Source organism: Vitis vinifera, chromosome 8, assembly GCF_030704535.1.
Source record: "Vitis vinifera cultivar Pinot Noir 40024 chromosome 8, ASM3070453v1".
Taxonomy (NCBI): Eukaryota; Viridiplantae; Streptophyta; class Magnoliopsida; order Vitales; family Vitaceae; genus Vitis; species Vitis vinifera.
In genome coordinates this window covers 2,004,548-2,065,495 of record NC_081812.1, presented here as the reverse complement: position 1 = coordinate 2,065,495, position 60,948 = coordinate 2,004,548, and the positions used below count along the sequence as shown (strand labels likewise).

Here is a 60,948-nt window from a genome sequence, read left to right as displayed (position 1 = left end):
TCAAAGTCTATATAGTATAGTAGTTTGATGAATCATGAGTACCTAGTAGCTAATGTTATAATTCACCATAGGTCCTCTCAAATATGTAACCATACACATTAATGTAATCATCATGGGAAAACCATCTTGATGACTAAGATAAGTCGTCCCTCCAATTAGAAGTTAATGCGCTATAGTCATTAATGGATTATCAAATCCATGAACTAAGTGTAAACTACTGATCATCTTGTAAGGAACTCATGACTTGGATCTTTTGTGCAACTTCTAATCAACTCAAGTCATGTATAATTCAAGTTATAGGGGTATGAATGTTTATATAACAATTAATGAAAATAAGGATTGAAAAAGGGAACTATAATCATAATCAATAAATTTAGTAATAATTTATATTTTGTTACATCATGTTATGTATTTAAGGGTTTTATCCCAACAATATGAAGCTCTTAAGGGCCTACGATTAGTCAACCCACTCAGTCCTTTCTTTTGGAAAAACAACCATAGCCTTCATCTCTCTTCCTCTCAAGGTGTGTAGCCACACTACACAAGTGTCATGGATCTAAGAAAGAGCTATTGGGCAAAGGACCACCAAGTTTTTATCTGTGAAAGGATTTAGGTTTGTGAACAATCAAACCTTAAGTATGATTTATAACACACCCTATAAAGCCAAAGTTTTTATTTTTATTACTTTTGTTATGTTTAGGATCTTAAATACATACACCGTAAAGCCAAAAATATATCAAATTCCAACAATAGTACCATTGCCTTCGTGAATTTTGTTAAAGAAGCATATGTAAATAACCACACTACCTATGCATCTTCATTGAGAATTTAAAAACTGTATTTTAAATTGTTATAGTATATATAAATAATTTGAATTACTGATACTTCTAAAATGCTCACAAGAATAGCTAACTATGAAAAGAAAAAAAATTTGAACTCAAAGATTTTGAAAAAACAAAATTTTGCCTTAACTTGCGAATTGAGTATTTTCGAAGTGGTGTGTTGTTTTATCAATCGACATATATAGAGAAAGTCTTAAAGCACTTTTATATGAATAAATCATACTCATTTAATTCTCCTATGGTTGTTCATTCACTTAAAGTAAACAAGAACTCATTTCATCCCAACGAAGATAGTCATGAAATGCTTGGTCAAAAAGTATCATATCTGAATGCAATGGGTGCATTGATTTATTTTGTAGATTGTGCATAACCAAATATAGCTTTCTTTATCAATTTAGTAGCAAAATATAAATTTTGCTAGTTAAATTTAAGCATTAGAATGGAGTTAAATATATACCATGATATTTTCATGAAACAACTAACAAGCATTATTTTATTTTAAAAATTCAAAACCATGGTTTCTTGGGATATGCAAATGTTGAATATCTTTTACATCCTTACACATAAAGTTTGATCTCCCACAAGATATTTATTTACTTATGGTAATATTGTGATATCATAAGGAAAGTCCAAGCAAACAATGGTGGTCACTTCCTCAAATTATCCAAAAAAAACCAGAGATTCATGAGACAAGTAGTAAATGTATGTGATTAAAATCTATTATCCAACATATTTAACAGTCATATAAATTATCCTCCATGAAAGACAATTTAACAATATTACATATATTGCACAAAATAAAAGAAGATATATTAAAGGTGATCAAACCAAACATATTTCATCAAAAATCTTTTATACATAAGGGGCTTCAAAAAAAATGATGAAATCTATGTTTAACAAATAAAATTAAGTGATAATATAACAAACTTCTTCAAAAAATTTCTATCTAGTACAACATTCAAGAATGTCATACATAATATTAGAATTCAAAGATTCAAAGATCTTAAAACTAAAGTATTGGAAAAAGTATAATCATATCCACAATAACTGAGGATGTTAATACTCTATATATTTTTTTCCCTAATCTAGATTTTGTTCCATTAGGTTTTACGGTAAGGTTTCTAACAAAGTAATTTTAGCAATTTAAGAACACTAAAGGAATATTATACTTTTTTTCTTCACTAAGATTTTTCCCATAAAATCATTTTTAATAAAGTTTTAACAAGACATATTCCATTGATATGTTGGTCATTCAAAGGAAAGTGTTACAAATTCTTATGAGAATCTATGGATGACCAAAGAATGGCATGGTGCCTCGGCCCCTGGCTTTACTCATGTGGATGTTCATATTCCCATGGAATAAATTTAATGTAGTTTTTAAAAAATAATAAAAACTATTTTAAATAATATAATGTACCATTTTGTTATTTAAAAAAATTACATACGTTATAAGCTGGGGTGGTGCTTTTTATGGGCAACTTTAGGGTGAAATTAGAAAATGAAAGAAGATAGTAAAGTAAAGAAAGAAAAACCAAGGATAAATTAAATGAGTAAAAAATTGAAAAATAAAATTTAATTTTTATGAATTTGAAAATTCGTAAGTGTTTAAATAATTTTTATTGACACGTTAGCTTAGTACAAGTTGTTAGAAAATAAAAATAAAGAACTTTTTGAATTTTAGTGATTTGAAAATATGTTTAATAAAATACATTTCAGAACATATTTTTTTTTACAAAACATAAAATTGCTAGAATAAATATTAATTAGAATTAGTTTTAAAAATTAAAAAAAAATATAAGAATTATTTGGCTATTTTCCCAAGTTAAATTCAATTTTCTTATACCTTTATTATTTCTTATACCCTGGCTTGAAGAAACCACAAACCAAAATTCATTCCCTGTTCTCACTAACAATGTTATAATCATATCACTTCTCACCAATAATGTTACCCACATAACTTCAAACATTTTCCCCAAAAAAAAAATTAAAGTTAAGCATGAGCATAATCCAACGAAAAGTTCTTATCGCCTGATCAGTTTTTGATTAACAACTGCAGCCTAAGAGAATCCAGTCGTTACCCGCTAAACCCAGAAATTAAATTGACGAATTGGCTGTGAACTACAAAAAATTTAGCGACAAAAATGTCAGTATCAGACTCACATGAGAACTCCTTCCAGATTATTGAGAGCCTTCTTTGCAACTCTGAACTTCTTAGCAGCAGCTTGGTTGGTGCTGGCGACATACTCCCTGATGAAAAACAGGATGCCATTTCGAAGGGTTTCGAGCTCAGGAGCGACGGCTATGCGCGTGAAGACGTTCCACACAAGCTTGTCTGGCTTCTCGAATATGGCCTCAAATAGCATCCGGAAGTGCATGATCCTTCTTGGGGTTAGCTGAAGGGAGTCGCTCAGGTCGACTGTCTTCAAGACTGACAGTGAGAGTGTGAAGGATGTAAGCATCTCTGCAATGAATTTTGCTAGGTGCATTGATCTGAGCAGCTCCATTGAATCCAGTTCTTTGAAATGGTCCCAGAGGCAATACTGTCAAATTGCACCAGAGGAAAGGGAAATAATGAGTTATAACCAAATTACATGAGCTTAGCAGTTGCAACATCTATTTGAATGAATACATGCAAATATTCGGGTTAGAGACATGGTTTTGTATTTCAGAAGTGGCTTATCAATTTGATTTTTGGATGTGAAGAGCAGGAACAGAAAACGTATATGAGAAATTTTAGGGATAACAACATTTGGTAAGTTTTTTCTCAGTTTAGTAGGTCAATAATACAGTGTACTATGCAATGTCAACTGCATAAAAGAAATCCAGCTTGTACCTTGAAACATGCCTTAAAATTACTCTAGTAGGCTCTACATTGTTGAGAAATATACTTATTTCCCCTTCTATGCAATCCTGCGAGAACCGATAAAAGATGCATTTCCGGTATTAGAAGGGCAGTTCCCTACTGCTGAGCAAGGTAGGAAGGTAGACAGAAACCGGTGTGGTGTCCTTTTGGGTTAGAAAGCCTCAAGTATGACTAATTCCAGTCAGGTATGAGATCCCCTTTTTACCATTTCATTCTAAGTTCACTTTCCCATTAAAATTATGGAATGCTTCTACACATAAATAACATAGAGGAATGCTTCTATTGTGCATAAGGTCATCAACTAGAACTAGATTGAATGCAAGGAACAGAAAGCATTAAAGTTAACTATAAGGTTGCATCAACAATAAGGTTGTCTTGCTGCAAGTCCAGCAATCCTCCAGTTTCCTACAGGTTTGCATTAAAGTTAACTCATATCAGCAGCAAAAGGAATATAACCCACTATATATAATGCTCTTACTAAAAGCCCTACACTATAAAAGATTGTATGGATCAGATTACTTCAATCGATATCCCCATTTTTCTTCTAATCCCTTCCAAAAGTATTCTGATCACTCAAAAAATGATTAAATCAATGGGATTTCAATGGATGAAATGATCAAATCAAGGTCATTTCTTTTACACCTAAGGTACTAAATGGGACTTGGACTTGATTCTTTATTGCAGGGCTAGCATACTTTTGATTGGAACTAGAGGAAAATTCACTTTCATGCGAGTTGAGGTCAGCAAAATCCAAGCTATTTAATTATGATGCAAATGTACAAGAAGCTCCAAATTACAAACAAAAACCAAAATTTGACCCCAGAAATTGCATACACAATTGGGCATAATTAACTTCCAGATCATTAGATATAGGTGCAAGACTAGTGATTTTCTATTTTTTTCCCCTTTTTCAGATAAAAGCTAATTTTATTTTAAAATGCAAAAATGCACAGGAGTACATCTATTTTATAGGAAAAGTACACAAACCTGAACTGAAAATGGACAACTACATCAGAAAAGATGATATGGTCCAATCATGAATTTCAGTTCCACAAATCAATATGGTTTTGACATAGTTGTTAAACCACAAACTAGAGCATTAGGAGGCGTAAGGCTAATGAGATTGAAGGCCATATATTCTTTTTCTTCCTTTTCCTTTTTGTCCTTCATTTCTTTTGCAATCAACTGAATAAATATTTTCTGTTTTAATTAGAAACAAACATCTTCATTAAATACAAAGGATTGGCAATCCTTCTAAGATACACATTAGCTGATCAGAAAGTAGATACCAATACTGCTCCACATAAAGCCAAAACTACTATAGACAAAAAAGGCAATGCATACAAACTAAAAATGCTCTATACACTAGGGGAGGAAACATGAGTATTCTCATCTCAGTCACTAATTTTATCTCCTAAGATTAGAACACCTTTACTTTTTCAGTTTGGATTGTGTACAAACAAATTCCTTCTCTCAACAAAATGCAATTAGTGTGTGTATTTGTGTATGTTTATGAAGAATGCAGCACTTTTGCCACTGAAGTGTATTTTCTAGATTATTCCATTTTTTCTCCAATCTATTGTCTGCTTACTTATAGTCAAATGGAGTACCTGCAAAGTAAACTTCTGGTTTTTGTCATGTTCACATAATTTCAAAGCCAGAACAGTGTAATATTTGTTAAATGCTTTCTCTCGTAAACAGCATTCTAGAAGAACTCGCATGATCTCTCTATCCTGTAAATACACACGAGTAAGTATCACGAAATGGAAGAACAAAACAAAAAAAAAAAAAAATTAATAATGAAAGAAACCATTAGCACCTGCCTCCCAGCCAAAGCCAACCTCAGAAGCTTCTCAAATGCATCAAGGTAGTCTTCTCCACTCATTATTATACAAAAGATTGCCCTTCTGGCATCTGTGTTCATCCTTTGTGAAGCAGCAAGCTGCAGCATTTTCTGTGCTTCCAGAACCTCCTTGTCAATTTTGGTGGCAACCTCTTCAGCATTGTCTGTTGGGGAAGTCATATTCCCGGACAACCACCACTGGCCCTTCTTGTTAGGATCAAGTAGCTTGCTCCATTTGAGCCCTCTGATTAAAATATCTTCTACTCTTAACTGCAAATAAAGTATCAAGTGCTATAAATAACTCTTGACTGTACTACTGACAATATGATGACAAGCCTCACATGATGTGCTCCCTCATTTTATTCTCACAGCTAACTATTGTTATAAGCCAACCTCATTGTTTCAGAGCAAACTATCAAGAGTTAAGCTGACTGAGCTGAAATATATCACCCATTAGAAATAAGACAAATAAACTGTAAGTAAAAGGTCCACCAATGAGCTCTAGGCCCAAGCACAGCTGGTGCAAAGAGCTGTGCTTAAGTGCAGGTCAGAAGCGTGACTTCCCATAATGGTGGTGCACCTCCCCATAAAGTACCTATTGATTGGTGGGGTCTCTTCAGACCATGGGGTGGGGTGATAGGTTCAAGCAATGCATCTGCTACAAAAGGAAAGAGTTGAAAAACGGTCAACAAACAATTAACAATGACTAGCAATACCTTCTGTAGCCATTTATTTATCCGTGTATGTTGTACGGTTTCCTCTTTAGTTCTCTTCTTGTTGTTTTTTATATCGCATATGGTTTCAAGCATGAACTCCATCTGCAAGGATTGCCAAGGAAACAATTGTAAAGAAGCATATAAAAATCAGAGGAGTTTCTGAATAAAATTTTATACAAAGCATACTCTTTTGTTGTTTATATTTGACTCGCCATCTCCAGAGGCAGCCTTTAACTCATTCACCCTATTCTGCACACTCTGAATAAAATCCTTCATGGCTGCAGGATCATCACGCCTTAGTTTCATTCCACAACCTGTTCAGTTTACCGCTCATGTTAGCCATGACTGGTTGGTTTGCAACCCTCATTATCTTTTATATTCTTATATGTTGGTAGTTGAGTTACATGCTGGTTTAAGAGCCTGATGTGCAAAATAAAGTTCTTATAGTGTAAATACCAAAATAATGTGTCAACCACTGCAAGAACAAGAAAAAAGGTAACTAAAAAAAGTCAAAATTGTTTAAAGCGCATTCCTTTGTCATAGGTAGCTTCATGAATAACCAGCTAAGTTTAATACTTAAAACACATGACAAAAATTCATAAACACAAAAGCTAAAATATGGAAGATGCCAGCAAACCTACTGGTAAAATCTCCAAAATTTGTGTCACCAATGTGGGATCAACCCCATTATTGTCCAAAATCAAAATAAATAAATAAATAAGAAAAAAAAAAAGGGTCCAGAGAGAGAGAGGGGGGGGGAATGAAAACAATCATAACAAGCTTACATTGTAGAATTGTCAAGATAGTAGACACATCAATCTCCAGCAGCTGCTTGCTCCGAATGATCAGAAAGTCATATATCAAATCACTGAAAAGCATCAAACAAATCACTGTTTTTAACATGGGATTGCTGAAACATACAGAGACCAATTTAAAGCATATACCATTCTAGGGAAAATACATAATCCAACACTCATAACAACTGGTCTAGCTAGCAAGGGAAGGTCCAAGATCAGCTATAGTTGTGGCAATCATCATGCTAGAGAGGATTTCTGCAGTCATTTCAGTAATAAAGGAGATAATTGTACTGCTAAAATATCCCTTGCTTTTTCAGTAAAATGATACCGGGTTTCATTTGCATTGAGAGAGGGGACCACCATGAGGCTAACAGTTCCAGTGACTTTGGGCAAGGAGACATACCCCAACTAATTTCTATTTTAACAGCATCACTATATCTGTTAGCATGCAGTGAAGAGTTTCAATAGGCACAAATTTAACCATGTCAAAAAAGATGATCTAATCTGCAAACACATTCTAACAGGTAGCAATGGAATCTATATCTGGAGTACTGTCCTGCAATTTTCTTATTTTGCTCAATATTAGTTTTGAGAAAAGTCTAGCATCCAGAATTGTGTAGGTTTCTCACCTTGCAAAAACATCAAATATGTACAAATAGGCGAGTAGAAGAGTCAGATTTCGCAATGAAAGGTTGTCTTCTTTAATGTACTCATCCTGATGCAGAAAACAAAAATTGTTGAAGTTGCCGTGATTCACAACTAAAATATTCAAAAGCTCTAATTAACACATGCTACAAGCCAACTGAAGTTATAATGCAAATGCCTAGATACTATAGATCACTTCAATTTATCAGCTAAAAATGTCTCTTCCAGGACTAAATGAAAAAATTCTTGGCCAGGTTGGAGAGATAAACCTCAAAAGATTTAGCAAGGGAAGCAAGAAGCTTTGCACTGAAGTCAATCCCAACCAAGCAAGCCATGCCTGCAACAAAAGCTGCAAAAACAGCAGCATACCTTCACAAAGAAATACAGAAAAAAGAAAGGTAAGTTCAAAATAAAACCAAAGGAAAAACAGGAAAGAAGAAAAGGACCCTGGTTAAAATTGGATAGTATGACACCACAAGCATGACTAAATTATAAACTAGCATGATGTTATAAAAATAACAACCAGCCTCTATATACGCAAATAGTGGTGTAATGTGAAGCATATGCAATTCAAGATACCAAGAAGACAAACCAAATTCAACTCTATGATGCCAAGAAAATCATATCCCTATAGCCCACATGGCAAAGGATGAAATTGATTCCCCAACCTAACCAAATCATAAAGATGATGAAACAGAGACTCATTCTTCAAGAAGTCTCCAACATGTTGACTCAGAAAAAGGATTTTCGCTCAATGTGTAGTGTGCTTTTAGAAGAAGCAAATGGTTGCAAATTATCTCAACCTAGAAGGAGGACAGTGAGTCAGACAATTCCTTGAACAATGTCAAAACAAAATTTTAAGTAGAAATTGCCACCATTTGCAAGGCTCCAAATGCTTTTTTTTTCTTTGATAAGTGCAAGGCTCCAAATGCTAAAATCCATATCACCATAATTATAGACAAATTCTTCATTTCTTTGATGCTGCTACTGCCAGGTGGACCAGGTTTGTTTCTCTAGGCTCACAACTTCAAATAAAAAAAAGGTTGGGTGGTGGAGGATGTTGTGGGAGGTATGGGGGGATTCCAGAAGAGACCAATTGACAATTTAAACAGTTTAAGAAACCTGAGATTGAAAATGAACCATTTTTTGCTGCTTATATTCCATGGAAAAACAGTAGCAAAGAGAAGGAGAAGAAAAGAGAGGAAAAGAAAAGACAAAGCAGCCTACATGAGAAGGCTACAATAATGGACCTATACCAATCCAAAAAAGAAGAAAAAATATCAAAAAGGCATTGAGGGTATCCTCTTGAAATGTGAAACCAAAACAACAGTGTTCATGATTCATTCTTCCACTAAACACAGGTGAAGACTTATACTTCCTTAAGGATGTGTCTGTTTCCTTGAAAAGGATATATTATTACTGAAAGAATTCTGAAATCTCTCTTTCTCTGAAGAATGTCATTATAGAATTTCTTTGATTCCAGGAACCAAAATCAATGTGATGAAAAACATAAATCAATTTTAAATTCCAGTCAACCAAGACTTTTTCAAGCCTCACCATGTCAGAAAATGTCTTCCCAGTAGTAGTAACTTTTTTCAATTTAGAACTCAAGAAATCAATATACACTTTCTGTAGTGAGTCAGACACATTATAAATTATAATGCTGCTCAAGAAAATTGTTCCCAACATGGAAAAATAAGTGAATAGATGAAATTTATGCAAGGAAGAAGTTCAACTTCAAAACACAGAGATAATAAGGAAACATAATGTGAGAAGAAGAAATAAAAATCTTCCACAATTTAGATCCAACTTACAATTATCAAGTCTTTTAGTTAGTTAGATGCAACATTGATAAAGATGGAAAAGAGAAACAAGAAGTGAGAAATAATCAACTCTTAACTGTTCATTTCCACGAGGACCTCCAGAACATGATGCCAAAACCTCCTCACTGATAATCTGGGAGCCAACACGGCGACCAGCAGACTGCAAAGGGGTAAATTTTGATTATGGAAGTGATAATAATATTTCTATTGATCTTGACAAAAAAACTATGCTATGCTAATCCCAAAAAAATTGAATATATAGGTTCAATATGTTCCGCATAATTAAGGCATTAAACATCTGACTTAATAGTAACTGATTATCTGTCATATGTTGGGAAACGTTACTCCACTTCCCTGGTCTCAAAGGCAAGTATTTAACTATACACCATGAAAAAAAAAATCTCAAAATATCACATTTAGAATGATTAAACATAACTAATCACATTTACAAAACAGTCAGCATAAAAATGGTCGCATCCTATGTGTAGTTGTACAATGTTGTGTTCTCAGATTTCAGGCACAAAGTCAAAAAATAGAAGTTTTTTATGTTATACTATGACTGAAACCAATAAACAAATGGGTTGTGAATATCCAGACACAAAGGCCAAATATTCAAATAAAACGAAACAGGAAGGAATAACATACATGAAAAATTGTGGACATTTCCCCTGCAATTGACTCCACATTGGATTCGGACAGCCTATTCAAAAGACCTGGAACAAGTCTGAGTTTTAGCAAGCAATTCAAGTTTATCGATCACAATATCTATAAATTGCAAAAATTTGATTCAAAGACCAATTTTTCCATACCTCGTATCTGTCTTCGAATTTGATGATACTCTCCTAATTCATTTCCTGCACGAGATCTCAAATGAGGAGCTATGTATTTTACACTACCCTCCAATGCAGTTGCCTTTGCAGGAGCTTCTTCTAATATAGTCTCTGTTGCAGCAGTTTCCACAGGCTCCAATCCCTCAACTGCCGCCTCGGTTCCCATCCTACCTTCATGGTCTTGCTCCAACAACTCTTTCTTCTTCTTATGTTTCTTTCTCGACCGCACCTTGGCAGGGGCTTCTTCCAATGCTAAATCCTCACCATCGGTTTCCACACGATTCAAGTCTCCAACTGCAGTGCCACCCTCCAACCCTTGCTCCAATAGCTTTCTCTTCTTACGTTTCTTACCCAAAGAGCTTTTCGCAGAGCTTTTGACAGAAAATTCATCCGCCTCTGTGATTCCTTCTTCTCCTAAAGAACCAATAACAGATGGGATACCTTCAAATAAAAAGTTGACATCATCATCCTCTCCCCCTAATTTCCCATTTTTAACCCTAAGTTTCTTGGCTAATTTTCTTTCCAATTCCAAATCTTCTTGGGCAGAAATATCTTTCTGCATATCCATTTCAAGAAAACTCTCAAACCCAGTTTTCGAACTTCTCTTTGCAGCCTTCTTTCGTTTCACCATCTTTGACCCCATTAAATTTCTCAACATAGTAGGTTATTCTGTTGCCAAAAGCATAAGCCAATTATACAGAAAACTTAAAAAAAAAAATCCAAGTATCACACCACAGATTTTATTTGGGGAAAAAAGAAAACGGGAGGGCCGTCAAGAGAGAGATGGAGTGTTGGAAGCGCAGTTCAAAGGAAGAGTTGATGGAGCCAGCCAGTCTTGAGCCGCGAGCCGAGGGGTCGTACTCGTCGTCTTCTCCCTCTTCGGCAAGATATCCTTTCTCCTATCAAGCCAAAACGACGCTTGCAATGTCGTTTTAATCTTCTTCTTCTTTTTTTCTCCTGCTCTTTTGAAATTTATGAGTTTGTTATAACTAATAACACAAATTGACTTGAATTTAAATTTAAATTTAAATTATTAACTTAAAACTTATCACTTACTTATAAAAATTATTTAATTAAATTAAATTTATTTAGTGATTTAAATTAATTTATTATAATATTATAATACCATTCATTTTCATTTTTAAGTATTTATTTTCCTCTTATTCTATTTGAGGGAGGAAAATTTTAGAATTAATATTTAAATTTCAACAAATTGTATTTTATCAAGGGAGAAATTTCCTAGAGTAGATTATGGATTTTATGATCAGTTTTTCCATTACCAAATTAATTAGAAATAAAATTGCTAAAAATTGATTTTAATTTTTTTTAATGTAATAAAATATCATAAAATATTTTTATGCCTTTGAAATTAGGCTTAATTTTATATTTAAAAGTAGAAGAGGTTGAATTAGAAGTAATTTTAATTTGGGAAATTTATTATTAAAAATTAATAAAATAAAATTATAAATTTTTATATAATATTGATGGAATAAATTTCCATACCATAGAATTCAATCACAATGATTATTTCTATTTCCACTTCCTTCAATATAAAAATAAACAAGGCTTTAATAAAATTTTAACAATATCAATATATATCCTTAAAAATACTTTTAAAAAAATATTTAGGTCATGTTGTGTACCAGTCTTTGGAAATAAAGTTTTTTAGAACAATTTTTTGAAATTTATTCTATAATATTTTGTTAAATAAAAGTTTATTTGAGAATCTGAAATGTTTTAAATTGTTTTTAATATTTTCAAATATGTTTTAAAAATAATTTTTATATTTAGTACTTTATTTTTAATCATTTTACATGTTTATATTACCATTTTTTAAAACACCACTCAAAAATTAACAAAAAACAATTTAAAAACATTTTTTGAAAATACTTCTTTTTGTTAGAAAGAATGAAAAACAATTTTATAATTATTAAGAGTCCGCTTGCGAGTAATTTTAGAAAACTCTTTTAATATTTATAATATTTAAAAAAATTTATCATTCAAGTATTAAAAATATTATAAATGTCTTCTACCATCACTCCCAAATACACTTTAAATGTGTTTTTCTGTTTGTTTTTTTATTTTAAAGAACAAAAAACTATTTTCAAAAATAATTATCAAACAGACCCTTAATATTTCGATATTAACAAAAAGAAAAGTGTTTTAAATATTATGTCATATGATAAAAAACAATAATTTTTGAAATAATAACCTACAAAACAATTATTCAACGATCACTTTATGTGATTTTTTGAGAATTTTAAAAAATTTGTCAAACACTTGAAATTCCCTCCCAAATAAACTCTAAAATCTACTAGAATTATATTTGAATGGGCTCTAGGTGAGTCACAACTGAAACAAATATGGTGAAACCAAATATATGAAAAATGGTGAAGGAATATAGATTGATAATGTCCCCTCTATCATCCACCAATTGATCCATTTTCAGTAAGGTACAAAAATTCTGATTTCCTCTGCCTAAGCCTAATATACATCAAAATGTGGTTACAAGACCTATACCCAGCTCCTCTGCAAGCTCATCCCATACAGGAAGGAGGGTCAATACCACCAGGAATATAGCCACTGTAAGCACTGTTTTCCTCCATGTTCCGACCTCTGTTACATCGTTTAAACATGGTTTCTCTGGACTCCTCTGATCATAAAATATTGAGATTAGATCATAAAGGGAAAGATCAGTAAAGTAGAGATTAGAAACCGAAAAAATAGATTCAGTCATTTCAGTTCAGTTTTTCTTTCTGATGTTTCTGTTTATTATTCTTGGCGTACCTGGCATATTAGCACATACAGTCCCCAAGGAAGTGACAAAGGTCCCCCAAGCTGAAGGCAGGGAAAAAAAAAAAAAGGTACACACATTCAAATGGATTTCAAAGTAATCAAAACATAATTGATAGAGAAAAATAGAAAGCAAAGGACTTGAACCTGAAACCAACCTTCAATTAATCAGTGCAAGGAATATAAGAAGAGAATGTGTTCTCTCTCTCACTCTCTCTCTCTCTCTCTCTCTCATTTTTATTAGTTAGAAATAATAAAGGGAAGCTGCAAACATTATACACCTTATCTCAATCATAACTCACCTTCAATTAATCAGTGCAAGGAATATAAGAAGAGAATGTGTTCTCTCTCTCTCTCTCTCTCATTTTTATTAATTAGAAATAATAAAGCAAAGCAGCAAACATTATATACCATATCTCAATCATAACCCTAGTACTCAAATTATAATAATACCCTTAGAAATAATCTTTTAACGGACGTAATATTGAATCAGTGAAATTTTGTTTAGGAGTCTATGTCTAGAAAATGTTGTCGACAAGCTACTAGGTAGTATAAAAATGTCATATTACGCAAAGGCTCTATTGATTTATATGTAAAATGAATCTTTGAGACTGATACAAGCTTTACATGTAAGGTTAATAATTTGGGAAGGCTTGCCTTGATGTTAGTTGCATTTTTGCAATCTATTTAATCATTTGGAGAAACAAATAATTGAATTATTATTAACAGCAAGGCTAATTGCACAAACCCAACATGGATGTGGCTAAGCTACTAAGCCATATTTACTAAAGAAAGACTAGAGCAACTATAAGGGCATACCACTCCAAGTCCCAGTAACGTGTATGTTGTTAAACCGAATCCAGACAGTGCACCTTTTCCAAAAGCACCCTGTTGAAACATGAAGTTAAATGTTATAAACAACATGTACAGTAAGATTAAGGAGATTAAGTGAACCAACCCAGAAACAGTCTGGACATAAATCTGGAATGTATTTGATGAAAACAGGTAATGTATTCACACTTATTCAAAAGGTTAAGTTAAGAAAATCTCACAAAAGTTTTCGCTAGAGCTAACCTCTCATAACCCTTACATATAAAATAATTTCAATCATTGCACATATACTCTCAACATTAGCTACTTTTAGAAATATTAACCTTGTTTTTCTAATACTACCATTTTATCGTTCAGTTAAACCATATAATTCCTTTATGGTTAAAATGGCGGGATCTATAACTTAAGGGTTATAATTATCATAATGATTGCTATGGTGCTCATTACTTAATATTGGAACACAAAGTAGCCCTTCTTCACCTACTCTTTTCTATCACTATTTTTTATTAAATTATAATGGAAAATGTTGTTGTCAAATAATAAATACATGAAAACAGGTAACATCAGAAGTCATTGTAGAAGTAATTATTGGTTTCAAAAACTAAAGGGTTTCTCATGGAAATGCCAAAATGTTGACTACTTAATTATGAAATGCCTGTAATATAAATTCATTCCAGGCAAACAAAAAACAAACCAAGGTAAAAAAATTGGCTAATTCAGCTATAATCAACCCAAAATTCAACCTACAAGCAAACTTAAGTAGTGAAAAACTTTTGGTTAGCGATGAAGACATCCACCTACCAGATTTGCTGGATCCACAATAAATTTCAGCTTTTATCCAACTGATTTGGCTTTAAAAGTAAGGAAAAATTGGGTAGCAAGAAACTTCGATTTTGATCCATATGCAGATTCAAATTATATTTAATTTGGAGCTGAACAAAGACATAAGGTGCATGTTGACACAGGTCTCATAGTTTTAGACAATGAAGGAAAATCACCATGGAACGTATTAAGGTGCTTCAGTCTTTGTGATAGTACTAGCTCAAATTAACATGATTGTTCCATTACATAAAACACCAACCATGGAAATTTGCTTGTAAGTTGACTTAACGGGAGTGTTTCAAGACTACAAATTCTTCAACATGTGCCTGCATATAAAAGGGAAGAATGGCTTCTCCATATTTCATGTCCTGAAGCAAGGCTGCCTTAAACTAGATTTTCTAGATCAAAATACCAACAAATTTAAGCATCATAATCAAATCCTATCTCATTTTAGTTTCGTCTCTTTTTAATTATAATATTTTGGGAAAAATCTCCATCAGCAGTGCAACAGCTTTGCAGCTTTTAGGTGTAGGTCCAACCTCCAGCAGGCTCCCTGAGTTGCGTTCAAGCCTCAAAACTCACTTTCCTAGTTCTTTTTCCTTTCCCCTTTTTTAAACCTCTTTTAAGTTCAAAAAATATATAAATTTTTTTTTATCATAAATAACAAGTAAATAAGAGGAAGGGAAGGATACCTGCACAGCTCGACCTCCATCAAGGCATCCCACTGGAAGCATATTAAAAGCCGAGGTGGTTAAGCCACACCTGCAGAAAGAACTTGAATGAAAAGAGTTTTATGTATGTCTTAATAAGATAATAAGATCCAAGACCAGTACGTCACCAGCCAGCAATCACAAGAGGATGGATTGGAACTGTGGCAGCATGCATTGCTCTGCATATTTTATTGCAAGATGTTAACTAAAACTTTTCAAGACAAAGATGAGATATTAATCAACTCTAGTTAATTCCTGTACCAACAATAATTAAAAAATAAAAAAGTTATAAAATTTTAAAAAAATCATGTAAAGGAATAGTAAATAATAGCTTAAAATGGACACGGTGACTGGAATTATTCCATCAAACTTTTTGCTTTAGGATCTTGGTGGCATTTTTCTTTTTTTCTTTTTTTAATAAAAAAGGGAGATATTTTGGACCAATCACCTCAGGTACCCCATGTAGGACACCGGCTACAAAATATTAATCAAGAAGAGGATCATAACCATTTAATTATGAATTCCTTTACATTTTGGAATATTATTTTCTTTTCTTACTGATGAAAGCATGGAAGCGAAAGAAAAACGTACGCATAACCAAGAGTGGCTCTACTGATGAGCCCAAGAAGCAAAGAACCTTGAAATAGCATGCTAGGAACCTGCACTAAATCTCCTGCAGCATCTGGATTTGATGAAAGCAGCAATCCGACAGAAAACATTGCACAAGATAGTGCAGCACCAGCAAAGGGGCCCGCAAGTGAAATGTCAACCTTTGTCCTTCGATCAGGAAGGATAGATTTGAACTACAGGAAATTTACAGTTAATGAGTGTAAAATTCCAGGAAACACTAGAAGTTTACTACCCAAAAAGATTAATTACATTTTATACATCAATTAATTTTACTCTCTTGTGTGCAGACAATAGAGAAACTACATTTTTTTTTTCTGTTAGGCGCAGGCAATAGAAAAACTACTGATGGGCATAACTTTTAGAAACATAAGACAGACATAGTAGAGATTGCTTCATTATACACAAGTCACATATCACCACCAATACTCTGATGTCCTGTTAAAAACATGGGTACAATCTCAAGAACAAAAATTATTAAATAGGGGCGTTCCTTGGTCCAATTTTAATTGCACAGGATTTCATTTGTGAATACATAGATTTCAATCTGCAGCTACTCCATGTAAAAAATGCCAAAAGTTCATATCTATTAAAAAGAAATACCCATCTTAGAACTCTTGAAACAGGACTTGCACTGGGGAGTGGCCTTTTTGGTACTGGTTGTTTAAAACAAAAGAAGCAACACAAGCCAGAGTGCTACTATGGACCACAGCAATGTAATTTTCCTAGGTAGCCATTGCTCATTTCTGTCACCTATGAGCTTTCCTCTGCAGCAGTGTTATGTTCATGTTCCACAAAAATTTGGGTTTCCAATCAACTTAAAAGTTTTTAAAATAAAGAAAAAAGCCCCTAACATGCAGGGCTGAGATCACTATGCTGACATTCTAAGTAAACCTAACAGTATTCAATTAAAAAATACCTGGAAGAAGGAAAAATAAAACAGACAATCAGAAAACTTCAGCATACTTGTTTTTATTTCTATATTTACTATCAAAATCACCAACATCCAGTGGTCCATCCAATCACTTAAAACATAGTGCAAGAAATGCACCATTAAAAGATGAATAAAAAGAGTTTCTGCCACCCAGTGTTTACATGTTTCTAAGTTACCACAGAAATTACTAGATATCTCACCTGAGTGATTGCACCGAAACTGCCCAGAGTAATGTTAGGAATAAAGTAAGGAATGCTTAGTTTTACTTTCTTGGGGAAAGCAGCCAGAAAATGCCCAACTTCCTGCACGGAATCAAGTCCTTCATGTAGAAATCAAATCAGAAGGTAAAAAATTTAAGAATTGACTACTTGACCAAAATCAGCGTCATCACTTAGAGAAGGAGAAGAACGATGAAAGACAACGACAATGTTTGGCAATGAACAATAGCAACATATCTAGCAACACTCGTTTTAGTTTACAATTTCTTTGCTGACTTAATTTATTAGTTTCAGTAGTTTTAACTTGTGTGGTAATGAATTTTCAAAGTTTGCCAATGTTTAACATGCTTACTGTTCTTTGAAATTAAATTGTCCAATGTTAATTAACTAAAGTTAGCTAACTAAAACAACTTGCATCCTAGGTGGCATATTCTTGTGGAGTTGTGTGCATGTGACATGAGCTTCAGCAAGTGGTAGTTCCAAAAGTACGCACTTCTATATCAAAAATGTGTATTCTTAAAATTACTCAATCCAACCTCACTACGCAGTCTACGCTTGTAGTTCACCAATACCTTTTGGGCACCACAAAAGTTACTAGGGTGCAGTGTTGCATCATATTCTTGTGTAGTTGTGTGACTTGAGCTTTGGCAAGGTAGCAAGGCATGAGTAGGCATGTAGTTTTGAGTGTCAGAGAGGAGGGTTTATGTTTGAGAGCGTGCAAAATTAGGGTAGTCTCCTCAGCCTTTTCCAACAGAGTGAGAGAGAGAGAGAGAGAGAGTATTTTCTTAGCCTTCTTCCTCATCTTGAGATACATTAGACCTTAGTTTTACCTACCGTCTAAAGCATATTGGAGGCATAAGTGAAAATATTAGAATAGTATTTAGGTAATAAGAAATATATTGATAAGTGCCTAACAAAAGTAGGGGACCCTGGAAAGGAAAAAATTGATAGTACTAGGAAGAGGAAACCAGAACTTTTATAGTTGAGCAGTGGAAATGGATTCTGAGTTAGCAATAAATAATAATAAGATTTGTGGAGTCAACTAGATAAAATAAGAAATTGTGTAACTTCAGAGAAAAGATGCCTAGGTAAAGGGTGATGAATCTAAAAAAAGAAGAATAAGGCCAAAAATTAGCAGCAGCAGCAGAAAGAGGACCAAAACTTGTATGACAGAGTAGCAGAAATGGATATATTAAAATGTTAAAATAAGAGTCATGGGGTCAACTTGGTTGGAGGAGGGCATTATGAGTAATAAAAAAGCGCAAATGATTGTCAAAATGCCATATAGAAGGTAATATTCTGCCAACTTAGTAGTTGTATCACAAGTTATTGCTCTTGAACATAAATGTACTTAAAAGTCGACAGCGATGGTATGTAGGTTATGTTTTAGGGTTTCTAAGCCCTACAATCTTAAATAATGATAATAATAATGAAAAAAGAAGCCAGAAGTAGACCATGTTCTGCACAAGAAGCATAAGTTCAAGAGATAGCACTGCACTATAAGAACTGTCCCATCGAAATGAATTCAGTTAACTAAAATTGATAAAATGGTTGAGATTTCTCTTACATGAAACAGCTGAACCCCCAGGACACCATATGCTAGGGGCAAAGCAGACTCCACAAATGGAAACAGAAGCCCCATATCTGGTGGCTCAATGGCATCAGGATCTGTGAAGTACTTGACTACATCTGGTGGAAGTCGATTTATCTGTTAATAGGAAGCATACCATGAATACAAACTACTTCCAAAACGACCAAGAAATTCAGTCTTAAAGGTTCATTAATCATAAATACTCACAAACAAGATAGGAGGACTGGTAAGAAGAACAAAGAAGACTGTCAGGATTAACACCATAGAGTCAAGGTATATAGCCAACTAGCATACCTGCGATGCGATTCCCAACTCCACAGAGGAACCAATGGTAAGAAGGAATAACAAGAAAGCAATCACATACTGCCAGAGTGTTGTGGGGCCAGGTTCAGAAACCTCTTTCCGCAGCATGCCAAAGCTAACACGTGGCCCACCACGTGGATCCAGCCCATCTGAATTGGGTTCTTCAACCATAAAAAGGTTGTACTTATCACCCATGATTTCGGTCAGCTGACTTTGAAGTTTGGCAAAAATCTCCTCTCTCTTACCCCTTAAATTTCCAAGGAAAAGAATGCCCTCTCCAAGATCCCCAAATGGCTCTTCTTTGGTCACCCAGAAAGTAGAATAGCCAAAAAGTTTATCCTTAATGAGCTTTACATCAGCAGGATCAACTTTCTCAGGCCCAAGGAGTTCCATGAGTTTAAAAGAGTCAACTTGGAAATTATTGTAACCTGGTCCTATGGGAGAAATAGATGGTGGCTGAAGAGAAAAACATGGACTGCACATCAGTAGTTGCATCACACTTATCATAGAACAGTTTTTTTTTTTTTTTTTTTTTTTTTATAAGTGCAAATGTATTAGAGAGAATAAAAGTATACACAATAGATACAAAGCAACCAAAAGTCCAAAAAAAGGCGTGGGAACACAAAAACTATCATAGAACAGTTGACAGTTGATTTATATCTTATGCCATTTTCATAGCACAGTCGATAGTTGTTATATAGTTGTGCCTTCATAACAGTATTGCTGATAGTCGATATATATTCATCAAAACCTCATCTCCATTATTTTCTTCTTCCCCTTTCACAAAACCTACATGACAGTTAATTGATTGCCACTGGGAAATCAAAGAAATATTTGTGCCAAACAGACAAGATAATCCCCACGATTGGAAAAATAACCTCATTTATTGGAAATTGTTAATATAACCTCAGTTTGACATTTTTACCCCTGTGCTTTTTTGCAAAAAGTGCTTGAATGCGAAATGGCAATGGAGATAAAAGAGATTGATGACAGGTATTTTTGTCTAAAAAAGGTTATATTTCATGTTTCTAAAAAAATGGAGGTTATTCTTCTGAACATGTAATTGTTTTATTCTTTTAATCAAATAACCCAAAATTAAATTAAAATAAGAAATCTATAAGAGGGCGGTTGTATGACCATCCATGATTTGGACCAACTGCCTTTGTAGGTGGCTTGTAAAAAATTCTGACTAGTATGCTAAAGAAAGTTATTGGGAATTAGTGTACAAATCTCAAAATGTTGTAGTAGAGGGTAGGCATAATTTCAATGCAATGCATTTGGTGGATTAAATTGTGTATCTCCACTGTTAGGTTCCCTATGTTGGTTAAAATTCGATAGGCTATTTTTAGAGTGTTTGAGGAGATTGAGGTAGAGGATTCCTCTCCCTTTCTTGTATATGTTAATAATGGAGGCTTTAGGTTGCTTTATTCCTGGGTGGTTCAAGTTGCTTTAAGTGGCATTATGGTGGAGGGAGGGAGGAGAGGGGATTCAAATCTTGCATTTACACTTCATGGATAACTCTCCCTTCTTTTGTGAGGCACATAGTCAGCAGTTGTTCTTCTTGAGGTGGATTCTTCTTTATTTTGAGGTGCTGTCAGGACTTAAAGTGAATCCAGAGAAGACCGAAGAGTAAGACCACCCTGGTGGGGGACATCCCTAATGTTGGTTTGTTGATGCTGCAGCTTGGTTCTAGCATAGAGCATTTGCCTACCATTTTAGGTTTACCAATGAGAGCACATCTTATACGTCAAGTGCAAGTTGGGTTTCAGAGGAAGATAAGTTTAAGAGAAGTGGACCAACCTTCGGAAAACGATAATACTGATCAGGGGGGAGACCAATGCTCATTGAAAAGCAAACTATCTAATAGCAATTTACTTCATGCCCCTATTTGTGAGGCCTAAAGTGGTGTGCATTCAAATAGAGAAGATTCAACTGAGATCTCCTATGGGTTGAGGGTTAAGGGGGAGCCGTGATACAGGGGCACATCAAACCAACCCAACCGAATCCCTCAAATCCAATAATGCAAAACTAAAGATGCCCGACATGAAATTTTCAGATTTACCAAACACAATTTTATCCAGATACACGCATTCATCCACAAATCTAGTTCCAACAATTTCCAACCAAAAGAAAAAAAAACGTAAATAATGATAATAATGATAAAATGTACCCTTGAAGAAACAGGTGCAGGCGGGTCCTTATCGGAATCCAACTCCTCCTCGGCCTCTTCAGGCATGGTGGCGGTTTTGGAATTAGAATCTTTAACAAGACTACTCTCTTCTCCTTCATTTTTGTCACCATTTCCATTAGTGCTGAAACATCTAAACCTACCAAAACTCCCGCTGGAGACCTGTTTCTTGGAGCACAAGAAACAGAGGTTCTTACTAGTAATGTTAAACAGATGAATTCTTTGCCTGAAATCGTTTCCGACTGGACGAGAACGGAACCTGAAGGTAGCAGTGCTGAAACTGCAGCTGGTGAGAGTTCCCATTGGGATGAATTACAAAACTAAAAAAAAAACTCCAAACCACTAAGAAATTTGTTCGGATTGGAGAAGAATTTGCTAGAGTTGTAGTGACAATTGAGCGAAAGAAACCCTAAGAATTTGAAGAGAAAATCAGAAGAAATGTGGGTTTTGAAGCAGAGAGCGGATCGGGTCGTGGAAGGAAAGCTGAGAGCGATTGAAGAGCTCTGGCATCGTATCCGATTATCTTCGTCCTCGGATATTTTGCCTTTTTAATATCTTTCTATTTTATTTTTATTTTTTTTGAAATATTATTTTTAAATAAATTAAAACCAGGAAAAAATTTTAAATATAATTTTCACATATCGCCATATTGGCATAATTTTCTAAGTTAATTAATTTATTTTTACCAAATTTTATTTAGAAATTTCAATATAGAAAATAGGTTTTTTACTTATTTTTTAATTATTACTCAAAATATTATAAAAAATAATAAAAAACATCCCAAATTTATTTTTAAAAAACAACTTATTTCCAAAACAAATTTTCAATAATTATTTTCTGTCAAAAGTTTATCAAACATATTTTTTGAATTAAAAAAAATTGTTTTCAAGAATATATATATATATATATATATATAGAGGAAAGAAGAGTCATAGTTTTTCAAATCATTTTTTGTTTTTATTATCTTTATCTTCTTTAAATATTTATAACTTCAAATTTTCTTGTCAAATAAGAAGTTTCATAAACCGGGCTATTTTTATAACATGTCTTTTTAAAGCAGAATTCATCATTTGTTTTTTCTTTTCCATTTACTTAGATCTTTTCTATTTTATCAATTTTGTCCAAATATATATATACAAAATAATACAATTTATAAATAGGAAAACCTTTTCTAATTATTTTCTATCCATAATTCAACCCTATTAAACTCTTCAATTGCAACACTTTAATCTCAAGTGCTAATTTGGTCTGATTTTTAAAACATTGATACGATGAGGAGGTTGTCTTGTCAAACTCCAAACTAGATTTTAAAAACTCTTTTCTCGCATTTATTTTAAATTAAATTTGTTTTTTTTTCAAGTTGTAAATGAACATTTAAATCTAATCCCTCCTTATCCATTTAAATTAAAACTTTAAAAATTTTAATAAGGTTGTGTTGTAGAATTATTATGGTAATATAAAGCCTTAAATTTGCCTTGATGCAATGAAATATAGGTCCACTCATTCCTAACATGGTATAAATTCAATCATGGCCTAGTTTAGGTCCATTCCTTCTAGGCTCAATTTAATGTCATTCACTTTTGGCCCAACATGGTTCCAACTCACTTGTATTTTATTTTTATCTTTTATTTTTGGTTTTATGTATGCTTCTAAATTACTTTTCAAGTCATGTTGATAATCTTTCAAGGGGATCTCCATGCCAAGAAAATCCTCCTAATGTCAAGGATTCAAACAACTCAAGAACTTCCAGGTCTCTATAAATTGATATCTTCCTATGAGTTAATTGAAGGAATTCATCTATCATCTTCCCATGCCTATGGCAAGCCTTACTAGTAGAATTAAGCTCTTACAAATGCCTATAGGCTTTTAACCTCTAAACTTCTAAAAATTTGATGCCAAAGGAATCCAAGGCAACATATGGCCCATTTCCTAGAAACATGTAACAATGAAAACACTCAAGGGATCTCTTAGTCAAACAATCTTATTTGTTCACTGAAAGTAAATGCCTTTGATTGGTACATTGATTATGAACCTAACTCAATAGAAAGTTGGGAACAACTTCAACATAGGTCCTCAATCATTTCTATAATACTTAACACATTGTAAGCATGATAAAACTCACAAATACTCACCGGTGGAAGGATGAACTTGTCATTGACTATATCAACAAATGGATAAATTTAAGTCTTAATTGCAAGGAGAAGTTAATTGAAATCTCAATTATTGAGATATGTACACAAGAAATGCATTGGGCTCTAGGCTACATTTTATAAGGAATAGAGCTAAGAACCTTCGAAGAATCAACAATGTAAGCTCATGATATGGAACTTAACATTTCAATTAATGAAAATATGGGTCCAACTATTCAAGATCCAATAAAAGGTAAAGATAAACAAGATGCTCGCATGAGGGGGGTGGGAGCGTTAATCTTCTCTCAAGACAAGTGACAAGGAATTATGACTACAAATGATGTTCCAACAAAACTCCCAAGTAAGATGAACAAGAAAGAGTTCAAAAAAATTGACATCTCACAAGGCATAGGAAAAACAAAGCCTACTTTAAACAAGTTACAAAGAAAAGAAGTATTCATTCCTTGACTCCAACATTCTTAAAATGCTTTATGACTTTCTCAAAATGAAGCTAATTGAACTCCTATAAATGAAGCACCTTAAAGGGGACAGGACATATTAATGACCCAAACTACTACAAATACCACTAATTGGTTAGTCATCATGTTGAACAGTGTTTGTTCTAAAAGACAAGATTATGGAGTTAGCTCGTCAAGGGAAGATTGATCTTGAAGAGGAAGTGGGAATACTAAGGTTAATGATGTTGCATGCTACTTGCAAAATTCAATTTGGATCATTCATTTCTATTCAAGTCTATTTTGTTGAATTTGCTTTTTCATAAGCTTTTCTATTCGAATTAGTACCCGAGATATCACTAGGTCAGGTCTACAAGAAGTAAATATTTTGCAAAACTTAAATTTAGCCATATATGAAAAAAAAGAATGGGTTTTCATAACTTGATAGAGAAACAATAAGTCATAAGTCTAAGATGGTAAAAAGGTAGGAGAAAAAATGAAGCCCTAAGAAAGTGAAAGAAATTGTTATTAATCATGAGCTTACAGATCCTCATGGATTGGTTTTCGTAATCTAGCAAGGTAGTGTTATCAACCTATCAGAGATTACCTATCCAATCCTTAAGTTATATATCCTCCTATTATGTGATCAACTAACATATTCTAACTTTCAAAGAACATATGTCAAATTTCACTAAACAAATTGTTATTGTCATAGTCTTCCTAATCATATGTCCTTTAGATCAACTAAGAAAATACATTGTCTCAATCCCTATGAGATATCGTGGTGTTTGTATCAAGAATGCCTATTGCCATGAGCCTCTGTCAATAGTGACAAAATTCATAGAGATATATTGTTAGGATAAAGCACTAAAAAGCATGACATGGTGTAATAAACATATGGTTTTTTATTATTTATTTAATAAAGTTCCAATTTACTTTTATCTATCTTATTTCCATGTATTATATCTTGTAAGCACCCTAGCCTATATCTTTTGTATTGTATATGACTTGGGTGCATTAAGAGTTACACGGAAGATCTAAATCACAAGTTCATTGCAAATAGATGACTTGTTCACAACTGGTTCATAGGCTTAAGCAACTTATTAGAAACTATTGTACACCACCTTTTAATTAGAGAGATGACTAGTCTTGGCTATTGTGATGAGTTTTCCATGGTAAGCGCACAAGTATATATGAATAGTATATTAGTGTGTATGGTTACACATTGGACATGACCTATGATGAGTCATGACTTAAAACTATCAAGTAATCACAACCTTACCAAGTTGCTTTATTGTGTTATCTCTCAACCTTGAAGGACTATCGAGTTTGTGGTAAAATTAGCAGTGACTTTGACCTACAGGTAAGATTGTAAGTTGATTATATATTCCCTATGAATTAGATTATTGTTGATTGAAACTAGTAATAATAGGTATTCTCAATAAAGGTACCATGATATCTCATGAGATTGAGATAGAGTGTTCCTTTGGGTGATCTTAAGAAAGTGTGTTCATGTAAACTATGGTCGTAGTTCATTAAGTGAAACTTGATATTAGCTTTTGAAGAGCTAAGACATGTCAATTGAATACATAATAAGAGGATTTGTGACTTAAGGATTTTAGAGGTAGTCTTAAAAGGTTTATAGTTTTCACTTTGTTAGACTATGAACACTAGTTCATGGGGAAATTGAATGCAATGATAGTAAATCATGGACTCAAGCATGTAGTGTTTCGTTGTTATTTACATAGGATATTGAAGTTCAATTGATTTTCTATAGTGGAATGTTGAATTAATTTTAAAATTAGATTATGAGATAGTTAATACTCCTATAGGTCCCAATAGCCTTGCTTTGAACTCATATATCTTATTGGCATGGGTTATAAGGGTCGAATTGGCTTTAGGTTCACTTTTGTGTATAAAAACGTTTTGGTAATTATGCAAGGTTGCATAGGGTTAAGTGAATAACATCTCTAGATTGAGCTAATTGATTAATTAATAAGCTCTATTAGGTTAATTAATCAATTATGACTCATTTTGCACTAGTTTAAGTGACCCATGCCCTTAGTGACAGTGGAAAAACCTATAAATACACCCTTAGGAGTTAGGGTTTCTATAGTTTTTTTTCTAAAAAGTCGTCTTCAGTCTTTAGAGAGAGAAAATCATAGCCTTCGCCTTCTCTTACATCCCTACTGGAAGTGTGTGAAGATCAAGGTTCAAGTTATCGGGTGGAAGACTCTGGATTTATGAAACTTTTGTAACTTCGTTCTTCATTTTCATCACATGGATTCGATTTAGGAACATTTAAATCTAAGGTATGTTTTTTGTTAGCACTTTCTTAATCTGTTTAAAGTTTAAAAATGCATTTTTTTTTTCCGTTGTACATAGGATTTAGAAAACCCTAGGATAGTCAAACATGTTCCAAGTCTGATCCGGGCTTGGGAAATGGAAATATTCAAGATTTTTTCATCATATATGACAACATTAGGGTTTCACCTATAGGTCAGAGTCTCTTATTGACTTCAGTGTAAACTTAATATTCTCCTAAGGTCGAGAGTTCATTCTGTATAGTAACTTGGTAAATCATGAAAACTTAATGATCATAGATCATGATTCACTATAGGTTTTGCCTAATGTGTAACCACACACACTAGTGCACTCATTATGGGAAACCCATCTCGATGGCTAAAATAAGTTATTCCTCAAATTAGGAGATAATGCACTATGGTGTCTACTAGATTGTCAAAATCTATGAACTGATTGTGAACTACTTACCATCTTGCAAGTAACTCATGATTTGTATCCTTTGTATAACTCCTAATACACTGAAGTCATGTACAATACAAGTGATATAGATGTATATGCTCAAATGACTAGTTAATCCATAAAAATGATAACAAAGGAAAACCAAGGAACATAGATTAATAAATTAACCATTTGTTACATCATGTCATGTTTTCCAGAGCTCTATCCTAACAAACTCTCACTAACCCTAAAACATGTTAAGAACACATTTGACACCTAAGCTATTCTTATGACCATAAAAGATTATAGTAAACAAAGTTTTCACAGAGGCAATCTTCTCCTTAGTCACATCTCTTTTCATTACTATCTCATGTATCAAGTGATGCTTCCTCTCAATGTGTTTACCTTCCTAATGGTTCTTTGGTTTTTTAGATTATGCCATTAGTACCAAAGGCGGTACAACCAAGGGTACTACCCCCAAGTCCTATGAGGAACTTAAGAAGCCAAATGACTTCCTTTATTGCCTTAGAATTAATAACATATTCGACCTTCATAGTGTAGTTAACAATACAAGATTGTTTCACATTTATCTAACAACCCCACTACCTAAAGTGAATATAAATTCGAAGATAGACTTAGGGGAGTCTTTATCAAACTAAAAATCTAAATCCATATACCCAAGGGGTACCAACTCATCACAATGATCCACAAACATATAATTCATTGTTCTCTAAAGATACTTGAGTATATGTTTGATTGTAGTCCAATGCCCTAAGTCCAAATTAGACTAATATCTACTTACCATCCTTACAGTAAAACAAATATCTGGTCTAGTCACAACATCATATACATAAGGCTATGCTTTCATGTGATCTTTCTCCTAAAATGTTTAAGGACACTAATTTGAAGAAAGAAGTGTTCCATGCCTAAAGAGTAGCAAACCATACTTGGAGTCTTACATCACATACTTGACCAAAAGCTTGTAAATATGGGTGACCTAAGACAATGCAATTTTTTTATTCTTATGATCCTAAAAGACCTTAATCCTAAGAATATATTACGTCTCTCTTAAATCTTTCATTTATAATTGAGTAGATAATCAAATCTTGTCTAATGATAATAATCCTACATATTTTCCAATGAGTATAGAATGTCATCGATGTATAAGATAAAAAACATCAAGTGATCTTGGATATCTTGACACCCTATCAAGACCTGACTTCACACACAGGTAGCTTCCTGTTTGTTTTGATCATCACCAGGATTCTTGATGACATTAGATTTGACTTGGACCAAACTCTAATTGTTCATAGACCTCAGGTTCTTATTGATGCGAGCTACTGGTCTAAGCACTACAACCATGTTTATGGCCCCATAATTCCACCCGATCCTGCTCAACAAGGTGCCACTCCATAAGGCCTTATTCTATAAGCCACAATAGCTTAGGAGGTTGCTACTACAGAGAAGGAGATTCATGTTGTAGAGTAGGATCTTCTTATTCAAGAGGCTGACTTCCCTAAGCCCATTCCTCGTGGATGGCACAGTCAGGGTCAAGGGGTTTCCTCTCATTCCTTAACTTACCTTACCCCCAAGTCAGATGCTCTTCCATTTTAGAGAGTGATAGACTTATTGGACCAACTTCACCTTCACATAGATACTTTGGGTACTTAAGGTGTTGATAGGAATGGCAACGGGCGGGTTTGGGACGGGTCACCCCTATCCCATTCCCATCCCAAAATATTTAGTTATTTCCCAAACCCGTCCCAAACCCGGGGCGGGGCGGGGTGGGGTGGGGCATTCCCACCCCCGTTATAGAGTTAAAATTAAATCCCATCCCCGGCTCGTCCCGACCCGGGTATGTGTTGTTGGGGCGGGGCGGGGCTAAAGCAACTCATCACCAAAAGTATTGAAGATATCAGTTGAAGCCATGATAGAGGTCTTGGACAGAGCACTTCTAGGGTTCTTCATGGCCTTCACCAGCACCAACGACACTTTTTCTCTGCAAACACCACAAACATCAGCCGACCCCTATCTTCATTTTCCGAAAAACATTTCAAAATTAGAAATTCCCTTACAAGATCGGTGCCATCAAAGCGGAATGATACAGCGCAAACCGCCTAGCGTCGTTCAGAGATTCACACACCTTGGCCCAATCCTTGGAATCCAATCCCTCAGTCAAACCCTTCATTTCCAAACGAAATACACACAATTAACTCAAATCACAAGTAAATTTTCCCTCCAGAGGAGCCACTGAGAGAGGGAGACTTACAGTTATCTGGGTTTCTGGGTCAGGCATGGCTTTAAGATTCTCAGAAGAGATGTAGTCAATGGTGGCATCTGCAGTTGGTGGCAATGGAGCTTTGTTCTCATCATTCACACCAAAATCAGACTGTTTCTGAATTGAAATTGCAACTTTCGCTTGCTTTTTGGGCCTTTCTGGTGTTGTTGGGAGAGCATTATCCAGAGACCTCAGAGCCATTTCTTTGAGAGAGAAAGAAACAGATCCAAACAGAGAGCGTGTGTGTGTCCGGAAGATTGAAGCATTTGATTGATTTAAAGGAATCAATGGCTTTGACGATAAGATCTGCTTAGCCCCTATTAAGATTCGCAAGAAACGGATTCAAAACCCTAAATAGCAACCCGAAAACTAATAGAAAAAAAAATCCTTCAATAATTTGAAACTGGAAATGGAAAAATCCTAAATCTCGTATCTCATTCCCGAATTAGAAACGAAATACAACACCAAATCAAGGCATCATTCAACCAAAAAATCAACAAAAAATCTTACCGGTTTGTAGATACGTGAAGATAATAGTTGTGATTCTTGATTTCTTGTGAATATGGGATAAACAAGGATGAATTGAGAGGAAATGGATTTTCGAATGGATTATCTTATGGATTTCTCCATTGAGTGGGAGGAAAAACCCTAGCGTCGACAGGAACGAGAACTGAGAGAAGAAGACCTAAAATGAGGAGAGGAAGCTAATATTTATAAGTAGGGGGTTAAAGTAGTAATTTCATATTCAGGGCGGGGCGGGTCAAATTATAACTACACCCGACCCCGGCCCGAACTCGATTCGGGTTTTAAAAAAAATCCTGAACCCAGCCCATCCCCAATTGCCATGTTCCTATACCCGTCCCAATAGGGGCGGGTCGGGGTGGGTGACCCGGGAAACCCGCGAAATTGCCATTCCTAGGTGTTGAGCTTCACTCCACTCTAACCACCCAATTGGATGTTCATGAGCATGAGATGGATGCTCGCTCTCAATGTATTGAGGGTAACTCTAGGTCATTACTTCATAGATTTAGTCACAGAGTGCCTCGAGTTTCACACCTTTACCACCACCTTAGGATCTGACTTTCTAGATTATAGTTTTTTTCTTTTGTGATCTATTTGTTTTGTACACTAAAGCCATGTTGGCTCGGTATATTTAACTCTTATTTTGCTTGTATGGTTTGGATATTTTATTTTCTTTTTCTTATCTCTTGTATCCAAAACCTTTTTTGAATGACATATATTATTTGTTGGCAATTATGTTCATTTTCATTTTGGTATAGGATCCTTTTTAAATAGTGACTTTCTCTTCATTGAAGATTTGAAGTTATTATTCATTCAACTGAATTGTCATAGGTAAGTTGGAAAAGGTTTATTAGAGGCAAGTTAGTATTTAAAAGGGTAAAAATTTGATCAAATAATTATTTTTGAGCTAAAATTTTTTAAAACTCATTTTTGGTAAAATAGGTGTGCATAAGCTTTGGCCAAAGCACTTAAGTGCTGAAGCCACCGCTCAAGTGCTTAAATAAGTGCTTGAGCTCTCAAGATGTTCAAGCGGTGGTCAAGTCCGCTCAACGCTCATTCCATAAATCTACCATATTCTAGTAGTTCACTATTATGGAAATAAAATATTTATTTTTTATAAAAATTCCCTTCCGATCCTCTAGGTGATCTGAACTTATATATACACTTCTTATGCTTGTTTTAGGGTTTGATGCTTCCATTGAGAAAAACCATAACTTGCCTTACCATTCTTAGAAACTCTTAATAATTTGTTTAATCGAATTCTAAGTTGTCAGAAGAACTTGTACCCCCTCAGAGGTTGAGGTGAATCTACTAGAGCATTTGAGATGCTGTGTTGTGGACATGGATTATGATATTGGTATTGTAAAGTAAGTCTTTGGGTAAGCATCTTGGTAGATCAATGTATTATGATTTTGTATAATGAATGTTTGATATGAGGTCATAGACCTGACTTTTTATTTCCATAGTTAGTGCAAGAGTTTTCCACAGAAAATCCTTCTCTCTTGTATGTGATTGAATTCTTATTGATCATTACTAATTTCATACAAAGTTTAATTGAGTTATAAAGGTTTAAATATCCCTTATAAGTTTAATTACGTTAAAACCTTTAACTCCTGTATTAAAATCTTTAAAAAATCTTTAGAATGAAAATAAGAATGAATATTGGATAAGAAAGAGGAGAATTATAGCATTCAAAATCCTATTAAGAATATATACCATCGTTTGGATGCTAAGAAAATACTTCTAGGTTGGATACAATCATTTGCATTTGAAAGAATGTGAAAGAAAAGTCTGCATTTATAACGTTTTATCTAAAACTCATAATTCTTCAACATAGTTGATCGAGAATTTTTTTAATTATATTTTTTAGGATTTTTTTAAGCAAAGAAAGTGAGAGAGAGATAACATAGGAATTTTCTTTTATTTTGCATCATTTTTATAAATAATAAATATTTAAAATATGTAAATAATAAAAATAAAATAGAATAAATTTAAGACGATAACAAGTTATATAAAAAGTATAAAACTTTTTTGCCATTTGAAAAAAGATTAATAATTAAAGAATTTTAAAAAGCAAAAAAAAAAACTAATTTTTTATTAATTAAAATATCAATTACAATTATCTAATTTTATTTAAACAAAATAAGATCAATTATCAATTATCTAATTTAAAATAAAAATTAGTTATCAATGATCTTAATTCGAGAATTTTCAACGTAAACAAGGAAAACTAACAAGGGAGGTATTTTTTTTTAATGAAATATGTTTTTAATGGAAAGAGGAAAAATATAAAATATATTAAAAAAAAAAAAAACCAAACCGGTAGATAATAAAGGGCTGGGAGAACTGAAAAGACAGAACGAAGAGGAGAACGAAGAGGGAAGAGCCGAGGGCTCGCCGGAGCAAAGTGAAGGTGCCGAAGCTACCTAGGCCTGAGTGAGCGGCCGCCGCCGACAGTAACGTCAGAGCTAGGGTAAGTTCTTTTACTTCTACTTAATCATCAATTTTTTTTTTTCATAATTTCCTACCAGGTATATTCCGTTGTGGTTTTTGTTTACGAATTTTCAGTTAGCATGTTTCTTAATTTCCCTCAAAGCAATTTTTTTTTTTCATAGTTTTCTTGGCAACCAAACAGAGCTATGGAGAATTCTGTCTTTGTGCGACTTCGAACAATTGTACTGGGTTTATTGGGTAATTAGAATTAGAAATTGATTTTGGTTTAGTGCAAGTTTTGAAGTATTTTTCTTTTATTTTTCCTCGTAAATAGGTGATAATTAACAAGGTTTTTCAAGAATGGTGTGGTGTACAAACTGTGCAAGAGATTGTCGTACAGAGCGCCTTTTGAATGGCTACTTGTAAGTACCTTTATGCTGTAATTTGATTGATTATGTGCTTCTCGTTTCTTTCGTTCATCTCATCTGTCTATTCTTAGTGCTGCATTCAGTGCATTGGATTATTGGAGGTGGAGTCCCCCAATTCATTCTAATTTTTGGTTGATTTATGTCGCAATGAATTTATGATATAATTCAAATTTTATAGACAACAAACCGCCAAAAAATTCATGGTCAAGCAGGAATTTCAAATCTCACAAAATCGGGATTCCATTCAAATCCAATTCTATTGAATGAAGCACAGCCTTTTTGCTATGGAAAAAAATGTTCATTTTGAAAAACTGTGTGAACCCAGGTTTATACATGCATTAATGTGAGGGCTGACTGCCTGTGTTTGTTCTTTCTCTTAGATGTTGTACTGCATGTGGGAAGGTTGTTGATCAGGACAACTTTTCGAATGATCCGGTGTTTGTTAAAAATGCAGCAGGACAGGTATACTGGGGTCAGATAGTTTATCTTCCTTCAACGATTTGAGCATCTTATTGCAATTCTTGTTGAGATGAATTATAATGTTGGGAACTCTCTCCTTTTTCTTTTCTTCTTACAATGGATAGTAGCATTGGAGCACAAAGCAATGGTTTCCATCCAAAATATGCATTTTCTTTATCAGACCTTCTTCTTATTGCTTATTTGAGAAATCCATAAACATGAAGAGATCCACTCAAACTTATACTTCATACCAAAACATAACATGCCAATATAACATGAATCGACCCTGAGTTGGTTTATCAATAGTACTGCTTCATGTGGGTTTCTCCCTACCAACTGAGCAATGGCCCTCGAAGTTCGAGTTCAGCCGGTCTGTTTCTTTGATTCCAAGACATTCTCTTCTGGTCCCTTGTTATTGTAAATTTATCAATATTATATGCATCTTCAAAAGTTTTATTTTCTTTTTTCTCCAAATTCTTTCTCATTTAGTGATTTCATGTGTGGCTTTGTGTGCGGGCACACCTGTGCTTGCATGTTCCAATTTTGGTTCTAGGTATTCTTCCATTTTACTGCTTATTCACATTGCTGTCTTTTCACTTATTTGCAGAGCCAAATGTCAGGAAATTTTGTAAAAACGGTTCAAAGTGACTACTCTGCCTCACGTGAAAGAACACTTAATGATGGTATGCCTTGCTAATTGATAGTTTCATTTTAGTGTGTACTCTGAAAATATAACACGAATTTCAACTAGCATTTCTTTTTTGACATTACGTGTAAATTGAGAAGTTTGTTTGGTGCATGCACATTGCACAATATTTTTTTTTTTGATGGGCAAAACTCATTTTTCAAAAGATGCACATTGCACGATATATGAAATAGTTGAATTACATGTTTTGAGATATGTGATGATTAATAAAAAGGGTTGAGAAAAAGTTGTATATAAACTTGCTCGAATAAGGGGGGAAATTAGAGACCTAAACCTTGAGTGCGTTGAAGGTACACCAAAGAGTTTTAGTAAAAAAGGATGAGATTAAGGAAAGTTTTGGAGAACTTAATAACTACAATGAAGATAGAAATTGCAAGTCTCCCCCCCCCCCCCCCCCCCCCCGAATTAGGAGTTAAGGCAGGGAAGTATGTGGGTGTGTGATGTTGGTGTAGTATTGCCTAGTTTGTCTAACAAGTTTCTAGGGTTAAGGCATGAAAGTCTGTTTAACAACATCACCCATATACTTGATTGTTTGAAATACAATATCTATAGACATTAATAATTTGTAAGGTGGAAGATGATTTGACTTTTATTGTTTCTTGGGTTTCTAAGAGTAAGAGAGTGCTATAGAGGTTAAACTCATGAATTTGCAAACCCAAATGTTAATATAGAGTCAAATTTTTGGAGTAAAATATTATAAAAGTGAAGCCTAGTGACTTTCACAAAGCTGAAATTGTTACTATAATGGTGAATGGATCCTATAAAAATTTAAAATGGAGTATAATTGGTATGGCACACATCATTATTACAAAAATCTTTCTCCCATTTATGTATGCATTACTTTGATCATATAAGTAATTGTTGATTTACCATAGGACTTTCACATACTCTGGTTTTTTAGTCTTGGATGCCCTTTTGTGTTGCAGCTTATGCTGAGATAGGTCATATAGCAAATGCTATAGGTGTAAGTGGTGGAGATTCAATAATTCGCCCTGCTTTGGCCTTTTATACAGTAAGTTTCTTTACTTGTAATTTCCATTATTGGAATCTGTTTAGTTGTTTATGAAATGATCAACTCTTTGAATTCCTGTTGCTTTTGAAGATAGCACTGGAGCGGAATTTCACTAGGGGGCGCAGAAAAGAACAAGTTGCTGCAGCTTGTCTTTATATTGCATGTAGGTAAGGGATCCCCTTCAAAAAGATTATAAACTATTATTACTGTAATTAGAACTAGACCATATTAATGATTCAAGCTGTCAAAATTTTGAATTTAATGGTTGAAATATTTGGACCTTGAGAGAAGTTTGTTTGGTGGATGATGGGCATTTGGAATATACCGTTATGTGTGAATTCTGATCTTGTGTTGCTTTGTTTCCCCTCTGGCTCACAATGTGAAAATAAGGAGGGAAAGAATGGAACCTAAAAAGGCATAAGATGTAGAAGCCCTGTAGAAGTTTTTGAATAGGCAACATGTAGATGGGGGTAGGATGGGTTCTAGTCATTTTATACAATTTCTCTTGTATTTTGCGCCTCATTCTCAATGATTACCATGGAGCATTCCAAGTTGAAAGCTAGATTTTAGAAACACTGTGAAAAATGAACCTAATGCTTAAATGTGCAGAAATAGTTTTTTCCCCCTTTTATGAAGAAACATGCCTTAAGATGTATTCTCTGCACTAAGTACCCATAATTTATTAGTTCTTATATTTTCCCAATTGTGTAAAAATTCATGAATAAATGTCTGACTAGTACTGAAATTATATCTTCATTTGCAGGGAAAATAAAAAGCCATTTCTTCTTATTGATTTTTCAGAACACTTAAGGATAAATGTGTAAGGAGATTTTGTTTCATTAATAAAATTCTGATAGTTGTATCTTGATTTAGCTTACACTTCTGCGCTTATGCTTTACGTCCTTTTAATTGTATTGCAGTTATGTGCTGGGTGCTGTATTTTTGCAGCTTTGTAAACTGCTAAGTCTTGAAGAGCATCCCATCGTTCAAAAACCTGTTGACCCTAGCCTTTTTATTCATAGATTTGCGGCTGGTAAGCATCTGCTATCACTCTGAACTTTTTTGATGTATTACTTAATTATTGCATTGAGATGTGGTTGACACATGTCTGCCTGAAATGCTGATTCTTATGCCAGTCCTTTCGAATAAAAGTTTTCGCACCATTAAGCACTATGTCAGGTTTTGTAGTATTCATATTGGAGGATGTAAAAACCAAAAGAAAGAGAAGTAATGATTTTTTCACTGCTATGGAAAAATTTAGGCTTCCCAAAGGAGGTTTCAAATTATTTTATTGAGAACCATTGGTTTTCAATGAACTATTTTAGGTTTTCTGAAAAGATTTTATGGTCTCTAACTCTCTGCTCAGTTCTTGTGATGAATTATTATTATTTCTGACCCGATTATGATGAATGTTATGGTAAACTAGGTTTTAGATGAATGTGGGCAGAGTTATATGTAGGTTCTCTGTGTTTTTTGGTCTATGTAGTGTGATTCCTGGCTACTTCATTCATAAAATAATTGATTAGTTCTTGCATTTTGAAAAGCATTTCATAATGCACCAATACTATGTTGGAAAGAAAAATGCATGTTGCACTATCACTTTTACCAGCATTTTTAACACCTTGCTGTGTGGCAAGGTGGTGATTGGATGTCAAAAAACTTACCTACCTCTTTTTATCAATATCCAATCATCCTCTGCCATATATAAAAGTGGTAAAACTGGTGATACATGTAGCACTATCCTTTTGTAGATTTGGTGGTCATCTTAAGTTGTTATAAATAATTTATAAATGGAATTTCACTTGAATTTGTGATAGCATTGGCCCAGTGTTTAAGTCAAAGTATAAAAGCAGATGGCTTGTTTAGTTATTGGGAAGTCTGTATCAGGAATATAGTTTTTCTTGGAGAGCAACTCTGGAGGTTTCCCAAGGAAAATGATGCTCCATGGAGGGAACTATTAAAAATGTGGTTTATACTCCAATGGATGGAGTGCCAACATTTTGGCTGGGTAGTCGAATTGTAGCTATAGAAGCTATTGACCAAAACTTCCTTATTTTTTCTCATTGCACTTACTTCTCATTTGGTGATAGTTCAGTTCTACATTGTTGAGAAAGCCTGTGGTGAGGAGACAAACCACTTTCATTCCAATTTCCCTATATTTATCTGGTCTCAGGGATTCTTCCATCTTTGTAGTAAAGCCTCTTGTTGATTATCCAACAAAAAAATTGTGACTATAATCTAAATTTAACACTGTTGTTTGCATTGCAAATCAGGTATGAATTTATGTAGTGTATTTGTCTAATACATATTGCTTGCAAGCAGGCAATCATAATTCTTATATGCATTGTAGGTTTACCGGGAGAAACAAATATGGGGGTCTCCAAAACTGCCCTACGCATTATTGCCAGCATGAAGCGCGATTGGTTGCAGGTATGATCTTCTGGATTATATGAAAAATGGAATCTTGTTGGTGCAGTTTTGATATTTAGGCTTACTTATTAACAGCCAAGCAAGTAACTACAATTGATGAAAAAACAACTTCTGATGAAAGATAATTTCAGACAGGGAGAAAACCCAGTGGCTTATGTGGTGCAGCGTTGTACATATCTGCACTTTCATATGGTTTAAAGTGCTCCAAGACAGACATTGTAAGTCAAACTCATGCTCTGTTGTTTCACTGTGACTATTTTTTGGTTAGAAGACAATTCTCTTCTATTGCTTGAAATGCTTAATATTCTAATCTTCATCATAGCTATTGTGATGAGAATCATCTGACAGATGGGCATGTGGCTGTAGTGTTTGTTTGGGTTGACTTAGGAGCTGTTCTCACTTCTTGGCTTTAGCAGATGAATAAAGAGGATGGTTAGATGTTAGTTACCAGAGTAATTATTAGCATTGTTGTCAATGTGGAAAGTATTTTGTGCCATTTTCTTGTTTTTCCAATGTGTGTATCATATCGTATCAAAACATGTCATTCATCACTATCAAATAAATATTTTTTTTTTGATAGGCTCTCACTATCAAATAAATATCAATATCCTGATACAAATATCAATAGCCTCGTATCAGCATCATTCATCAATATACTTTATACAAAAGTTTCAAGTTCTAACTTCTAATTCACAAACTACTAACCAAAAGACAATGTTTCAAAATTACCTGACTGATATCTCAAAAAAGAAACTATAAGCACATATAGGTTTCTATATCATTACAAAGCAAACAATTTTGTTTCTAGTGTAACATATTACATTTCAATCTTCAGAATAGTTTTAACTAATAAGTGCAATGGTGTGAAATGGCTTGATTGAGGAATTGAACTCCGACGGATTTTCTCTTTTTTTATCTCCACAGCTCTTACTTTTTAAACTGCTCTTCTCTCTCACTTTTCAAATCCTGTATTATGTGCTGCTTCTAAACTCTGTGGACATTTATACACATTGCCTGTGATGCTACCACTAGTAACTCCATATACCTGTATGGACTCTATGTATAATGGACTACGGACATGTAGATGTAATGCAAGTGGAATGCATATCAGAGCACTGTGGGCACATAATAAGCATAACTCCTGCATCAATCATCTTCAAGTTCTATATCAAAATCATCCTCATCATCTTCCAAAATCATTGCCATAGTCTTTAACTTGAATTGTTCATCCTCTTCAATTTCAACAATCTTTTCTTTCTTTTGTCTTTAATATTCAAGTTCCTCATCCTATGGGATGAGCCTATGGAGAGTCATTAGAAGTGGCATGTAGCTTCGTGGAAAAGAAGCACAAAATGCATGTAGAGTGGCTCCCTTATGTCTACTTTGTTGCTTGAGAGAATGACTGCGAGGACTTTTGAAGTCAGATAGTGGTCAGAGTTGGTTCCCAACCTTCTCTCTTTGATCTAGGGGAGCGAGAGGGCAATCTAGCATCTCCTTACTAGATTTCATGATTGGGTGTGGGTAGGCCTTTACCCTCTTGTACTTCCTTTCTTTTGTGATGTGCTTTCTTGGGTCCAAGATTAAGATGTTTGTAAAGGATGGTCCTTTGACGCTAATTGGTTGGGCTTTTGTTGAGGGTACGGATGTTTTTTATACCTTCATTTTGGCAGCTATTTTTTGTTTGAGCTGTGTGGGGGTAGGTGTATTTATCTTGTATACCTTGGATCACTATTTTGGTGCCTCTTTTTATTATATATACTCTTCTTTACTTATCAGAAAAAAAAAAGAAGGGAAAATGTATTGTTAGGTGCATCATATTTCCTTTTGTTTTCCTTTATAGATATGTATATATGTAGAGTTTATAATATGTCATGTGTATTGAAACTACTAGTTTGTGGATGTAATATATTATTAAATTTGAACATATCAAGTGTAAACATGGTTTCTGTTTTGGGGAGGGGCACCAGTCCCCTCAAGACATAGAGACCAACTTGGAAGCCTTCATGGATGTCCATCCATGAATTGTCTTTGGAGAGGCATGGGTGATTTTGTTTAATAACCCATTCTTGATTGATTTCATACCAATGAGAAAAAAAAAAAACAGATGTTATATATCTCCATTTATTGCCTATTACAAGCATATATATGATTATAAGTTGTGTAGATGTCACCATATATTTCATGGTGCCTATCATGCCAACAGTGACAACTTGTTTTTCTATTGATTACAGTTTTGAAAGTCATGGTTTGCAGTTTTTTCCTTTGTATACATCTTTACTAAAATCAATTTACTAGGAATCAATTTGTGATCTTTAAGTTATAAGAAGACTACACTAGCTTCTGTTTGCTAGCCTCAAATATATGCCTTTGGAAGAGGTTTTGTGTGTTGAAGCTTTTATGCAGATCTCACTACTTCCACTTGTTGTTAATAAGGCATATAATATAGAACATTAAGCAAATGTTCAGTCCATACCTTTGACACTACTCATGTTGAGAACTCAAATGTTTGACAGTCACCTTTCCCTTCTTTCTCTTTCTTCATATTTATGTGATGCTTATTTTAAATTGCCATCAGGTGAAGATCGTACATATTTGTGAAGCAACTTTAACAAAGCGCTTGATTGAATTTGAGAATACAGAGTCTGGGAGCTTAACGGTATGTTCTCTGTGGTGTGGCAAGACATAGTAACATATACTTTGGTGAACCTAACATATAGACACAATAGTCAAGTGGTGCCTAATATGTCAAATTCAATATAGGCATTTAATTACAGCCTTGTCAAGTTGAGAATATAACTCCTTTTGCCTATCAAAAAAAAAAAAAAAAAGATAAACAAATAAATAATAAACAATTATCAAAAAAATAAAAATACTCATAAAGTCAAAAGAAAATCAAATAATAAGACATAAACTTTATAATGATAAAATTTATTATTTTTCATTGTTAATGATAAAATTTAGCTCTCTCATGGTTTTATAAAATAGTTTTCACCATTAATGTTGTTATTACTAATAGGATCGTCCAAGGAATATAATCATATCAAATCACTATATTATCCTCCCCATTGGTGTTAATATATCTCCATTCTTTTTCTTCTTTGTCCATCAATTGTAGTGGTATTTGTTTTTATCTATCAATAATTAGATTATAAATGAGATCAACCACTAGGACAATCACCAATTCCCTTATTCTTCTCAATCTCTCTTTTTTCCCTTTCCATTTAAAAGGTTCATTGGAAGTCAACCGAGTCTTTATTTTATAAAAAGGTTTAACCAAGTGGGGACCTAATACAAATCTTATGAAATCTATATCAAAAGTCAACAAAAGCATAAATGATAGAACCCATTAAAGCTTATTGAAAATTGAGTCCCAAGCTTATAAATATACCAAAAGCCCATGAAGGTTGAAAACCCTTTTGGATATTTAAGGCTTGGCCTCAACTGCCTTGAGGCTATAGCCTCAAAGCTATAAGCCTTGATAGGGTGAGACTTAAGCCTTAATTACGTTAACTGAGGCTATAGCCTCAAGGCTAATTTGTAGAACATTGCCTTGAAGTGAGCCTCAAGGCATAAGCCTCAATAGCCTTTTAAAACACTGTTTATAATAGCAGTCAGTTATGTAGGACAATTGATGGCTGTACGATGGAGGTGATCTATGTGAAGCTGAAAAATTGAAATGAGGGGTGTAAATGCAGTTTTTGAAAACAAGAGGGCCAAATTGTATTTAAGGAAAAACATCGGTATGTGATAAATTTACCCAAATTAAAAATAATAGCAATGAGAGGGTTCCTATTCAGTATAGCAAATGATTGGTTTTTTTGAAATTCAAGAAGTTTAAGGGTCTGCAAATCCTTTCACTATAAGAAACCTTCTCTATGAGCTCTTCTTGTTGGGTTTTTTTTTTTTTGGATAGACAAAGGCTTGTATTAAGAGATGCCAAAAACAGGGGGCACACCCAATTTATACAGGTAGTATACACGAAAAACCAAATCAAACACTAGAAAAGAAAGAAAAAACTTAGAAAAGAGCAAGGCTAGCCACAATAAAGAGTATCCAAAAGATTCAGATAAGAGGGAATTTCTAAATCCAAAAACTGGTGGGACCACTCTACAAGCAAATGGATAAAGAGATCCCTTAAACTTTGGTTTGACAATTCTTCATTTTCGAAGGTTCTTTGGTTGCGCTTTCCCTAAATACACCGCAATAAACAAATCGGAGCCAACAACCTAATTGCTCTTTTCTTCTTCACTAGCCCCTTGAATTTCCATTATAGGAGAAGATTTCTCACTAAAGCTGAGAACACTCAAACCAAACCAAAAGTTTTTAACAACAATGTTCAAAGCTCCTTTGTTTTATCACAATGAATCAAAATATGATCAACTGATTCTTCACCCTCTTTACAAAGACTATATCTATTAAGCATGGACCATCCCCGCTTCATTAATGTGTCGACAGTTAATATCTTCCCCTAAACTGCTTCCCAAGCAAAAAAACGAGTTCTAAGAGGAGCACTTGATCACCAAATCTCTTTAGTTGGGAATAATAAATTGTTCTCGGCCCATAGAGAATTATAATAAGACTTGACACTATACTTTCCCCTCCCATCAATTTTCCATATTAAAGTGTCCTCCCTTTCTTGCATTTTTAACCAAGAAATGTGTTCTAAAAAATGAGTCACATCCTCTAACTCCCAATCATGGAAAGGTCTTCTAAAATGAACCTCCCAACAACCATCTCCACCACCTTCCCTTCCCCATAAGTCTGCCACTATAGCATTTTTGTGGGAAGCAAGCCTAAAAAGTGTAGGTTAAACATCTTTCAACTTAAGACTCCCCAACTGAACCACCAAAATCCTATATCTTTAGAAGCTTGGATCTGAACCAACAGCCATCAGCTACTCTTGGGCAACCTTTTTTTTTTCTTTTAGCAACTCTTCGACGTCTAAGAGAGTATTCATTTTTCCTTCTAGTTTTTCTCTTTCGTCATCTCCACCTTGTCCACAGAACATGGATATTTATGTTACTTGTGCTTGTGTTGTGATTGGGTCAACATGGGTACTCTTGAGTTGTTTTTGACAATTCCATGCAACATAGATCGCATCATCCTCCATACCCGCCACAGGTAATTTTAGACTTTAAAACTAGGGTTTTGGATTTTGTGGTTAGATAATCTGTAGGTTCTCAAATTGGACTAATGTTTTCCATGTTATAATGACTTTCTATAATGGAATGTATTTTTGGATATTGGAAAGATGAGGAGGAACTATTGAAGACAATTAAAAAAATTGGGGGAGGATCCATTATTCAATGTTTCTTTTGTTCTTTCCCAGCAGGTGGTTAGGGGTTAGATAAGATGCTAGATGAGTTTAAAATCTCCTCTAGTATAAATTTCAATGTGAGATTAATTGGAAAAGGATAGAGTAGAATGTAGGAAAGGGGGCACTATTGGATAATCAATTTTTTTAAAAGCTGAAGTTGTTAAAATTTGAGCCCACAATGTATATCATGCTATCCAATGCCTTCCCTCTTGTGTGGCCTCATACCCACATGTGGAGAGACACATAAGCCCATAGGAAAACAAGGAAATAAAGCATGGACAGCCTCCTTTTGGTCTTATACGTGGGCTCAATAAATTGGGGAAATAGATGTGCAGTGAGGTTCAAACCTATGATTTCTCATTAAACAAGGCTCTAATACCATGTTGGTGAATAATGAATCTATTCTTCATTCAGAAAAAAATTAGCACAGAGATACACATACACAGAATAGTTGATCTACTCCTAAAAAAAATTAGTGCAGATCATATGATAAGATCCGCACAGTAAATGGAAACTCGATAGAATAACTGACCTGCTTCTAAAAATCCTCCTAAAAACCCTCTAAATGGTAATCTTCCCTAATTTATATAGCCAACTACTTTAAATATGCACAAAATCAGAAACAAATCAGACAAATTGCTTAAAATCAGGGTCTATCATTGGATTTCAACAGTGCTTGCTAACCATTCATTATCAATAAAATGACCAGTGGGAACTGAAAGACTATTCTTGATGATGGCTTGACAAGAAGGAGCATTGTTCATCTTCCTGTTTAAGGGAGGATGCATTTTAGTCCCAGAATTACTAAATTACCAAGAATTTGGCTCATTCCTTGATAATTGGGCAAAATGGGAAATGATTCTCTCAACTACTACCCACTCCCCACACTACCATGATTCTCCATGTGTTATTAGTTGTCATACATAGCATGCGCACTCCTAGTTCTGATCTATTTTTAGGATTTTGGCTGTTATATTGAAACATTCTTCAATAAGGTTTATTTCCTTTTAACGTTGATTTTCCTGTGACTCCCTGAAAATCAAGTTCTCAAATTTGAATACTGTTGCTTTAATTCAAAGCAGGTGTTCCACTGGTTCACTCATTCATGCTTGTTTGTTTCTCTCATTAGACGACAACATTTTCACCATTGTTTTGATGATGGCTTATGAATGATTAAATTTGTTTGCATCAGGCAAATATCTTATTAATTTTTTTAACCAACTATTATTTGTTCAGTAGGTTAAGGTTGATTTTGTATCTCATTTTAACCCCATAACTTAGCTTAGCATCTGTTTGTCCTTTGTGATTAGATTGAGGAGTTCAACATGAAGGCTGAGGAGCTTGAAAAGGAATATAGTTCAACCAAGCAATCTAATATTGGTTCAACTGTACCTGGAAAGGGTGAACTACTTTGTGAACATAAGGGTAGTGGAAAGCCTCCTTTTGCCCATGGACTTTGTGAAATTTGTTATGGTGAAGTAAGTTCTCAATTCTTTGCCTGACATTCTCTTTTGATGACTTAGCTTTGAATGCTTATGATTCATACTGATGCTTGTTGATATAGTTCATAAAACTTTCTGGAGGACTTGAAGGAGGATCAGAACCCCCAGCTTTCCAGCGTGCAGAAAGAGACAGAATGGCAAAAGCAGCTGCTGAGGAAAATGCTGATTCAAATCAAATTCAGGTGACTATTAGATAACTAATTCCTCTTTTTTCTAGTTTAAAAACCTCAGTTTGAATCAAACACGATGTATGCAATGAAAGTTTTAAATTATTCTAAAATTAGGTCTTAAAATTGGGATAAATTACAGTCTTCCCACAATTATAGCAACTTACTTTTGTTTTCTGAAATAACACTGGAATCTTCTTTTTGTTCGACTATTAAACAATTCTTTCTTCCATTCATATACCTGTTAGTCAGGTAGAATTCCCTCATATCATAATTTACCATTGTTAAAATATCAAAATTGTTTTTCTATTAAAAAAATTTTAACCAAAGAAGTTAGTGCACATCTTGTTTGAACTTTACAGGGTTTTTTACTGTACCACAGGTCCACTCTCTTTCATCTTCTACAAAATTTGGGAGTTAGTATTTATGATACATGTTATCTATCAAAAACACATGATGGTAGTATACTATACCTAATTAAAGCATGCATCATTGTCCAAAAAAAAAAGTGTGGAGATTGCTTCAAAAGGAAAAAAACTGTGATACAATTCAGAGATCAGTATGTGTTTGGCATCACAGTTAAGATACTTTCGTGGGGAATTTTTCACCTTCATAAGCATCAGTTTTGGTGTTTTCTTTGGTTGAGTTTATTTTGTAGGATTTTTTTTCCCTTTTTGGATATTGCTTCCGGCCTCTCCTTTTTTTTTTGTTCTGCAGATTTCACTTTTTTTTTGGTCAGATTTTTTTTTTAAAGTGAGGGATGATTCATCCTTTTCCATTTATTCTTGTGCAATTCAAGAAATTTTCTGTTTCTGATAAAAATCAGGAGACTATACCAAGTAAGAATATGGGATTTCTAAAGTAAGAAAACATATTTTAATAATTTTGTAGAATATTGTAAAATTCTTATCCTGAGTCTCTGTTAATCATGGAGAGACATGATTTTTCTGTTCAATTTATTAGTGCAACTTCCTAGGACTTCTGAGAATAGGGTAAAGGGAAAGAGCCATATTTAGTTGTGAAGCTTAAGAATCATGATTTTTTTTTTCTCATTCCTAGATGAAATGATATATATTAGAAACATAAAAAGGAAATAGATTCTTATTCATTCCCTAGCACATCGTAAAACACTTACATTCAGTTGAAATGGTTTCTGAGAGTTATTGAGAAGCATCACTTGATAAACGATTTCTCTCTGCTGCTTAAAGGTCTTGGTTAAAAATGGTTGCAAGTCATTGCTTTAACATAACTCTAATTCCATTTACATATCTGATAGTACAATTTATAATTGGCATGTCATATTAAGTATTAAAAGAAAAAAATTGTTTTAAGTTTTGTTTTTTGCTGGGGACCCTTTTCTTTGTTATTTTATTTTTGATACTGTGATGTTAGATTGGGGCTTTAGGTGTAAGGTGTATGAGTTTCATTACTACTGAGAAGTACTTTTTCCTGGTTTTGACAATTTAAAAAGCTTTTTGTATTTCATACTTACCCAATATTAAGTTGATCAATCCCATTTCCTGTTTCGATTATCTATGCACATTTGTATGATACTTTTATGTATTTATGCATGCATGCATCTATATGAATATACATACATGTCTGACCTTCAAGACCATGTTGAGAAAGTACTTTTTGTTTTTCTTGGCAATTGAATATATATCATGTTTTTCAATTTTACTTAATCCCGAATTTTATGGCGATTTATGCCTTTTTTTTTATGGTTGTCAAATATATGTTATACACATAAAATATCTGATAAGAATTTGGTGACCAACATTTGAAGGCTTTTTCATTGTGTTGGAATCTTTGAATAAGGAATGGCTCAAAAGGTAATTGGTTTATATTAGGAACCGCTACTCCTTGAAATTAGCTTTATGTTAAAGTGCTCATTGATTAGAGGATACAGAATAATATTGGATAATCAATAAGAAACAGACAAGAAAAAATCCTGTTCCCAACTTTATGGAAATCATAATGGTGTTTCTCTCAATGTTAAGAAAACATTTAATATTGTGTTCTAAATTTGAAGTTTAAATGCTAATGTGTTCACTGGTTATTATGAGAATGGCATCCTTTTGTTTCTTGCTTGTTCTGTATACATTAGTTTCTGCATATGGGAAAATCCTGTTCCTGACATATTTTATATATCATCAGTTTAATTTCATATGTGGCACACTGTTACACTATCTAATAACTTTCGTGTATCCTTATGAATTTTTTTTTTGGGTTACTTGCCAACTATTTGATTCAAATGTTTGAACTTTAAGATCATCCAGTAGGCATTCATGAGCTTATTTATTTATTTTTTGTTCTTTCATTAGCTTGATAAAGGATCGAGCAGCCCAGATGTGTGTGGGAATGAATCGTCAAAGTTAGCAGAGCCTAAAAGTATTGGTAAGTGACATTATCTAAGTTTTGCAGAGAAATATCTCATGAAAAAGGGTTTAAATCTGCAATGCCATTTGGGAGAGATACTCCAAACATATCTAAAGATGATTATTTTCAGGGGCCAGTGATAAGCAAGCAAGCATTGATGAGGGTGCTCCTAGTGACCTACATGGAGCTGATGATGAGAATGCTAATGCTGGTGATGAATCGGAAAGCCTTTCTGATATTGATGATGTAGAGGTGTGCAAACTGGTTTCATTCTCAGCTTTCAATAGATTTAGAAGTGTACATGTCAATTCCATCAGTAGCTTCTTTCTACCATGTAATTAAAAGCAAAAAGCAAATTTAGGAATGCCGAAAAAGCTACAACAAGTGGAGGTTATGTTTATTAAACATTGGCTCCCATTATATCCCCCTTTTAGATGCTCACTACACACATGTTGGCCTTGGTCATGCTAATTAAATTTAACAGGGATCATGGAAGAGTCCATTTCTACTGAAATTTTTATTGTCCTATCCCCTTATAATATGAAGGCTAGAAGCCTCATTCCTTTTAATTTCGTACTTTTTAATATTTTATTTTCATTATATGCTGGAACCTCTTCATGTCCACATGCTCTTTCAGTTAGAATATTCCTGTGAACTATTGGGGGCATCTTCTTTTTAGCTGTTTATTTAGGAAATCATTAATATGTCCAAATTAGCATTTGTAGCCAAAACTAAGCAATTGGGATTGTACTGATATCTTTATCTTTCTGAAACTGAAAGTTGATTGTTTTCTATTTCTGCTTCTGTCTGCCTCTTATTTTGTTTATTTTTTCTTTTGTGGAAATTAGACTTGGAAATTGAAATTTTATTTGCAGTTTGAATTCTATCTCTTGTTGGCATGGGTGTCTTCCAATGTCTATATTTTTATGCTGCTTTTTTTTTTTTTTCTCTCTCTGTGTCTTCTTTGCATTTCCATCTGGGGGTGGTTGCTGCATTTATATGTGAGAACATCAAGAAACGCAATCAATTCCCAGCCAACCCCAACCTTCCTTAACTTCATTATTTACTGGGCATGTGAGTTTCAAGACCTCTTTCAATGCCAATTATCTACAGCTCATTGGTACAATTTGTTGTTATACATGCTAATATATTTAAACAAAAAATAATCAGGTAACAGTGTGAGGACCCTCAACTCTTGAGGTATTTGTTAGAGGATTTCATGATTTCTTGTCATACCACTTTTTTTCTTTCTCTTTTTTTTTCTCTGTTGATTGGAAACAAGAATGTATTAAAATGGACAAAGAGAATACATGAGAAGGATGATGAATACTCCCTAGATTTACAATAGCTAAACAAAAAAGAAAGAAAAACATACTCCAATATAATAAGAAGACCTATACATCAACGTAGAACCAAAAACAGAAAAATCAGCACAAAACCTCTCAATCGAATGAGGACATCGAAAATCAACACAAAACCTCTCAATTGAATGAGGTTGTAAACATCTTAACAACCATGAGGTATGGTATAACAACATCTCGATTGGATAGGATCATAATGAATTTCCTCTCCTCATTATTCGAACCCTTATGACCTACACACTGAATGCTGGTAGAGCTGAATAACATTGAGAGGGATGCCCTTGAATGGCATGATATAGAATGCCCATAAAGATGAATAGACATGAATTAGATCCCAAATTGTCTCTGGAGTTCTCTCTTTGTTCTCGAAAATCCTAGCATTTCTTTCCCTCCACACAGACCATATCAACGAAAGACAAGTGATGTGTCACAGGGCTTTGCCTTTGATGGAGCTCTTCAAACCCCTATATGAGATGGTCATCATATCACAAATAAGGAACCCAATCCAAATTGTTTAATCTGAATAGCCTTTGCCATAGGCTGCAAAGTCATTGAGCAGTGTAAAAATGATGATAAACTGTTTCTTCACTCCTTGAGCACAAAATGTAATATTCAGGGCTAAGGGCTTTGTAAGGTCTTCTTAATTGTAGCATGTCATTAGTGTTCACCTTATGTGCCACTCACCAAGCAAAGACTTTGACTTTAGATTTCCATAGAAATTTAGAAGCAAAGAGATGAATTGTGTCTGTAGGATACACCAGGCTAATAAAAAAGACTTCACCGAAAATAAGTTGGTGGAACACAATGACCAAGCTCTTGCATCTGGAAGACAATGAACTGTGTCATACCACTTTTAGATTTAATGTTGCACCCTAGTGCCCTTTCTTTTACCCCTAGTGGTGACTCTTGGCTTGAAGGATGGCTGATCCTTCCTTGTTTCTCTTATGCATTTTAATGAACTGTTTGTTTCTAATCAAAACAAAATTTCACAGTTCTGATTGCAGCTACCATGTCAGTAATTGTATATTTAGATGATGTATTCATGCCAGCTATATGCTATACGGTGCATTTCATTTTGGTTCATTGACTTTGTGTGGTTATACCATATATTGTGTAGGTTGATGGCTATCTTCACAATGAGAAGGAGAAGCAATTTAAAAAGATTATTTGGGAAGCAATGAACAAGGAGTACCTTGAGGTGAGCTGATTCATATCTGGTTTGATTCAATTTTTTTATTAACTGCATTCTATAGATATTTGACCGTAGGTCTAATTATAGAGTTAAGACATATGATATATAAATCAAGTTATATTCGAGATGGTTATGTGGTAGATTTTTGGGAGTTTGCTTCAAAGCCCTATGGATGAGGCCTTTTCTCCCTTCTTCAGGATAGCTAAAACAAAACTATTTTTTTTTTTTGATAGATAAACAATCAAATATATTAGAAAAGGCTAAAAAAGCCGCATGTATACAGGGGGTATACTGAACAGCCCCAAAAGAGGCTGGAAAAACAACAAAAAAGGGGGCAGCCTCACCCACCCTCAAGTGGTCCCAAGCCACTCCAAAAAGCCTAACAGTGAGTAGGTTTCCTCACCAATGTACACCTTAGCCCAACTCCACAAGTTACATACAAAAGAATACTTGAATTTCTGAATATCTAAAGACCCTCCCCTGAACACTATCCTATTCCTTTCCTTCCAAACCGTCCAAAAAATGCACAGCGGTATGGACTTCCATATTTTTTTCCTTTTTTTTCCCACAAAAGAACCCCTCCAGCTAAGAAGCACCTCTATAACCGACTCTGGGAACACCCATTGAACTCCGAAAATGACAAGGGTAATTTCCCAAATAGTTTTAACCACTGTACAATGTAAGAGAATATGATTCGCATTTTCCTCTTCACAGCCGCATAAATAACACCGATTAGGGAGCTGCCATCCCCTTTTTTGAAGCTTATCCAAAGTGAGGATCTTCCCCCACGCTGCCTCCCAAGCAAAAAAAGACACTTTTGTTGGAACCTTGTCCATCCAAATGCGTCTATTCGGAAAAGCACCAATTGAGTAGCCGCTCAAACTTTTGTAGGCCCCCTTGGCCCCAAAGACGCCGTTGCCTTCCCGCTTCCATCTCACTGAGTCCTCCTCCTGAGAAATCCTTCAGAAGATTCAGCATTTCTCCTATCTGATCTATCTCCCAATCATTGAAATCTCTAGCCAGACTGAGATTCCAACCTCCTTGACCCAGACTAGAATCCCACACTTCGCAAACTTTGGCATTCTTATGACCCGCCAAAGTAAACAACTGAGGAAAAGATTGAGAAAGCGCCTCATTGCCACACCACTTATCCATCCAAAACAAAACTCTATTCCCCTTCCCAACCTTAAGGTCCATGCTCTCCCAACACCAATCCGCCTCCTTCATTATCTCCTTCCACAACCCCACCCCATAAGGCCCACAAACTTCCTTAGTCCTCCACCCACATCCCTCTTGACCATATTTCACCCCTATCGCCTTTTTCCATAGGTTATCCTTCTCATAGGCATATCTCTAAACCCATTTGCCCAACAATGTTTTGTTCAACAAATCTATCTTTCGGATGCCTAATCCCCCCTCCTCCTTAGGGCTGCAGACCACTTGCCAATTAATCAAATGAACTTTCCCCTCCACACTTCCTCCCCCCCACAAGAAATCTCTTTGGATTTTTTCAATCCTTTTTGCCACAGCCTTAGGAATGCGAATAAGTGAAAGGAGGTAGATGGGTATGCTGGCCAAAGTGCTCTTAATAAGAGTAATTCTACCCCCCTTCGAGATATATTGCCTTTTCCACTGGGCTAGTCTTCTTCTCATTCTCTCTTCCACCCCATCCCAAGAAGAAGAGGTTTTATGATTGGCTCCAAGGGGCAGCCCCAAATAAACAGTGGGTAAAGCCCCCAATCTACTTGTCTTATGACACATATGAGATAAGGGAGGTTATCCTTGTATATAATTTTTTTGGGCTATGCTTAAAGAAAATCACTGTAGTTTTAGAAAATCTTTTTGTTTTTGTTTTTTAAAATAAATATTTTTTAACATTTTTGTTAAAAATAAAACATCATTTTATATAATAAGATAAAAGGATAAAAAAAAAATTAAACATGATGAAAAAATATTATCAAATAAATAGCAGCACTATTATATAAAAAGAAGCTTAAAAGAAGACATAAATGACTTATACAAAAAATGCTAAAAATGATTTATCAAACAAGCAAAAGATTAAGAATGAAGGATAAAAGGATATAGAAGATGATGAATGATTTATTAAGGATAAATAACTAGCAGATAAAAGAAAAAGATTAAGATGATAGAAATGGTTTTAGGATAAGATATATATGCTTTAGGATAACATAAATAAATAATCGAAGATGTTCAGGGCAAAAATGCAGTTGGGAGCTGATTTTTGGTACAAAACTGGCATTTTTTTTTTAAAGTGGACATACAATTTCGAATTTTTTTGTTCAGAATTTGTATACTAAATTTGTTCCCAGACATTTTCAGTGAACTGAAATGTGTTCTTTTTCCCCTTAAATATATATAAACAAATAACATGAGGTCAATATTTACAGGAACAAGCAGCTAAGGAAGCAGCTGCAGCAGCTGCCAAGGAGGCCTATGAGGCCAGTTTCAAGGATAATCCAGAGGGCTTAAAAGCTGCACAGGAACTTGCTGCAGCTACTGCAGCAGCTGTGGCAAAATCAAGAAAGGTAATAGTCTTATTATATCATTTGTGGATACTACTTTATATGTCTATGATGGAAATAGCCCTTGCCTGTAAGTAATCATGTTCTACTTGTCTCACCTAATTTATTCAATGTATTGACCAGTCAAATAACATGTTTCTGAATTGTTATGATGAAGATCTATGTGTTCTTATATTTATATATATGTATATCATCTTTTGATTGGTTATAGGAGTTTCTTAACCTCAGTCCATTTATTAAATGTCAGGATGGGACATCTGTTTTTGTTAAATTTGTACATATGTGAAGTATGAACTAGGTTTTGCAACTTTGGCATGGCTTAGGAAAACAAATCCAGCTGTTTTGCATATTTCGTGATGTAATGCAATAATATAATGTGTACTTGGTCGGACATGAACCCCTGGAAATACAGACATGAGGATAGGGATATGTGTCTTTTCTCCTGTCTCCATGGAGTTATCACATTTTAGGATATTCTTTAGTTTTTGTGTAAGAACATGGCATATAGCCTTCAATAGTAAAGTCAAATATACTGGCATGATATAAGCCATGTGTTATTTGCCCAATATTAGGGGTATCATACTCTTATAGTTTTGTGTGCAAGTGATAAAGCTGGTCTAATCTTTACTTTTTCAAATTATTCAAACCCTTGAAATCCTGGGGATTTCAGACCTTTTTTTTCTTCTTGCTATCAGGGCCTTTATTAGCTGAGAATAGAAATGTTGTTTGAAGAATTGACAGGATTAACAGAGTGATATGCCATTTCGGCTTCAATGTTGTGCTGATGTTATTTGCAATGGAAGATGTCAGATTGTTAAATGATGTTGCTTCTGGGTTCAGGAATTGTGCAGTGATCATTCTTACAACTCCTTCAGTATACATGGAGATTATTTTCACATTCATTATGTCAGACTAGTTGAGCAACGCTACTTATAGGTTCAGAGTAGTGTGGAGATTGTTCTAGCAATTCCTCCAAAATATACCAAGATTATTTCACATTCTTTAGGTTGGCCCAGTTAACCAATGTTACTTCTAGATCAGAGTAGTGCTGAGATCCTTCTAGCAATTCCTTAAGAATGTGTGGATATTTTCACTTGTGTGTGGATGTAGGTGTGGGAGTGGATGTGGTTGGTTGTCTACATGTGTTTGGGTGTTGGGATTGGTGTAAGATCTAAAAAAAACCTATGGCCCCACATAGACCAGGTCTGCACAAAATTGAGAAGTTGAGTGAGTTACTGGACAGAGAAGGGCATTCATATACATACACACACATACATAATCTCTCTCTCTCTCTCTCTCTCTCTCTATATATATATATATATATATATATATATATATGTATGTATATAATGTAAAAGAAGATATATTTAAAATTTTCCCAAGGTTCCAGAGAGGAAAAAGAATTTCCAAAGGATCCAGGGTAGGAAATTTGTAGTTACACTGATCAAGCAGAATGGTTGGTTGAATGCAGACACCAAGTAAGCATTTCTTTTTAAGTAATCAAATTTGATTCTTCCAAATATGGAAGGTATACAACAAAAGATCAAACACAGCCTGAGAAAGAATAGGACCAGAAACCTGGAAGCAACAAAATAACAATTAGAACAAAGCTCCATGTTACACTACTAGCACGAACATGCACCATCGCCTTGCCCTTTGTTGTTGCTGTTATCAATGCATCCCCAGCCATTCTATCAACTTGCACCACCCTATCACCAACAATACCATAAAACACACACATCACTACCAATTCCAAGTCGCATGATGTGTACCAGCCATCCAGCTCCTATGGCTGCCATAGCCCACCAGCTTGAGTTGTTGACTTTCTTTTTATGCAAGTAAATATATTGCTTATTGACATGGAATTTTCTTTGTGCTTTAATTTTTATTTGTTCTCGGTGGATCTTTATTTGCAGGAAAGGCAGCAGAAACGTGCTGCAGAAGCAAAAAATACGGTTCCTGCTCAGACTGCTGCAGAAGCTACACGGCAAATGCTAACTAAGAAGGTATTGATGCTAGAGTGAAAGTATGAACTCAAATTTCCTATGTCTACTGAACTATAAACTAGGGCTTTAGGCAACCAAAACAATGGATTTCCGAAACAATCTTAGAACTATAGTAGTAGCACAAATCTGATAAATAGGAAAGACAGATTTTCAGCTAGTAATCTGGATCCACCAATAGTGTGAAAGTCACACATTTTAAACTTGTAATAACCTAGAAACTTAATTTTTGTAGGAAATAAGAATAGAGTTTTAAAATGAGATTTTGGTTTTGGGAGCAATCAAAAGGTAGCTGAGTGACTATATGTATGTCTATGTCAGATACCGACAGGTGACTAGCCAACTTGAAGAAATTATAAGGTTTTAGCCTTGATTGACATCTTTAGGGGCATTTCATTGTTGACTTGATGCACTAAATATGAAGGAAACTAACAAACATTCACAAATATGTACATGTCAATATACATCTAAACACAGACATGAATATTTATGCATGTATTTGTGCATATTTGTGTGTCTATTTATGTATATATCTGTGTCTATATGTGTGGTCTGCCTGTATGTGCACATGTATGCAGATGTATAACTTATGTGCTGGAAGATGTGGGAAACAAGTATGCTTCAACCATGCAGTAGAATGAAAAACTTTATGCTGTGTTTAGGGAGGATTAAGTAACTTTATGCCATGCTATATGTAAGCAAGACATGCATTCTTTTGTCTAAGGGACTTGAATGTTTCGTTCACTATGAGCTATGTTGCATGGGTTCAGGTATGAGTGTTAGATGCGGGTATGTGTTAGGTGTTTGATCCTTCACAATGCAAATTTTGGGATAGGGAGACTCGGCTAAAAAATAGCCAAAAAATGGGCATAGGTATCGGGATGTCATAATAAAAGGAAAATCAATTAAATGTAAATTGGAAGTGAAGATATCATTTTTAAAAGCTCCCATCTTTTCCCTCTAATCCCTTTTTTCTCTTGATCCCTAAATATTCTTACAAAAAATCTTTTATGCTAACTCTTATTTTTTTCTAATATAATTATTACTAAGAAAGTTGAAAGAATAAAAAGACATCAATGAAAAAATCCACAACTACACCCAAAGTAAAATAGGAATGTCTGACAAGGATTCCATACCCCCACCCATGTCATGTCATGTCAACACAGTACATTGGATGAAATTGAAGGATGTAGGTATCAAAGACCATGAATGCGATTTCACTGTTGTTGTCTGCTCTCATAGACCACAGCTTCATACTTTTTCTTCTCCAATACTGCATCTTATAGGCCAGCTTTACATTACATTTCTTTGTCTTGAAAAGAGTATTGACAAATTAGTGAGTAGCATGTGGTATTGCACCATATCATGGTCCAACGTTATATCCATGAACATATGCATATAAACTATACTATTTTATCATCATAGAGTCTTTCTAGCGTGTTTATCATTCCCATGTACTGATAGATAATGATATGGTTTCTTTGCAGAGACTTAGTTCAAAAATCAACTATGATGTATTGGAGAAACTTTTTGACGATTCTGTAAGTTTATTCTTTTTCCTTGGTTTTCAATTTTTTGAAGTGGTACCCTTTCAGTTTTCCCTTCTTTTGGTACATGAACAAACACACTTCTTGTTTTTGAGTTTTAAAGTCAGAATCAACAATAGTGAAAATTTGCTGAGAATTCTAATCCATTGAATGATTTGATAGTTTCTAGAACTCCTGCTTATACTTGGAATGAATTCAATAAGCAACTTTTGATATACCAGCCTTGCATAAAAACAAATATTTTAGTGAAAATTTACTAAAGAGAACACTTTCTGATAACTAAATGAAATCAAATCAACACCAGATAAGGATGAGAATGGACAAAACTCTTAAACAAATGCCTAACAACTTGACTCAAAACACCCTACAGTTTCAAATCCTTCCAAACCCAAGCTTGCCGGAACCAAATAGATTATGTGGTAGCTATGGTGAGAGCACTGGGATTTCCTCCTTTTTTTTGGTATTGATGAAAATTAGTCTTAAGAAATTTATTGAAGCATCAAAGGACACAGAATATCTCCAATTTTAAATGCAGTTGTATGCATTCACTTATTTTGACAGGTGCCTTCAGAAAACCCCAAGAAAATTCGGACTGAATCACAAACTGAGAATAATGACCACAAAGCCCCCATCAGCAACAAAAAGCTTGAGCCAGAGGAAGATGACTTGGCACCAGAGGATGAATTTGGATATGAGGGGGATACTGGAGGACTGTATGGCAATGATTTGTATGGGGAAGGATATGATTATGATGACGATTATGGTGATGATGGATACTACTAATGGGACTATTCCCTCTTTCTCTCCCTCTCAATATCTCCTCCTGCCATCTTGGGACGAGGCTGAAAAGAAATGGGAAAGTGGGTGGGCAAAGATTAGACCAAAATTGAGTTATTCACCTATCATGATGCCATAAGTTATTGCGGTATGGGCTCATTCCTTTCCAGCAATCTTTTCACTCTGGATGTAGTCTTTATCTTTCAAATGTGACTGATAGCAACAAAAATATAGGAAGTCCTTTATCCTCTATCCTCATCTACGGATATTCCTCCTTTCTTTTTTCCCCTTTTCTTCATTTCTTCTTATGTATTCTACAGTGAGGGTGTTGAGACAGTACGGTTGGGCTGAGCTGCTCTGGACTTTACTAACTGGATCTAATATGAAATATTTTGTTACTGATTGACACTTACTTGTAACAATAGTTCTATTCAGCAATGAAGGGTATTTTCTAATAAACCTAGATGGCACTTTCAAGTCTCTAATTTAATGGGGTTTTCTTGTATCTGAAGTTGCTTCACCACCCTCTTGTTGAATTGGAGAGTGGATGAATGGGAGAATTGTTATATTTTTAAGAACTCCCAAAGAACTCTTCATATTACTTCTTGAATCCAACTGTTGGTTGTCTATGCAATCCAATATTTTTAGGTTTATTTGATTAAAAGGGTTATTGAAAATTCAAATTTGAAAATCTATTCTTTCATTTTTTTTGGTTTTTTGATAAAAATATTCATTATTTTTTTATAAAAATAATTTTTTCAGTTAAAACTTAATTAAAAAGGTGAAAGGCATTTATATTAAAAATAGATTATTTTTTCGAGAAAAAAATAGAAGAGATTAGATTTACAATTTAGGGGATTCATCTTGGAATCACTCTCTGATTGATTTGATTCTCCTGTTCCATTTAAGATACAAGCAAGGACTCTCCAATAAATCCCAAAAATGAGAGTTTTTATTTTATTTTAAATATTATTAAAGAAATTGCTTGGAAAATAAACAACAAAATAAAGTACTTACATATTCAAAAGATAATTTATTTTTTACACTCTTGTACTGAACTTGTTTTTAATATTAGTTTTGTAATTATATATATATATATATATATATATATATATTTTTTTTTTTTTTGTAATTTAAAAAAAAAAATGATTGTACTTGTGTAAGGAGGCCCCCCAAAAGTGCCCCAGACTCGAAGGGAATATCTGAGTAAGCATCCACAAGAGGAAAAACTGCAATAATGAGCAACACACCCACCACTGTGCTGCAAACACACATGTCATGGCACCATTTTTAATGGCTCACAAAGCAAGAGCCTTATATTCATTACAAAATGCATATATATGTAGATTCAGTGTACTATAGCATTAATAATCAAGGCAGACAAAGATGATAAAGCTAAGGCACCAAACCAAGTATGATAGAAGCTGCCACCATTGCTCATCTCTCTCTGTGTGTGTCTTAGTTTCTCTCAAGCATATACGTTTAACCTACTTTCAGAGGGCATTGTCCCACTAAATTCATTAGTGGGCATGCAGCTTTCAATAATGTGTCCTGCCACTGCCATGTGTGTGGAGTTGCCCCCTACCAAACAATTTTCAACACAATAATGCTGCTCTTTCTTGAAATTATTGTCTTTGTTTCTTAATACAATTGTGGTTTTGATTAGAGATTATAATATTTCAATGTACAAGATATTTTCTACTTCTTTTTTATTTTTTAAAGGGTCATTGCACATCTTGCAACTTCTAGAACAAGTGCTTCTTTCTTTCTTTCTCTTTTCTATTTATTTTTATTTTTTTAAATATGTATCTAAGAGATTAATTTTCATTTAATTTTAAATTTTGAAATCCACTCCTCAAAAGGTGTTTTGCAAGAGCTATTTAGGTCGGGGTTGGTAAAAGCTAAGATATAATATTTGGGTTTGAATTCCTTAAAAGTAATAAAAAAAGAAAAGGAGATAATTTTACTTACTTCCATCGAGGTTTTAACTAAATACAATTTGTTTCATTGGTTTGAAAATTCATCAGATATCTCCCTTATTTTGAATCAGAGGGGAGATGAGTGAAAATATCAAATGAGAAGGATATACAAGATGATGAAATTTCAAATCTATAAGGTTAAGTGTATTTAGGTAAAACCTCACAGAGATCAATAAAATTAACCCAAGGAAAAAAATATTAATTGTTTCTTTATAAGTTGATAATATGAAAAAAAATGGAAAAAAAAATTTAAAGGAGAAGGAAAAAATTTTTTTTTTAAAGGTTTTTCTCCCTATTTTCTTTAGATAAAGGTAAAAAAAAAGTTTAGTGATTTTTTTTTCCAAAGATAACCAAAAAGTTTGTAGGTTTATAAAAGTTTTTTATTTCAAAATATTTTATTGATAGTTGAATACATTGCAGAGCTTGTTAGTTGTCATCACTCATGAAGAGTTTTTATAAATAAAACAACACCTAAATATTAACATTAATAGTGGGATATTTTTGTATAATAACTTACCTCAAAATTTTGAACATTATGAGAAATTATATATTATCAAGTATCAAATATAACTTCTTCTCAATGGTTTTTACACCCTTAGATTATATTTGGCTCCCAGAAAGTATTAAAAAAAGAAAAAAAATATTAAGGCTATGTTTGGTTCCCGGAAAGTACAAAGGAAAGAAAAAAAATGCTAAGGAAAATGATTTTCTCATGTTTGGTTGTCTTATGAAAAATATCAAAGAAAATCAAATATAATTAAAACTAATTAAAAACTTATGTATTTGTAAATTATTTAATCTTTATATTGATGAGTTAAAATAAATAAAATGAGTTTGAAGTAACAAAAAAAATAATTTATCAAATTTTAATCTATTTTTTTTTATTTTCCTTCACTTTTTCTTTCCTTCTACTTTTCTTTTGTATTTTTTTTCCCTCGCATTTTCCCTCAAATTTTCCGGGAACCAAACATAGCCTAAGGAAAATGAGTTTTTTATGTTTGATTTCATTATAAAAAATACGAAGGAAAATAAAATATAATTAAAATTAATTAAAATTTTATGTATTTTAAAATTATTTAATTTTTTTTATAATAGAGAAAAATAAATGAAATGAGTTCAAAGAAATATTTTTAAAAAGTTTATTGACTTTAATTTTTTTTCTTCGCTTTTTCATTTTTTTTAATTATTATTATTTTTTTATTTTTTTTCCTTTACATTTTCCCTCAAGTTTTCTAGGAACCAAACATTGCCTTAGAGTCCCATCCATGCCAATTTTCCTTATAAGATGCACCGACTATCTTAATGATAGTCATGGTGATGTTGCATTTGGCTCAATTAAATAAAACCACCATTCATTTATTGTACTTAACATCAAGATTATAATTTAATATCGTAATAATTGAATGTCCTCGTCTAATCTCACTTGTATATATAAGTAAAATATAAATATGATTAAACCATTAAAAAATTATGATCACGAGTACAAAGAATATTACTTGGAGGAAGAAGAATATGACCTATGACAAAAATAATTAGAATACAAATAATACAATAGGGTACGAAACGAGCAACCCAAATATGAATAATATGATTAAGGTACAAACTTTAACGATATATAATTGTACTTTTAATTATCTTAATTAAGTAGATTTATGAAATGGTAAGGTTTATTTATTAATTAATTTTATTTTTTAAATGTAGTTGCATTAAAAATCCACCATTGGAAACTTGGTCAGCAACAACAAACCGTTCCCCTTTAAATCTACAAGATCTCAACTGTACCCCACTGTATGAGACTAGAACAGGCTCATTGTTCACAGAAGTCCAATATGTACACACAAAAAGTCTGCATTGTGGGAACATAAGAGATAAGAACAACACCATAAAGGAGATGTTTTTCTTTAGGTACATGTATGTACCAATATATGCGTGAGAATATATAATAATTAAGAAGATTTCACCCTTATATTATTATCAACACTGTCCTCAGTTGATAGCCTTAAGATTGCATTTTGGGATAGAAGAAATTGCACCAACAATTAATGGAGAAAGAAAAAAAAAACTCAAATCTAGTCATCCACTGTTTGGTGGGGACACTTGTTAGCCTCTACTATATGTTTATCTATAATATCAAATTATATATTTGATATAATTTGTGACATTTAACACTAATATCATATTCATTTATAAGAAATATGAATTTTCAAAGTGTTTACTCAATATTAGTTAATCTAGAATAAATATTCAATTTCATTAAATGTTAGTGGTTTATACAAAATATATTGTAATGCTTCCCTTTAATACCAAATATATATTTGTACTTTTTGATTTGGTTTGATGCATCCACCAATTTGAGGAGGATTATGTTACCTTTTGAATACCTTGTGAAATTAATAATGCTTAACTTCATCGACCTTATCCATTTACTAGACATGATTGTGCATTCATATATAAGTCTTATTTTTCTCTTTGGCTATCGATGTAAACTTCCATTTCCTTGCCCTTCGTATCCAAGCACTTGTCCTTTATCTCATATGAAAATAGAGTGGGTATATTCATACCTTGATATGTAACGAAAAAAAGGTAAAAATATTATAAATATAGTCAATAATTAATATTCATATTTTTAATACTTAGTAATAATTCTACACTTATAAAGTTATAATAGATTAATAATTACTTATTTGTTGTGCATAGATTATTTAAATATTTGGTTGAAAGGGATGAAATAATCCTTAAATCGGAAATCTAACATTTCTTATATTTTTTTTTGGAAAAGTAATCAATTTTTGACATAAATACCCTTTTCCATTTTAAGTATTTACATGTAGGTTTTAAAAGAAAGAGTTATTTTTACAAGAAAATGATGAGGACATTTTTGTCCAAATGATGCTAAAAAAGGGTGAGAGGTTAAATTTCAAAAATTGGGTTTTGAGAGACTATTTTAATCAAATAACCCTAGATTATTATGTTGTTGAAGTGGTGAAATGTTTTTTGTAGAATGATATTCTTATACACAAAGAATTGTTTAATCAATCGCTTTATGGTTTCTTTGATTGAATCACCTTTGAATAAATCTCTAATGCATTTGTAATCTTGCTCTAAAAGTGGGTTTAGTTTATAGAATTATGAATGAAAATATATAGAGACAAAAATGAAGGTAAATCACAATGTCAATATGAAAAAAAAAATGAAAATTGTAAAAATAGAT

At 33.7% G+C, this 60,948-nt stretch overlaps 4 protein-coding genes across 4 annotated transcripts; 1 reads left to right on the top strand and 3 right to left on the bottom strand.

Annotated features, from left to right (window-relative positions):
• Positions 1–2,709: 2,709 nt before the first annotated feature.
• On the bottom strand, positions 2,710–11,335 carry LOC100248396 (uncharacterized). The gene is made up of 11 exons (XM_002269444.5): positions 10,339–11,335; positions 10,175–10,242; positions 9,607–9,689; positions 7,976–8,075; positions 7,691–7,776; positions 7,050–7,132; positions 6,451–6,578; positions 6,265–6,366; positions 5,525–5,818; positions 5,316–5,438; positions 2,710–3,382 (listed from the first exon to the last, which is right to left on the bottom strand). Exons 1-11 carry the CDS (start codon positions 11,015–11,017, stop codon positions 2,999–3,001), a joined length of 2,130 nt encoding a protein of 709 aa, XP_002269480.2. The 5' UTR covers positions 11,018–11,335; the 3' UTR covers positions 2,710–2,998.
• Positions 11,336–12,738: 1,403 nt separating this feature from the next.
• Positions 12,739–21,910, bottom strand: LOC100253507 (probable zinc metalloprotease EGY1, chloroplastic). Its single transcript, XM_002269411.4, has 10 exons — positions 21,359–21,910; positions 19,180–19,644; positions 18,862–19,002; positions 17,277–17,378; positions 16,107–16,318; positions 15,644–15,694; positions 15,498–15,567; positions 13,972–14,040; positions 13,147–13,197; positions 12,739–13,012 (listed from the first exon to the last, which is right to left on the bottom strand). The coding sequence occupies exons 1-10, from the start codon at positions 21,677–21,679 to the stop codon at positions 12,854–12,856; spliced, it is 1,641 nt and encodes a 546-aa protein (XP_002269447.1). The 5' UTR covers positions 21,680–21,910; the 3' UTR covers positions 12,739–12,853.
• Positions 21,911–28,583: 6,673 nt separating this feature from the next.
• Positions 28,584–29,555, bottom strand: LOC100258650 (uncharacterized). Its single transcript, XM_002275323.5, has 4 exons — positions 29,491–29,555; positions 28,972–29,297; positions 28,778–28,884; positions 28,584–28,701 (listed from the first exon to the last, which is right to left on the bottom strand). Exons 2-4 carry the CDS (start codon positions 29,179–29,181, stop codon positions 28,584–28,586), a joined length of 435 nt encoding a protein of 144 aa, XP_002275359.1. The 5' UTR covers positions 29,182–29,297; positions 29,491–29,555.
• A 2,268-nt stretch (positions 29,556–31,823) lies between these two features.
• On the top strand, positions 31,824–56,217 carry LOC100263800 (uncharacterized). The gene is made up of 20 exons (XM_010654872.3): positions 31,824–31,975; positions 32,270–32,357; positions 32,744–32,825; positions 33,430–33,505; positions 34,455–34,540; positions 34,631–34,707; positions 35,304–35,360; positions 35,461–35,573; positions 36,891–36,970; positions 37,102–37,188; positions 39,546–39,626; positions 43,598–43,765; positions 43,852–43,971; positions 46,281–46,353; positions 46,466–46,587; positions 48,814–48,894; positions 51,297–51,434; positions 53,348–53,437; positions 54,922–54,975; positions 55,543–56,217. The coding sequence occupies exons 2-20, from the start codon at positions 32,296–32,298 to the stop codon at positions 55,762–55,764; spliced, it is 1,869 nt and encodes a 622-aa protein (XP_010653174.1). The 5' UTR covers positions 31,824–31,975; positions 32,270–32,295; the 3' UTR covers positions 55,765–56,217.
• The last annotated feature ends 4,731 nt before the right edge of the window (positions 56,218–60,948 follow it).

Coding starts and splice junctions, on each gene's coding strand:
- LOC100258650 (XM_002275323.5), bottom strand. CDS start 29,181: ATGGCTCTGAGGTCTCTGGATAATGCTCTCCCAACAACACCAGAAAGG. Junction 28,885..28,971: donor ACCCAGAAACCCAGATAACT/GTAAGTCTCCCT, acceptor TTGGAAATGAAG/GGTTTGACTGAGGGATTGGA. Junction 28,702..28,777: donor GCTTTGATGGCACCGATCTT/GTAAGGGAATTT, acceptor TGGTGTTTGCAG/AGAAAAAGTGTCGTTGGTGC.
- LOC100263800 (XM_010654872.3), top strand. CDS start 32,296: ATGGTGTGGTGTACAAACTGTGCAAGAGATTGTCGTACAGAGCGCCTT. Junction 37,189..39,545: donor AGTGCTCCAAGACAGACATT/GTAAGTCAAACT, acceptor AATTGCCATCAG/GTGAAGATCGTACATATTTG. Junction 43,766..43,851: donor GTGAAATTTGTTATGGTGAA/GTAAGTTCTCAA, acceptor TTGTTGATATAG/TTCATAAAACTTTCTGGAGG.
- LOC100253507 (XM_002269411.4), bottom strand. CDS start 21,679: ATGGGAACTCTCACCAGCTGCAGTTTCAGCACTGCTACCTTCAGGTTC. Junction 15,695..16,106: donor AGAGCCACTCTTGGTTATGC/GTACGTTTTTCT, acceptor TAAAATATGCAG/AGCAATGCATGCTGCCACAG. Junction 14,041..15,497: donor ATGGAGGTCGAGCTGTGCAG/GTATCCTTCCCT, acceptor ATGTTTCAACAG/GGTGCTTTTGGAAAAGGTGC.
- LOC100248396 (XM_002269444.5), bottom strand. CDS start 11,017: ATGTTGAGAAATTTAATGGGGTCAAAGATGGTGAAACGAAAGAAGGCT. Junction 7,777..7,975: donor CCCTTGCTAAATCTTTTGAG/GTTTATCTCTCC, acceptor TTTCTGCATCAG/GATGAGTACATTAAAGAAGA. Junction 5,439..5,524: donor TGGCTTTGGCTGGGAGGCAG/GTGCTAATGGTT, acceptor GTGTATTTACAG/GATAGAGAGATCATGCGAGT.